Source organism: Bombyx mori, chromosome 12 (assembly GCF_030269925.1).
Source record: "Bombyx mori chromosome 12, ASM3026992v2".
NCBI classification, from domain to species: Eukaryota; Metazoa; Arthropoda; class Insecta; order Lepidoptera; family Bombycidae; genus Bombyx; species Bombyx mori.
In genome coordinates, this window is record NC_085118.1 from 10,176,743 (window position 1) to 10,248,831 (window position 72,089).

Below are 72,089 nucleotides of genomic sequence, written 5' to 3' on the forward strand. Positions count from 1 at the left end.
GAAGTAATATCTCAATAACTTGTGGTTAAATGTAATTGTAGTTGGTGTTGGTTGGTGTAAATTTGCTGAAACTTAACGGACTTGAACAAATGAGATGGGAAGCTACACTGACTTAACTTGACTTACAACTTAACTTCACTTAACTTAAAAAGTCCATATTTCTGTTTTTGAACCCAAATTAGCAATAGAATGAAGTGAATAAGTTTTTCTTATTAATTAGCTTTTAATTTTAAATTTGCAGAAGATTTCTCCACTAAATTTTAAAAGAAATCACATTGAGTAAACTGTAGTCAATGCAATGCAACGTTCAACAGGAGTTCCGCACTAGTATTTTCTATGACCATAGACTAAATGTGTAAGCTTTTTCAAGCTTCATGAAAACAACGGATTAGTATGTATGGTAGTGCGTTAGATTGATTGCGCCGCAAATTATTTTCTCGGGTAAGTGATTCACTTTTTAAGTTATTGAAAAATTACAATTCTAACGAGTATCCCTACACTTAGTACACGTTTTGTGATTAGTGTAATGAATGTACTTGTAGTAAAATCTGCAACAAGATTGCGGGGTGTGTGCTCTATTTAGTGGTTTTAAACAATTAATGATGTAATTGCCCAGTTTGTAGTTAAATGCTTAACCGAATTATAGTATTAAAAGTAGTTTTTACTAGCATAATTGTTAAGTCGGTGTTTGTTAAACAAACAAACAATTAGGATATGGAGGTTAGAGTCAGTAGAGTCTGTTAACACAGAGTTTTGTTTCATTTTCAGTGTTGTATAAGGTGAGGAATGAATGTGGATTAATCAAAATAATTTTGATTTTGGAAAAAAGGGAACAAATTAACTAAATAAATATATTTTACCAGAATGGCAACCTTAGAACAACAGGCATCTAAACTTTTGGATTTCAATCAAAAATTGGACATCAATTTATTGGACAACATTGTTGGCTGTTTATATTCTGCTGTTGGGGATCAACAACGTGTTGCTCAGGATATACTGACTGCTTTGAAGGAACATCCTGATGCTTGGACTCGTGTTGATACAATACTTGAATATTCTCAAAATCAAGAAACTAAATATTATGCATTACAAATATTAGAACAAGTAATACTAACGAGATGGAAAATATTACCAAGAAATCAGTGTGAGGGTATAAAAAAATATATAGTTGGCCTTATCATTAAAAATTCATCAGATCCTGTTACGATGGAAAGCAACAAAGTTTATTTGAAAAAACTAAACATGATCCTTATTCAAGTTCTGAAAAGAGAATGGCCCCATAATTGGGAAACTTTTATCAGTGACATTGTGGGTGCCTCAAAGACGAATGAAAGTCTCTGTCAAAACAATATGGAAATATTCAAGTTGTTGAGTGAAGAAGTATTTATGTTTAGTACAGGCCAGCTCACACAAACAAAAGCTAAGCATCTAAAAGATACAATGTGTTCAGAATTCAGTCAAATCTTTCAGCTATGCCAATTTGTCTTGGAAAATTCACAAAATGCACCTTTAGTTGGAGTGACCTTAGACACTCTTTTGAGATTTTTAAATTGGATTCCACTTGGTTATATTTTCGAAATGAAATTGATAAGCACATTGATATTTAAGTTTCTGAACGTGCCGATGTTTAGGAATGTAACATTGAGCTGTCTTACTGAAATTGCCGGTGTCACAGTCAGCAATTATGATCAGCAGTTTGTTTATTTGTTTGTACAAACTATGGAACAACTTGAAGTTATGCTTCCTCTAACTACAAACATACGTGAAGCATATGTAGCTGGTCGAGATCAGGAACAAGTTTTTATTCAAAATCTTGCACTTTTCTTATGCACATATCTAAAAGAGCATGGTCCGCTCATAGAAAAGAGTGGATTAACAAACACTTTAATGAATGGTTTGAGGTATCTTGTCTTAATATCAGAGGTAGAAGATGTAGAAATTTTCAAAATTTGTCTTGAATATTGGAATGCTCTTGCTGCTGATTTGTACAAAATTGCGCCATGTTCGTCAAACTTGTACCATTTGGGTAAAAGTGGAGGCCGAAAAGCTTTGTATGCTGATGTCTTGAGCAGTGTTCGGTATATTATGATCTCGAGAATGGCAAAACCAGAAGAGGTGTTAGTTGTTGAAAATGAAAATGGTGAAGTTGTGAGAGAATTTATGAAGGACACAGACTCCATTAATTTGTATAAAAATATGAGAGAAACATTAGTTTACTTGACACATTTAGACTATTTAGATACTGAACGTATTATGACAGAGAAATTACAAAATCAAGTAAATGGTACTGAGTGGTCATGGAAGAACTTGAACACATTATGTTGGGCAATTGGATCTATTTCTGGAGCTCTATCTGAGGATGATGAAAAGAGATTTTTGGTTATTGTGATTAAAGAGCTTCTAGGTCTCTGTGAACAGAAAAAGGGAAAAGATAACAAAGCTATAATTGCTAGTAACATAATGTATGTCGTAGGACAATACCCACGCTTTCTTCGTGCACATTGGAAATTTTTAAAAACCGTTGTCAATAAACTTTTTGAATTCATGCATGAAACACATGATGGTGTCCAAGACATGGCGTGTGATACATTCATAAAAATTGCTATAAAATGCCGTCGACATTTTGTCACTACTCAAGTTGGAGAAGCCTGTCCTTTTATTGAAGAAATATTGGGCACCATTAGTACTATAATTTGTGATTTACAAACATTGCAAGTTCACACTTTTTATGAAGCTGTTGGATACATGATCAGTGCCCAAGTAGATCAAGTAGCCCAAGAACTTTTAATTGAAAAATACATGCTTCTGCCTAATCAAGTTTGGGATGATATTATATCTCAAGCTTCTCGTAATGTTGAAATCTTGAAAGACCCTGAAGCTGTTAAACAACTTGTAAGTATACTGAAAACAAATGTGCGTGCATGTCGTGCACTAGCACACCCATATGTTGTGCAATTAGGAAGGATATACCTTGACATGCTTAATGTTTACAAAGTAATGTCTGAAAATATAAGTCAAGCCATAGCTTTAAATGGCGTAGCAGTTACTAAACAACCTCTCATTAAGAATATGAGAATAATAAAAAAGGAAACTTTGAACCTTATTTCAAGTTGGGTTACACGCTCGATTGATAACAGTATGGTTTTGGAAAACTTTATTCCACCTCTTCTCGATGCTGTGCTTTTGGATTACCAAAGGACTGCTGTTCCTGAAGCTCGTGAGCCTGAAGTACTGTCTTGCATGGCAGCAATCGTGCACAGACTTGAAGGACATATAACTTCTGAAGTACCAAAAATATTTGATGCAGTCTTTGAATGTACTCTGGAAATGATTAACAAAGACTTTGAAGAGTATCCAGAACATAGAACAGAATTTTTCTTATTACTGCAGGCGGTCAATACAAACTGTTTCAAAGCATTTTTGAGCATACCACCAGCACAATTCAAGTTGGTTTTAGATTCCATAATCTGGGCATTTAAACATACAATGAGGAATGTGGCAGATACCGGTTTACAAATATTGTACCGACTGTTGTTAAATGTTGAGGAACATCCACAGGCAGCACAGAGTTTTTACAGAACCTACCTTTGTGACATTTTGGAGCATGTCTTCAGTGTAGTCACTGATACATCACATGGTGCAGGACTCACTATGCACGCTACAATCCTGGCTCACATTTTCTCATTGGTAGAGGCTGGCCGAGTTACTGTACCACTTGGACCCACACCAGACAATGTTCTTTATATTCAGGTAAAAATTTATACATTTTAGAACTTCATTCTAATGTTTTAGAGAATGTTAATAATGACCGTGTATTTCTGTATAAATCCAGTCTTAACCAACCAAAATAAAAATAAAAATGGTAATTAAAAAAGTACCTTCATTGGGATTTCATTTGGTTTAGGGGTTGGTACAATTTTTTTGAGGAATATGGTTTTTTGGTAAGTTCATGGACTTCGGTTACTTCTTTTTTATTAGTCTATCGGTACTACTTTTGTACTCTGCAGTTGTTGTGAGTATCACAAAATAAAATATTCAACTAAATGACAAATATAAAATTCTCTTCACGAACGACAAGTAAAAACTGCAAACAAGAAATTGTTAAATTTATTAGGCACAATATAAGGTTCAATTAGGTTTGGATGAAGTAGGCTTGGAGGATGGTGATAAATATAAAAAAAAAAAACCATCTCACTGATGTATTTTAGTATATTAGTCAAGACACAAATCACATTTGTCACTATTATAAACTTTCATTAAAACATTTTTTTTGTGGAAACTGAAAGATGGCGATAATTAACTGTATCTAGCAAACAAACTAGATGACATAAGTTAAATTATGTGATAATAAAATATTAATGTACTTAATTGAATATAGTTCATTCCAAAATTTGTGCTTGTTTGATGTCATTATATTATAATAATTGTAAATAGTCATAATTTAACTAAACTATGTTTTACTATATTTTAAAATTAATCAATGTTGAGAGAATTTGGGGCTCTGACATTCTGGTAGTAATTAGCTCTGTGGAATCTATAAGTGCAAGTTTTATTGGTAGTAGGGCATACTGTACGCCTACACGCAAATGTACACACAAGCCTGCCTATTTCTGCCGTGAAGAAGTGATGTGTGACATGAGATGGACAATAATATAATTGAAGTCAGTCATCTAATGTCTCAATATAGGTAGTTGGATTCACATTATTGATGTCTATGGTACACCTTTACTACTCTGGTAAGTATTTAACACTAGATGGTCAGTGAGATCCTTGATCTACATATGTTATAAGTAAATAAATAAAAACCTGGACGACTTCATGCTCTCAATGGTACATTCAGGATGTTTTGGTAATGGGCTCTTGTGACGCTAACTTAAGTAAAAGTAAAATTGATAATTATTTTTTTAGTTACTGATTACCTATGGTTGGCATCTAAAGTTGATCAACAGAAATATCTTTTTTTTTTATTAGTTATACTTGAATGTTCACATTAAAACACTCAATGTGCATAGTTTGACACATCCTGATTGTTTTTAATTAATAAAACTATTCTATTTCATTTTAGAATGTGAAGATTTATTATTAAATTATAAATAATTATTATGATTTCAGGAATATATCGCAAATCTCTTGAAAACAGCATTTTCACACTTAACTGATAACCAAATTAAAATTACTGTACAAGGCCTGTTCAACCTGAATCAAGATATACCTGCTTTCAAGGATCATCTCAGAGACTTCTTAGTTCAAATTAGAGTAAGTATCAAAAACAAAGGTAAATAATTAGTGAGATAAGCAATTCTAAAATCCTAAAATGTATGTGTCTTGACTCTAAGTTTTCAAGTTACACGTGGAACACGGCAGACAAATAAAAAAAAGCCTGTCAGTATATGAAAATTGGTATGATCAAGAAAAACTTTTAGTAAATTCTAATTTCTAGTGGAAAATATATTTTAAATTGAAAAATACAAAAGCCTGAGTCATTGTAACAAATGTAGCCATAATTGATATCATTAGCTGTTTTAAATAACAAATTGCACAGAATAATCTTGACACATACTAAATGATACAATGAAATTTCAGGAGTACACTGGTGAAGATGATAGCGATTTGTACTTGGAAGAGCGTTTGTTTGTATTACGTCAGGCACAAGAAGATAAGAGAACAGTGCAGTTGTCAGTGCCCGGCATTCTGAACCCTCATGAATTGCCTGAAGAGATGCAAGATTAATTAGAGATTACTGTAAACTCAGAAAATGGCAACAGTGTGCATAGATTAGATAATTTTATTCAGATAACTACAGTTTAAGGTGACATTAGGAAATTAGTGACATAAGCTGTAATCAATGGTGGTTTGTATTAGCTTCAAAATTAATATTTTATAAAGTCTGATAGAGACAATCATTGGAAATTCATGTTTTTCCATAATAGTAAAATAAAGTAAATAATATAATAAATAGTAAAATAAGTACTTAATAAAATGGTTATGAACTACTTGAAACAACTAACATTCAGTTAATTTGGGCAATTGTATTTTTTAATTGCTTGTTTCTTGCTTTGAGTGAGCCCATGTTTTTAATCAAAAAACTTATGCATTTTTTTTCTTTAGTTTTGCGCCTATAAGGTTTTCGTGTCAGACATAGATTAAGATATGTTCATACAATATTCAGTTGGGTTTTTCGGTATTAATGTATCTGACTGTATTAACACTAGTTTAGTAATTATACTGTGTCCTGTTGCCATTGATTTATTGTCTATGTCTTGGGCTCTTAAAATATTACCATTTATGATAGTTTGTATAAGAGATTGCTAGGTTCCGATGCAAGAAGATGAATGCAAGTGAATTTAAACGACAGCAGAACATGATTTAGTGAGTATATTTTAATAGCTTAAGACATTTTCTGAGCCGTACATATTTATAGATTGTAAACTGCATCAATTTACATTGTTAGAAATTATAGAAAATCTGTTTTTAAGTAATCTTCAAATGTAAGTAATGCTAATCTCTGTGATGTAACCAGTGTCAGATGTCAATATGTGCGCTGCAGAATCGAAGTATTACATGTAGATTCTAGGAAAACACAATGGATCGATGTTAGTAATATTTTTGTTTTGTTTAATGTTGTAATAACCAATTTCATTGTATGTTGGAAATTAAATCACGGGATGATTTCCTGATGAATTTTGGGTCCGATTAACTCAAGTCTTTCAATTTTGTGTTTGGAATAAACATTCAATAAAAAGTGCTTTTTTATTTATTAAATTGACTACATACCTGTACTTGACCCGTACTAATATACTGTAATAAGATACTATAATAAATAATACAATATTAAATGCCAGACATTTCTATCTGATGATTTGCAAGCGAAGTAAATTGCCCCTTAGAAATAAGGTGACACTACAAAACTTGCATACGCTCCGTCATGACCTATGCAAGTGTAGTGTTCGCTCACGCGGCCCGCACTAACTTGAAACCCCTTCAAACCATTCAATCCCGTTTTTGCAGGATAGCAGTTGGAGCCCCGTGGTTCGTCAGGAACGACGACCTGGTCCTAGAGTAATCAGTAAGTATCTACAGTTGGCTCAATGCGCCATTTCGATAAAGCGGCACGACACGAGAACTCTCTTATCGTGGCTGACGGTAACTATATAGCCGATCCTGTGGACCAAATGGTAAACAGTCTACGTCGCCCAAAACACGTCATCTCGGATCCTCCCGATCCACTAACGGTGCTTTAAGGTACCCCAAGCACCGGCAATCGTTCTCGTCAAACCCGTCGTTTGCGACGAAGGGCTCGGCGATTAAATTAACCCACAGACACAGCCCACTGAGTTTCTCGCCGGATCTTCTCAGTGAGTCGCGTTTCCAATCCGGTGGTAGATTCTGCACGGCTCTTGCCAGGGTTCGTGCTAGCCACATCGTCAGGTTTGAGCCCCGTAAGGTCACCTACTAGCCCGGCGACGTTGACATGGCCTCCCTAGACCATCAGCTTAGGTAGAAAAAAAAGTCAGACATTATCATATAAAATATGAATTAGGACAAAAAACTGTAAAGTATCAGCTGGCCTTTTTCTTGTCGAATTTCAGCGAGTCCCATTTCCATTCCAGTGGTAGAGTAATTTGCGTAGCAGCTGCCTTTGAGGTGTCAATTTCCACTCGTATAGTAATTAGTATACTCTGTGAGCTCAGCCGGCTGAGCCCTCGATTTCGAACACTCATCCTGGTGAAGCCAGAAAGGCCCTAATAGAAGCTTAAAAGTAGCAAACGTGAATGCCGTCAACAATCTTGAGGCTATCTCCTGTGGTCGAAGTCTGAACTATATTGTATAATGCGTTCTCACTCCCCGACTTAAAAACACAGGACTCAGATAATAATACACTTAGGTATTATAATAAATCATGAAGACCGCTACAGCTTACCGCTACCTTAATATATATATATATTTATTGCTTAGATGGATGGACGAGCTCACAGCCTACCTGGTGTTAAGTGGTTACTGGAGCCCATAGACATCTACAACGTAAATGCGCCACCCACCTCGAGATATAAGTTCTAAGGTTACAACGGCTACCCCACCCTTCGAACCGAAATGCATTGCTGCTTCACGGCGGAAATAGGCGGGGTGGTGGTACCTACCCGTGCGGAATCCCAAGAGGTCCTACCACCAGTGAAAAATACACTGCGGGACCTTAATACGCTCTACCACTAGTAAATAATTGATTAAATCTGGTATACACATGATTCAATCATTAACTTATGATTTTACCATGTATAATTCATAAGTTTTGTTAAATGTTCTGTTTTAATTGAACATTCCCGAACATCTGCCCGGGTTTTGTATATTGCGACTTCATAAAAAGCAGGCAGGTATAAAAAGCAGGTATTTGAAAATACCATGTGATCTGTGTTCAGGTTCTGATAGGGTTCTGTTCTGCTTCTTGGTTTGTTCAAAATGGTAATTTCTAGCAGAAGTAGCAGGGCCATAATTGTCAGAGTCTAGTTTAAAAAAATATACTACAATAATCTTTCAAGACGTGATCAACGATATAATTGATACTCATGGAGTTAATAAATAAATTAGGAACTCTATATTGATAGGTACTATATTGTGGATAAAATTGACTGAAATAAGATGAAATGAAATGGTTTCATTTAATATCAGTTCATTGTCGGTTAATAAGCCAACCATAAGAAACACTAAATTAACAATATAAAACAATTAAAACATCCTACCTACTCTCTTCACATTCACCCCAAACTCCTAACGATGTCACCAGTTATCGTGCATCAGTCCACATACGTATTATGTAGTGTATAGTATACATATCACACTGGAAAAGATCGCTCTTAGCGATAAGACCGCCAATTGTATTTTTTTATAATTATTGTCTCGCATTGCTTATTTATTTCTGTATAATAAATAATACTTTCCCCCTCTCTCAGATCATAAAACAGTAGTAGTATCTCTAAAATTTGTGCAATCACTAATTCATTCAGTTTTGTGTATTATCTATGAATCTGTTGTCACCACCCTATCCGAATTAAACTTCAATCGTTCAGTCAAAAAGGAAATTGCTTTACGTTCTTACGTACCTGCGTAGGTACCTACATATAATCTTAAACCAGTGAAGCATTATGTTATTGTAAATGAAATATCTTCAAGTCATACAATAAAGTGTAAACTAGTTAAATTGTTTTTTTGTTATCATGTCTGAAGCTGAAAAAATGTTATCTACTCAGTCTGGTCCTCCTGAAAATGAATCATCAGAGAACTCTGAAAACATAAGCCACGATGGTTCAAGTGTGGTTGCTGCAGATGATAATCTCGATGTAAGATTGTATTTCATAAAATAGTTCGAATGAAAGATGACCAAGTACATATTTTGCCTAAAAGTGTAAAAAAATTAATTTTTAATTCGCCATTTTGTGCAAATAGTTGTCCCGACAAAAGAATAAAAATGCTTTGAAAATATTTACTATCCTTTTTGGTTGTAATGAATATTAAATGACCATGACCTGTTTGTTTTACAGATTAATGCTCGCGTTGAAGAGGAACGTCGTAGAATGCAACCAACTAAATTAGAATCATTCTTTGCCATTACAAAATCATTGATAATCAGAGCTTTAGTAGTTTATTTTATTACTTCTATGTTTAGACAGCCATCTGCTCCAAAAACAGATATCAATAATCCATCTAGTGCCCCAAGAGCACCAGCTGTGAATATGTTTGCAAATGGAACTATACTAGACATGTACTGTTATCTGTCTGAACAAGAATTTAATACAAATTTTGACAATTCAAATTTAATTTGGCAGCACAGTGGTTTGGTGTATGGAGATTGGTATTCAGGTCCGAATGGTGATGGATCATACAGTCACTCAGCAAGCATAACACCATCATTTGCGTTAAAAAATAATGGATCCATTTATCTACATGTTTATATTGTACCTTCTGGGAAATCACCGGATCCTAACAATAGACAAAACTTTGCTGGCCCTTACATCTCTGTTGAGAAAAAGATGTTAAATAAATATAAGAAGTTGAAGTATCAAAAGACTCTAAATTTACTAACAGGTCAAACAGAGAAATCTGAAGAAGAAATTAAGAAAGCTGAAACTGTAAAAGAAGAAATTGTTTCACATTGGCATCCTAACTTAACTATTAATTTGGTAAATGACCAAACAAATTGGGTACAAGGGAGTGTACCACCACCTCTAGATGAATTCATTTATTTTCTACCTGATGGTAAACAATATAAACCTGCTGTATTTTTAAATGATTACTGGAATATGATGCGTGATTATGTACCTATTAATAAAACAACAGAAGTTCTTAACTTACAATTGACATATCAACCACTTAGTCTGTTCAAGTGGCAACTTTATACTGCACAGGCAATGAGAGACAAGCTTAGCATGTTTTCTGCTTTAGGGGCTGAAGAACAGGATGAAGACCAGGACACTGTAAAGGAATTGTTACTTGACACTTCTCCATATTTGCTGGCATTGACAATCTCAGTTTCAATTTTACACTCTATATGTGAACTTTTAGCATTCAAAAATGATATACAGTTTTGGAACAACAGGCAGTCTTTAGAAGGATTATCTGTCCGTTCAGTATTTTTTAATGTTTTCCAGTCTACAATTGTACTCCTCTATGTTCTGGATAATGAAACCAATGTAATGGTTAGAATATCGTGTTTCATTGGATTATTAATTGAAATTTGGAAAATAAATAAAGTTATGGATGTTAAGATAAATAGAGAAAGCCGTATACTGGGCATTCCAAAACTGTCATTTACTGACAAGGGATCATATGTGGAATCTAGCACTAAACAATATGACATGTTGGCTTTTCGTTATTTGAGTTGGGCATGTTTTCCACTCTTGATTGGCTATGGTGTTTATTCATTACTGTATCAGGAACATAAAGGGTGGTATTCCTTCATATTGAACATGATGTATGGCTATCTTTTGACATTTGGATTCATTATGATGACCCCACAATTATTCATCAATTATAAGTTAAAATCGGTGGCCCATCTTCCTTGGCGAATGATGACATACAAATTTCTGAACACATTCATTGATGATATTTTTGCATTTGTAATCAAAATGCCAACTATGTATAGATTGGGATGTTTTAGAGATGGTAAGTGCTTAGTTTTTGTTAGCATAATATACATAATACAAGTATTGGGAATGTAAATTATTGAATTATCATATTTCATGAAAAGTTAAAACTGGTTCTGAAATAGTTATCTTGTAAACTATTATGACAACTTCACTATTAAGGCCTGCCCTATCTTAAAATTTTCATCCTGTACATTATTCACATGCACTATACATATTGTTTTTTTGCAACATTCGTAATAAACCCTTTTTTTTACAGATATAGTATTCTTTATCTTTTTGTACCAACGCTGGATTTACAAGGTTGACCACAAACGTGTTAATGAATTTGGCTTTTCTGGTGAAATGGAAGAGCAACAGAAGCAAGCTAAAAATGGAGCTCTAGCTATTACTGAATCTGAAGATATTGCCAACAAGAAGAATGATTAATGTGTAAAAATGTCACAAAATTGCTGTTTTTAGATTTAACTGTTCATGTATTCCTTTCTTGATTTATTTATTTTTATCTATCAGGGCTGTGGGAGTGCAATATTTTGTGGATGTATTAATAATAAATACAGTAATTTTGGGACGGGTATAGCATGATAGTACCAATTAAATGCAAACAATAGGTAGTTCAAGCTTCAAATAATTTTTTTCAACATTTTGGATTCATCAACTAGTTCATTCGTCGGCTGTTAACATAACTCAAGTACAGCTATATTTTAATACTTGAGGTCTAAGTCTCGGTTAAATGTAATAATGTTCTTCCTATTCAAATTTAACAATACACCCCCTCATCATTAATGTTTAATTTGATCTACCTATTGCAGTAGTGAGATAGAATAATATATAGAGAAATTAGCAATCAAATAGAATTTGCGGTTGTATTTAAGAAATGTTTTTTGCCTGTTCAAGAATTTATCTGAATTTAGTTACATATTTAATGTATTCAGTATTAAACTTTAATTTCCTGAAATGAATAGTTTTTGTAGTTATTGTAAACATTGTTGATAGTTATAGTGGGAGTGTTAGTAATATTTAATATTTAGATTCAAAATTATCTATTTGCATTAATAAGATTTAATATGCAACACCCTGACATTTCATTATTTCTAATAGTGTAAATATTTGTAATACAGGACTGAGGGAACTGTTCCTAAAAATAACGAGTAGCAGTATGGGTTTTGCGTATTTAGATTACACTGTATTTTATACTGGAAGATTTGTAATACGATTTGAAATGTTATTAGATTCATCGAATTCATTAAAAAATCTGATTGATGTTCTGTAGTTCTCATAAAATGTAATAAATAACCAAATAATATTACCCTGTTATGTTGCTTGTATGCTGACGTTTCGGCTTTGGGAATGGTTCCCTTTCATTATGTAGAAACATTGTCATGAATTAATTGTTACAGAAAATATATACCCATCTTATGGTAAATTATCTGAATTGAATTTTATTGAAGTTGTTATTTAAACTATTTCAGACCATAGGAAATTATGAAATTTATAACATTTTCGCAATTGTCTTGTTTAAATAGTAGAAACAGACAGTAAATAATATAGAACAAAAAAATTTTCAGCATTATTGATTGTAAAGTTATTGAATGATAATAGAATCAAAATTAGGTTATCTATATTTTCCGCGCTTTGAATGATCTTAATATAATTATTATTATAATTTCAGTTTTAAAATTGTTTTTTTTTTAATATTAAAAAACCAAGACTAGGTATAGTAATCGGCAAACTTCTTGAGCAAATGACCTTGATTGCGCAGAACCGAATTTTAGATCACTTTGGTGGTGAGGGTGAGGCGCGACGGCAGGGGAAATCGTATCGAGCGCGTTATTGGTAGATCAGTCGAACCTTGCGTCCCGCACCGCGCCCTCATTCCGCTTGCTCCCAAAAGTACGCTTGCGTACAGTGGAAAGTCTATCGTTATTAATCGTTAAGTTATTTGTTATAATTGCTTGTGGACTTTGTTGCCATTGCTATTTGTTGAGTGTTTGTTGATTTTTTATAAAACATACATTATGCCGTGACAAACTGGTGTAGTACTTAAAAGAAAGGGTAGAAATTTGGTGTACGATGTATATTGCTTCATTATAAAACAGGGGAAGAATGAATAGACAGACTTCGGAAGTCACAAAACCATCAGTGAGTACTGTTAGGTGCATTATTAACGAAGCTAAAGGCTCTGGCTTGCTCGCCGTGTTTCGGACTCCGGGTAAGAAAAGATCAGGGAAGAAGAAAGTTACCGGAATGGATAGTTTCGTTCAATCTGTAATAAAAAGATGTAATCATAATAACTACATAACAAGCAGCGAAACTCCGTACCGTAGAAAGGCTTCGAAAAATTTAAAGAAGATATAAATTTTAATGGCTCGGAATGAAGCTTACGACGAATTATGAAAGAGCTAGGCTTCAGATGGAAAAAAAGAACAGAAAATAATCGGAAGCTGGTAAATGAAAAAAGTAACATTCGATTACTACGAATCGAATATCTTCAAAAAATAATTAATTATAGACAAAAAAGAAGACCGAATCGACCGAGTTGTAAACTACGCCGATGAGCCCTATTTCGACTCATCACGATGATAGCGACTCGGGTGATGAAAACAGTGATGATGATGATGGTCAAGATTATGATAACGAAAAAAAAATTACAAATACCAGCTTCGCTTCAACTGAACCAAGACCTGGCAACAGCTCTAGTTTTGACTTAATAGAAGGAATATCTATTTTACCCCAAGATAAAATTATTACAATTATTAACCTATATGTTTTGTTGATGTTCTAATAAATATATAAATAAATACATATGTTGATTTTAATAATTTAATAGCATTATGACGCAGAGTAAGTAATGTTTTTGCACGTGAGTGTACCATGCGCAAACTTACCCCCACTACGTCGACAAATGCTCAAGAAGTTTGCCGGTTATTATACCTAGTCATTAAAAGGGTTCTTTGGGGTTAATGCTGTATCGTTTATCTGAAATCGGATGATTACATGTTTGTTGAGAAAAATCTCAATTACATTGGATCAGAACTTATTTCGCGTTAGTGTCATTACTACGGGTACAACATGGACGTTATAGCATGCTTGCAGCCTGCCCTATATGGGAAAGCCATGTTACTTTTTTTTTTCCTACCTAGCTGAGAGCCTTGAGAGGCTATTTCAGCGTAACCATAACTAGTAGGTGAGCTTACGGGACTCAAACCTGACGAAGTTGCTAACACGAATCATAGCAAGAGCCATGCTTCGCAGAATCAACCACCGGATCGGAAACGCGACCAACTGAGAAGATCCGGCGAGAAACTCAGTGGCCTGTGTCTGAGGGTACGTTACACAGATATCAACGTATTGCTGCGGAGCGCTGTAGGTGGGTGCAATATTAAGCGAAGGGTCATGGCGTGCGATTTTTTAATTCTGTGTGTCTCAACTCCAGTAGTGGGAGGCGGGGCGAGAAAGAACACGCTGTATGGGATCCTGGGACAACATTGGAAGCTCAATCCGACTCCTAGACCCTTACGTGTTTCGTGTGCCCACCAAATGCCGGTTAGAGGTGGCGAGGAAGATCGAAGAACTTATACGTTTCTCTTCATGCGTCTTCTGAAAAAGCAACCAAATTATACCTTTCATTTTAATGTGGTCAATGTAGATGGATTATTTTCTGCTGCGTTGTGTTGTCAAGGTTCAAAGAAATTCAGTTTCCAATGAAGTTTCAAATCGATGTTTGTTTTGTAATATCCCTCTTAATATTATAAATTTGAAATAATCAAAAAATATTTTCGCGTTTTTTTTTACTCAATCTAGCATTATTCGTTAAACTTATAAATTTCGATTAAATTTCACCTTGGAAAACATGAAATATTAAGAGAAAAGAAGCCGCACGCAGAAGCTACTTTATACTAGGAGTGGGTAATATCGGTTTTGCCGCGTATCGAATCGTATCTATATATCGAGGATCAATATCGGATATTGAATCTATATATTTTCTGAATCTATATATTGATGGATGCTAGTAGATTTTCTCGATTCATGATATTTGAGATTTGAAACGATACGCTGATATAATATCGTAGTAGATATAGATTTAAGTCAACGTTATACGGTTGGTTTTCTGATATCAATTTATAATATGATCTTAAAGTAATAAAAAGAACATGAAAATAAAAATATCAAAAAAACTTTCCTTCATGCTTTTACCAGGCTTAGGACTGGCTACATTATTTTCAGTTTTTAGTATTTTGTGTCTTAATTTAAAATTACAAAATATACCAAAAGAGTGTAGATTTCAAAAGTTTAATACAAACACAAGAAATAAACTCAATTATTTGGATTCAACTAAAAATAGAAAAATGTGTACTTTAAAAATCAAACACAAAAAACTTTTAAGTATTTATAAACACTTGTCCAAAAATTCTAGTTCAAGGTCAAAGCGCGTGAAATTAAATTCAACGATGCAAATAGGCTATACTGCATTCAAGTTAGGGTCGAAAGTTGAAACTTCTTTCCTAAATTGTATCCTGCTGATACGCTAAGAATAATCTACAGACTTATGGACTTAAATATAAGGTTTACAATTGTATGGATAATGCCTGTTTCTGTTTCATTCATCACATGATATCCCTATCGTGCGCTCACTCACTCTGGCCGATTCGATACGAACCAAACGAATATTGCTGATATTAACGAATCGGTACGATATGCCGATGCGCATATCGAGCAATATCGTGTATCGGCTGATATCGAAATATAGGTTTCGATTCACGAATCGGTACGATATGCCACGATGCCGATGCGCATCACATCGAGCAATATCGTGTATCGGCTGATATCGATATATAGATTTCGTGCGGGGCGATATCGGATTCAACGATATTGCTGCGATATATAGATATTGAATCTATATACGATTTATATCACCCACTCCTACTTTATACTAATACTAAGTCCCGTATACTACTAATAAAAGTGTTTTGAAACATCACTGAGTTAGTTTTTTTTATTGCTTAGGTGGGTGTACGACCACAAATAAAATATTAACAAATCACCATAATTCAACTATTTGTCTTCGAGTCGACTTATATATTAGGGGTTAAAGTAGGAAATTGCTGATTTGTACTGAAGAATTGAAATTCGTTTTTCTTTTCATTCAACATAATAATATTTATTTAATCAAAATATTTACCATTACATATTATCTATAAATTGCTGCCATCTAATAGGAAGGTCATTTATGCCTTTGCGATAGAACTCTGGTGATCTAGATTCTACAAACTGTGTGAAAGCATTTTGTACTGCCTCCTGGGAAGCAAACTTTCTATCACGTAGAAAATTGTCCAAATCAAAATAATAATAATATAACTCTTTATTTGACACCACATGTACAGAGTAAGTACCACCACCCTGCCTATTTCTGCCGTGAAGCAGTAATGCGTTTCGGTTTGAAGGGTGGGGCAGCTGTTGTAACTATACTTGAGACCTTAGAACTTGTATCTCAAGGTGGGTGGCGCATTTACGTTGTGGATGTCTATGGGCTCCAGTAACCACTTAACACCAGGTGGGCTGTGAGATCGTCCACCCATCTAAGCAATAAAAAAAAAATATATAACACAAATACGGTGACATAAATTGGCGGCCTTATCGCTGAAAGCGATCTCTTCCAGGCAACCTTGCAGGGAGAAGAATAAGCAAACTAGCATGGACGGTGCTATATCATAATAAACTTACTTAAAAATATATACTTATATACACATATGAAAAATAAATATATATAGATAGACTTACATTCGATTAAATATAAATAAATACTAAAAATATGCAAGTAAATACAAAATAAGTCCGTTCCGTCCGTTGGAGCAAGGTCTGGCGAATACAGAGGGTGACGAATGGTTTCTAATTGCAGTTCCTGTAGAGTTAAAACCGATTCTCGTGCTGTATGAGTCCCGCGTTATCATGGAGCAATAATGGTGAAGATCGATTTTTTTTTTTTTTTTTTTTTTTATTGCTTAGATGGGTGGACGAGCTCACAGCCCACCTGGTGTTAAGTGGTTACTGGAGCCCATAGACATCTACAACGTAAATGCGCCACCCACCTTGAGATATCAGTTGTAAGGTCTCAGTATAGTTACAACGGCTGCCCCACCCTTCAAACCGAAACGCATTACTGCTTCACGGCAGAAATAGGCAGGGCGGTGGTACCTACCCGCGCGGACTTACAACAGGTCCTACCACCAGTAATTACGCAAATTATAATTTTGCGGGTTTGATTTTTATTACACGATGTTATTCCTTCACCGTGGAAGTCAATCGTGAACATTTGTTGAGTACGTATTTCATTAGAAAAATTGGTACCCGCCTGCGGGATTCGAACACCGGTGCATCGCTTCAACACGAATGCACCGGACGTCTTATCCGTTAGGTCACGACGACTTAATGAGTCGGGGCTGTTTCACTACAAATTTTGCAATCATTGTTAGGAGTTCGGCACAGTAGACATCTGCTTATTGACTATTTCTTGACCAGATCGGAGAAAGCTATAGCGAATAACACCATGCCGAGATCACCAAACAGTTACTATTACCTTTTTATTGGTAAGCTTTGCTTTAGGGCACTGTTGCGGCGTTTGACCTGGGGTCAGCCATTGCATTTTTCGCTTACGGTTATCGTAAAGAATCCACTTTTCATCACATGTCACAATTCGATCCAATATTTCTTCATTTCCGTTTCGATTCAACGAGGCAACACAAGTTTCAACACGTTTCTTTCTGCAGTTCAGTCAAATCATGAGGCACCCATTTTTCATATTTTTTTATTTTATTGTATTGACGCAAATGAGTCAGTATTGTTGGTAAGGTAACGTTAAACCATGCCTCTAATTCCTGGGTAGTTTGGCTCGGATTGGCTTCTACCATACTTCGCCTACCCTACGCCTCCTCTTTCAATTCGTTGTTATTCACGTGTGTGGGTGGTCTTCTACGTGGTTCGTTCTTCAAATCAAAATTTCCACCACGAAAGCGTTTAAACCAAAATCGCACGGTGCGCTCATTAGTAGTCCCCTCTCCAAACGCAACATCGATATTGCGAGCTGTTCCTGCAGCGTTAGTTCCGCGTCAGAGCTCGTATTAAAAAATCACTCGAATTTTCGAAGTATCCATCTTTCTTGTCTAAGCTGAATAAAAAAAAAAAAAAATCGGTAATCGAATGCGGCACATTTTTTAAAAGAAGAACCCCATTCGAAGTACCAATTACAATAAAACGGCAATTTCATACTTTAAGCCCTATTACTCGTAATTAGTCAATATTTGGCGCAAAATGGGTGAAGTAAAAACTTGTATTCCACCCGGACGAAGTTGCGCGTGGAAGCTAATCATTGTACTATATTGTTACTTAATTAGTTACTATTGTGTTGGAAGCTAATTTACTGTATAATGCCATAGGAGTACAAATTGCAGGTAGCCTGTGGCGTGAGTTAGGATAGGTAAGATTTAGAGTAGAGTCAATGTGGAATATTAACTTGACAAGAAATGTGTATCAATTCCGCATATAGCGACACTTTCCACCCTCACCTCAAGCCACATCTTATCATATCTTATATATATATATATAAAAATGAATTGCTGTTCGTTAATCTCGTTAAAACTCGAGAACGGCTGGACCGATTTGGCTAATTTTGGTCTTGAATTATTTGTGGAAGTTCAGAGAAGGTTTAAAAGGTAGATAAGTATTAAAATGTTCGGAATTAAATAAAAATAACAATTTTATTTTTTCTTTGATGTGAGTCGTCTATTATCAAAGGTGGCAATCTGTGCATTTGGACAAAAAAATGTTATTGATATGTCAATACAGATTGATTTGAATATAATCGTCTCCTTCAAAGAATACGGTTCAAAACCTGCATTAAATAAAGGTTAATACTTAACCTGTTATTTATATAAGATGTCGTTCAGAAGAGTTTTGTGACTGCCAATGGAATACAAAGTCAATAATTCGTTTTTCTGATTTACCAATAATTGTCCAAAAGTCACATTGCCGGCTTTGATAATAGTCGACTCATGTGTCCCCCGTCGGACGGATTCCTTTGTTTGTTTTAAGTTTATTTTATACAAAGGGGCAGCCGTTGTAACTATACTGAGACCTTAGAACTTATATCTCAAGGTGGGTGGCGCATTTACGTTGTAGATGTCTATGGGCTCCAGTAACCACTTAATATCAGGTGGGCTGTGAACTCGTCCACCCATCTAAGCAATAAAAAAAATGTAGGTAGGTTTTTTTCTATATGCCTATGCAATCCTATTTTTTAAGAAAATAAAATGCGCAGTATTATTCAAATATGTATTTTTAAGCGTACTTTAAAAACTATTGTTATATTTTTATCATCATGTTACATTAGTATAACATATTATTTACAAATGTGGCCCCGTAGTGCTCTTTTTCATCAGCTAAAAACAGATACAAATCAACAAAATTGATTATAAAAAAATTGACAAATCATTGAAAATATAAGTTTGAAACACAGATCAGTTGCTATATATTTTTATTGTATTCTAAATAAGTCAGCATCAGAACTAAGAGGTCTCGTATACATTTTATTAAACCAAAAATATTTTTGAGTAGTTCATTCATTTTGTTGTAGGTTACAAAACATCACAATTAATAAATAATAGTTACTGGTGGTAGAACCTCTTGTGATTCCGCGCGGGTAGGTACTACCACCCTGCCTATTTCTACCGTGAAGCAGTAATGCGTTTCGGTTTGAAGGGTGGGGCAGCCGTTGTAACTATACTTGAGACCTTAGAATTTATATCTCAAGATGGGTGGCGCATTTATGTTGTAGATGTCTATGGGCTCCAGTAATCACTTAATACCATGTGGGCTGTGAGCTCATCCACCCATCTAGGCAATAAAAAAAAAAGTTTGGCTAAAAAGGTGATATATTCACCACAAATCAGAACCACTATGTTGATTTTCAATCAGTTCACACGGAAAGGTGTAAATAAACGAACTGGTGTAAACGAACTCGACCTTTTGGCTCTGCACGTGGCGAAATTGTCATGTGTGTTACATATTGGGAGCCGGAGGATGTCGGAGACTAGAACGGGCAGCCGGGAAGCCAATGTCCCCTGCAACCGCATTTGTAACATCTTCCATAGCCACCGTAGTAGGACCCTGGACGACCTGCGACAACGCCGAGCCGCCTGACACCATCACTATCGTTTCCAGTCTCTACGCGACAATAAAACATCGGTTATGTATTAAACTATACTAGTGGCCTCGCAATAGTTGGGATTCGACTATAATTGGGTAATTGAAATTATAAGTTTAAACATTATTATCGTTCTATTGTCAAACACTATTATATTTTGATAATATAATCACAGTATTTGCCAAAACTGCACTATAGATCAATAATATTAAAGACAAACAATATTAATCCATTTTCAATTCGACCACAGACTTTAAACAATAACAAAAGTTTGCCAATTGACAGTAAACAAAGAGTATATTTTTATGTATGTGTTGTGTCAAATACATGGTAGTGTGTTTAATGTTTTCTTTATTGATTTAAAGTATCTTTTATGCATTATTTAAAAAAAATATTAGCATTGTGCACTCCTTCTCTATATCTATATATATAAAAGAAAGTCGTGTTAGTTACTTCACTTATAACTCAAGAACGGCTGAACCGATTTAGCTGAAAATTGGCAGGGAGGTAGTTTAGAGCCAGGAGAAGGACATAGGATACTTTTTATCCCGTTATATATATAAAAAAAGTCACTATAAAACGTGGTATAACAAAAAAGAATCAGACTTGGAATAACAAAATTGACGTATGTAATGACGTATGGATGACAATTTGATATTTGTAAGAAATCAATAATAAAACTATTTCTATTAAATAAATAATTCACATTATTGCCCAATTGCCCATTCGTATAAACAGTGAAGTGAACTATAAAACTCGGTATGGTTGAAAATTTAAGTTTTTAGGTGAAGTGAAGTTTAATTAATAATGCCGCGACCAAGACGATCGAATCTTTCCCGACAAAGCCGTGATGCAAGAAGAATACGAAATACTGCAAATGAAAGGACTGAAGAAGAACAAGAAATTGCACGTGAACAGCGCCGCGATAGTAGGGCTCGACTTCGTGCTTCTCATAGCTGATAATATAATATAATCATAACTCATAATTTTCTTAATACTGTGTGATATTATTAAATCGCACACAATGTATTATGACAGAAGCCAGCTAATGAGCAGCAGTTCTGGTTTCGGAAGAATGCATAGGTCTTTTTAGCTGCGATATATTGAGAATTCATGAAATACGTACCCACAAAACTCACTTAAATATCGTATCGTAATTACGTCAATTACTTGAATGATGTCAATATATTATGTAAAAATGAATTGCTGTTCGTTAGTCTCGCTAAAACTCGAGAACGGCTAGACCGATTTGGCTAATTTTGGTCTTTTATTATTTGTATAAGTCCAGAGAAGGTTTAAAAGGTAGATAAATATGAAAATGCTTGGAATTAAATAAAAATAACAATTTTGTTTTTTCTTTGATGTGTCCTCCGTCGGACGGATTTCGTTTGTTTGTTTTAAGTTTATTTTATACAAAAGTAGGTCTTTTATTTATCGATTGAGGCACTACGAAGTCTGCCGGGTCGGCTAGTTCTCTATAAGTGTGAGAAATTTCATACTCCTCCGTCCGCGCAATTTTCGTAAAAAAGGGTACAGACAATACAAAGTTTTTGCTTCACGTATTAATATATAGATAAAAGTTTATAGGGCTTGAGCACAAGGGAGGACAAGGAACAAGGAGCGATTTCTTGAATACGAACGAATAAAGAGAATATTGAGTGGTTTTTTTAGTTTCGATGAGTTCACCTAAGGTGAGTTTGAATTTGACCTCTTTTTAAAGAAGTATTTTTTGTTCATAAGGTCCGCAAATGTTTTCGTTGTTTTTTTTTTTAAATAGATATGTAACGTTTTTCTGACAAAATCTTACAAATGAATATGATTCAAAGTATTGTCCATTACAAAAAACAACATTCTATCTTTCTGGCTGAGTTCGAACATCTTGAAATTGAGCCATTCTTCTGTGTGTGTGTGTGTGTGAACGAGTATACAGAGTGTGTTATAAATGTACTGAAATATTAAGAATGATTTTGTAATACCGGACCCACACGAGAGGGTGAAGTCGCTGTCGCTGTCACTGAATTCGGAAGCATTGTCGAAGAAGTTGAAATCATCGTCAAATCTATCGTCGGAATCGGACGATTGGACCCAGATTCTTCCGGAATTATCATCGTCGCTGAAAACATTGAACACAATATATACAAAATAATACAATAACGTAATTGAACCTACTTTTACAGTTTAATTTCAGGTTTTTTATTCGAAGACTCGTCCGTGACGATCATGACCACGAATAATGTAAAGTACAGTATATAATACAATATATTAACACGGTATTTTACAACACGCTTCCACTCTGACACGAAAAGAAAATTTCCCAAAAACCGTCTATTAACACGGTACTTCTATAACACGTTAACGAGATTTTCCATCCTTTGATGTGTCTCCCGTCGGACGGATTCATTTTGTTTGTTTTAAGTTTATTTTATACAAAAGTTTAGGTTTTTTATTTATCGATTGAGGCACTACGAAGTCTGCCGGGTTATCTAGTAGATAATAAAAAAACATTTCGATAAAGGCTGTTAAAAATCACGACTTAATAAGAAATTAGGACGTTAGAATAAAACACTAATATAATTTACTTACGATTCGTAATCATTGTATTCCTCCTCCTCCTCCTCCTCGAAGATTTCGGAGTCTGACGTTTCGGAGCTGTTAAAGCTGACATTTCTTCTGAAAATACATACACTAATATATAATTCGACTCGATCAGAGACAAAATACATATAAAACACTACATTTTTAAATCTTTACGATAATTAAGAAATCTTATCCTAAAAATGGTCGCATTGTTATTGACAGTTGGTACAATGAGCTGCAGAAGTGTTTGGATAGTACACTAAAAATATGTATGAACTTATATTACTAACTAACTACATTAATTTGAGTTGGATTCAAGTTTTAAGGAGATTCATTTTATACATGAATATGTTTGTTCTTTACCCACGAAATCAGCGCTTAGTAGAAAGAAAAAATAATTATAAATATTTTGTGGTTGGTCGTACCAATAGAACGAATTACAATTTTGGATATCTATCTATCTATGCTTTTGCCTCTATACAAACACTTTTATGTTTCATATGTTTCACTTTTAAATTTCAACTCTGCTTTACATATTCGAATGCACTTAAACTTTTTTTTTCTGTAGAAAAAAATAGCCCTATGTACTTGCACCCAGGTTCACTGCATCACTGGATACGATTACACGGGGTGTCTTTCCTGTTAGATCACCGCCGCTCGTGTGTTATCTACTACAACGTTAATTTGTAAGACACCTAACAACCCTACTGTAAAATGTGAGAGGGATTATGTATTTATTAAATGAAACATGAATAAAATAGAGTTCATACCGGTCATCGGTTTCACTAATGTTCGATCGGTCCGCTTCAGACTCGAGCTCTGTAATCAATACAGCTTCATTTAGTTTTACAATATAAAATGAAAACACATTGTCAACTATATCACCGTTTCCGGTCTTCGGATGAAACTAATGAAATCTAAGGCTATTATTAGTTAATGAAGCTGTACTGCTTACATAACAATTTGTTATTCTATTACATATTCACCTTGTCTAGATTTAAGTAGTTCTTTTCTTTTCAACTTCGTTTCTTCTGGAAGTTTCTGTACCATCCTTTCAATAAATGTATCTAAAACTAAACTTTTGCATTCAGTAGATATTGAAGTCCTGAAATATTATTACAATTCAAAAATTTGAAAATAGTCAGAGCCTTTCGCGAACCAGTTGCAAGTTTCACCCAGCAATTTTCTTTCACGTGCACCGTTTTTTCCATCAGCCGTATGGAAAAGTAGTTATCATTTACGATATATATCTGTCAATATTAATCATTCTAAAACGTATTTACCTGCAGATTGGACAATCTTTTTTCTTCTTTTTCCACATCGATATACAATACAAACAGAAAGTGTGAGAGCAGTTCAGTGTAGTGGCTTTTACAAATAATTCGGCACATATACTGCATTGTAATTCACTTTCCATGACTTCACCCACTTCGTTGAATGTTTGTGTTGATGAGCCTTCACGAATTGGTTCAGAATCAGAATTGTTTAAGTGTTTCTTTTTCTCTGTTTCAACGCTCTGTAGTTGATTCTTTACCTAAAGGTATAGTTTCTTTATCAAAATGAATTGCTATTAAATAAATATATAATTTTTTTAAGACAAATAGAACGATTTACAATTTTGGATATCAATCTATCTATGCTTTTGCCTCTATATACAAACATTTTTATGTTTCACTTTTAAATTTCAACTCTGCTTTTCAATAAACAAGTCAATTGTTAAGATGTTAAGATGTTGTGCTTATCTATAAAGAAGTACTTATAGTACATACTTGATGAATTTTATCATTGGCAGGTATATAGTGTAGTTTGTACCAAAGTAATTATCTCTATGAGTCAACCACAAGTGATACAGAAGTCATAGTAAATGCATGATTAAAATATATTAATGTCATTTTTCTAATCATACATTTATTTACTTCAGTAAAATAGCAAAACCTGTAAAATAGTTTACAAAAAAATTACAATTTACAAAAACAAATCGTAATCTAATTCTAATTCAAGGGAAAGCGGTCAGCTGAGTGTATTTGGTACTATATAGGTATTGAGTGGCAAAAACACTTATGATAGTTTAATTTGCACTTATATTTAGTTTTTAAATAATTCTTCTAATTATCTATAATTGATTCTTTCTGCTGAGAGATAGACATGTGTGTTCCAGATCGAAGCGTGGGGTAGCCATTATACAATGCAATTGAGACTTCAACTTGCTTTAAGGTGGGTGATGGTATTCACATCATAATGATTACAAGTTCTGGTAACAACTTAAAACCAGGTGGGGCGTGAACTAGTTCAGCAATCTGTCTACTAAAAAAATTCGACGATCAGTGGTTTTGAAGGTAGCCTGGATGTAATATATTCCATGATAACACAGATGAATGGTCATTAAAAAAGATCAAACAAAAACCCAAAATATGTGTTAACAATAACGCCGGCTGTACACGCTTGTCGAGACACCACGAGACAGGCCGAGGACGAGTGTGTAAATGGGACCTTCGTCTCATCTCGTGGCTCTCGTTCGGCCTCGGAAGCGTGTCGGTTTTTTGCGCTCGAGTCAAAGGATCTCGGGGAGTCTCGCGATGAAAACGAGAACGCGCCTGTACACACTCGTGCGTTTAACTGTCCGCCAACTGCGTCAGTTTCTTCTAAGTCCATCGCAATCGGCATACGAAGTTTAATTGATACAACGTAGTGTACATGATGCGGTCTGGTGTCAACCCTCTACGCGACGAGAGCGGATGAAAGGCACAAGAGAGAACGAGACGAATGTGTATACAGCCGGCATAACATTATTGTTTGTTTTTTTTTTTTCCCTACCTAAGCTGATAGCCTTGAGAGGCTATATCAGCGTAACCTTAACTAGTAGGTGAGCTCACGGGGCTCAAACCTGACGACGTTGCTAACACGAACCCTAGCAAGAGCCGTGCTTCGCAGAATCTACCACCGGACCGGAAACGCGACCCACTGAGAAGATCCGGCGAGAAACTCAGTGGGCTGTGTCTGAGGGTTGCTTGTGTAAAAGGTGCAAACTAGTCTATAAATGTTACCATTTCCAGTTGATTTTGCAAGTTTTTTATGACTTCACTCGAGTGATCTGCTTGTTGTTGTATTCTTTCCGCCGCTAAAGCAGCCAATTCAATCTCTCTTGTTTGTACTCGAATCTATAATAATTGTTTCAACATTTACAATGTTCTTAATTAACCTTGTTTTAGGCCTGTTTGTGTTGTTTTATTACAGTAGTGATATTAAAAACAGAATCATTAATCTTACCTGTAGATCGGCTAGAGATTTCTCAGCTGCTGTTTGTGCCTCTTGTAACTTTAATTGGATTTCTTCCCTCTCTTGGATCTACAATTAATGAGTATTTTCATTTTTGAACATATAGGTTAAAACTATAATCATCTTGCAACTCCACCTGCAGTAAACTTTTCACAATCAAAACAAAATTTAATCATGTAACTCTAATTACAACTTTTTGTTAAAGTATCTTTGTAGAAATTATTACAGCGTTACAGTTATGTTACAGAGTGGACTAATGGTGAATGGTTCGATAGACGAATTACTTAAATTTTGATTCATAACTATGTATTTTAATTCCGAGAGCCTCAGTTACTAATCGAAATAATTTGAGACTCCCCAATATCTATTATATACAGTTAACTTGTCTTTATGTTTGCCTATGATGAACTCTGAAAATAATTATCTGATTTGACGTTTATTAACTTCAGAGATCAGAAATTCAGAGATATCATTTTTTTTTATCTCATTTTACAATAAAGATACTTCTTTTGTAAGTAATTTAAGACTTATTACTATTTGTGAGCTCTGTAAGATTTTAGCAGGTGGCAGTTTAAGTTAAATTATCTATATGATTGGGTATGACTGAGGTGTTTTATAGATGGAATGTCATTTTTGCTACAATCTGTATAATTAAATTAATATGAATGTTACATAAATATCAATGTTTATGCTCTATGCATTGCTGAACTGCTATGGTTGGCACTCCAGAGAAAGTTTCGGTAATAGTACAATAAATGGTGCATGGATCCTTTAAAAATTAATATTTTTCATGCAATTAACCATAGTCACAGCAAAACGCGACCGAGTTTAGTGGTACTTGATAAATTCTTTAAGAGCAAGTAAAAGCTCAGCTGTTTACTAAAGTTAATCAAAAAATACTTACAAGTTGTTCCATTTTTGCTTTTTCCCCTTCACTTAGTTTTTTCATCTCTTCTTTTTGTCTATTTAGATCTTGTAGAGCTTTGATTCTTTGTTCTTCAGTCTGTTTGACTTGTTCTTGTAAGTTCTGTTTAATGTTAACCAATTCTTGTTCTAGTTCCCTTTCCCTTTTTAATTTTTGCTCTTCAAGTTCTTTTAGTTCCTGTAATTTATAAATATGTTATATTATAATTATTTTTAAAGATCACAATAAACTTAACATATTTCATTAAAATCACCTTTTCTTTTGCTATCCTTAACTGTTCTGTTTCTTTTTTAAGCATTTGTTCTAACTCTATTTTTTCTTTATATCTTATTTCCTCCTGTTCCTTGATTTTAGTTTCTAGTTTCATGAGCATATCTTGTTTCGAAGAACTCTCTCGGTTTAGTTCACAAATAAATTCTTCCCTTTCTTTTAATAATTTTTCTTTTAATAAACTGTTCTCGGTCATTAATTCGGCTTCGGTTTCATTATGTCTTTGTATTTGATCCTAAATTGCAAAAAAATGTTATTATTGTCTAAAGTAAGAAAACCACTATAAGTTTGGAGGATGCACGGATGGGTACCACCACCCTGCATATACCTGCTTTGTTGCAGTAATGCGTGTCAGTTTCAAGTGTGGGGCAGCTGCTATAGCTATACCGAGACCTTAGAACTCATATCTCAAGGTGGGTGGCAACATTTACGCTGTAGATGTCTATGGGTTTTGGTAACAACTTAACACCAGGTAAGCTGTGAGCTTGTCCACCCATCTACACAATAAAAAAAAAACAGGAATTTTGCTAGTTTCTCTTCTACCACAAGATGTTTTTACTTCATTATGAAGTTGATAATTAAAATACCTTCATTGTAATCGTATCTAGAGGGGTTGAACCCACCAGTTTAATATGTTTATAAGGACTACAGAAGTTCTTACCGAGCTAGATAATGCATATTAAACTAATAGAGTACTTTTAATTATGTTAGTTCATTTCAATTATCACCAGTAGGCCAATAATGTAAACATGTACTTACCATTAGTTCAGATATTTTGCCTTCCATGTCTTTTCTAACAGCTGTTAATTCTGCATCCCTTTGTTCAATGAGAAAAACCTTTTGTTTTTCAACTTCATCCTTTTCTCCCTGTAAGTTTTCTATTTGTGATGCGTAATCATTTTTCAACTGTTGTATCTGTCTATCCATATCCAGTTCTAATTGTTGTTTTAATATCAATGATGTTGTTTGCATTTGTTTAGCATTCTGTATTTTGTCTTCTATATGCTCAATCTCATATTTCTGGGACGCTTCAAATTTTACTTTCACATCATATGCGATGTCACCATCAGACGTGTTTTGGGATTTTTCAATCTTAAAACGTTTCCTCGGTGTCTCAAAATCATCATTAGAATGAATATATCTGTATAAAAATTCTCCAGAGGGTTCCAGGTTAATAATGTCTTGATGGTATAATCTTTTGCTTTTGCCTTTGCCAAGTTTTGTTCCATTAATTTCAATACCAAATGTACTTCTGTCTTCGATGGTCCAATCGTTGTCGTTAGTTTTCTTAAATATGCAATGGTTCCGTGATATTGATAGAAAAGGTATAATTGCCTCATTTTGTGTAGCACGTCCAACTGAAAACTAAAATGAAAGAGTAAGGCAATGTAGCACAGAAAGCAGTTAAATGTATGTTATTTAATTATTTGCCTAAGATTCATGAAAATTCCCGAAAACAACGTTAAGAAAAAGCTTGTAGAAAAAAATATTTAAAAATAATCACTTCGTTAGAGCTTAGATGAATCTCATTCAAATGATTGAATTCATCTTTTAAAGGTTTGCAAGTTATTAGTTTAGGTAGAATTTCATCGTTCATTTCAGATACTAATAAAAAGCACCGTATTTTCAAACTGAAAAATTGTAATTTGTAATCAAAACACAGACTATTAGTAGTTAGACCAGTGTGACCAGATTTAAATCGAACATTATGCCAGTTACTCGTATAAATTCTGCTAAAATCTGCTTAGTTTATATAAATAATTCCAAAATTCTGCTAATAGATAAGGTCATCATTTTTACGAGGATTTAAAAGAACAAAAAAAGGCAATTTCAAATATTTATTAACAAATTATAACTTCAAAATTTCTGTGGCGTCCATGTTTTATATGGAACTGTCAGGCTTTGTGATGCCTTTACCATATTTTTTGATGGCGTAAAATAGACGCATCCACCTTGTTCTTTAACTGCCTGTTTGACATGTAGAATTGCTGCAATATGTTAATTTTTAAATTTGTTCCGCAAGTTTTTTTTATGTTGCTTATTTGAAAAAATAGGCACTCACAAGCTCTATTAGACATAGGCAAAATCATCATGGCCTTTGCAAAATCAACCAAGTGCGGATACTACTTAGTTCTATCAGCCTTCGTCATTTTTGAAATGTGGCCCCAAAACATTTCTGTGTTCAAACTCATAGGTGTGGGATTAGAACTTCCTCCAGATTCTAACAGTTTGGCCACTGTTTTGTCTAATTTAACCTCCCGATATTCGGAGTCAATTGCTTGCATATTAGATTCTTTAACCAAATTAGGAATTTTAGAAAAAGTTCTGGCCAAACTTGTGAATTCTTTGTATACACCGTTTTGCGGATCAAGAAATTGCAAATTACGAGTATTACATAACTGAGTGACGATGGTCGACCACTATTTAGAAAATATGTAAACAGTGTTCATTGAGCACTACACACAACTTCAAAGCTAAACATTTAACGGGGATCCCCCTAAAATTTGCTTAAGTGCTGGCATTGTTGGAAGAAAAACCTGACATTGTTTTACAAAGGTAAATTCCTCAAATATTTTTAGCGCAACTACCCGAATGACTAAATACGAAACACAGATGTCAAATCCTGCTACAATTCTGCGAAGTTTTTATGAGATTCAGCCAAAAAATTCCTTATTTTCAAATCTGCAACACAATCTGCTAAACCTTAAATTGGGAGTCTAATTCTGCTAAAATCGCAGAATTCTGCTAAATCTGGTCACACTGAGTTAGACAGTTAGTAGTTTTACTTTTCCAATTGGAAAGACAAAGGTGTCATACCATACAGCCTAATCTTTTATATATTTTTTTATATGAAAAAGGATTTTATGAAATGAAATGAGGTTAATTAATATGAAACATGGAATGAAATAAATTTTTTTTGTATTGCTTAGATGAGTGGACGAGCTCACAGCCCACCTGATGTTAAGTGGTTACTGGAGCCCATAGACATTTTTTGGTACTTTTTTTTTGTACAAGCCCATAGACGTCTACAACACAAATGCGCCACCCACCTTGAGATGTAAGTTCTAAGGTCTCAGTATAGTTACAACGGCTGCCCTACCCTTCAAACCGAAACTTCACGGCACTGATTTCTGCTTCACGGCAAAAATAGGCGGGGTGGCGGTACCTACCCGTGCGGACTCACAAGAGGTATTACCTCCACTACCACCAGTAATTACGCAAATTATAATTTTGCGGGTTTGATTTTTATTACACGATGTTATTCCTTCACCGTGGAAGTCAATCGTGAACAATTGTTGAGTACGTATTTCATTAGAAAAATTGGTACCCGTCTGAGATTCGAACTTCGATGCATCGCCTCAACACGATTGCACCAGACGTCTTATCCATTTGGCCACGACGACTTGAAATGAAATGAAATGAAACGAAATGAAATCATATGAAATGAGATGAGATGATATGGGATGACATATAATCTCAGTAAAATGGTGGTCATTTACTGAGACTTTTTCAGTGGACTTTTTGGAGGATCCCGAAAAGTGACGTCCAGCGGCTTTGTATCATTTTCCCACATCTGTGCACTTTCACAGATATTAAACAGTTAATATTCCACCGTCATTACATATTTAAACCTGAAGAAACACTAAATAGACAAAATAAAACAAATCACACAACTCCACACCTCGCGTTCCCGCCAAAAAGTCAAACAGATTATTCTACAGACAATCGACATTAAATATATTTTTTTATATCCTGGATTCAGGTCTTTTAAGACACATTAGATGTACCGTTAAAAGTTTTATTTTGTTTATTTTTGAAATAAATCAAAATGACAGCTCACCACAATGACGAATTTGCTGGGTATTGCAATGTACATCAAATGTAAATCTATGTCTTTTAGTTAGAATCAAGCTATGGAGAATAGAGGTAACGAACAACATTTTGTATAGGTTGCAAGGGAAAAAGTGTCCCCCTGTAAAGACCAAGTTATTGTTAAAAGACTCACCGAAATAGCGCTAGTTTTGGAGAGTAGGACTAAGAAGTACCATCTAGTATATTAAAAAAAAAGAGAGCTAATTAGAGTAATAGGAATAAGTGTTTTTTTTTAAAACAGTTCCGTATATAATAATATACTACCCCACGCTTCACTTTAATCTAGTACATTTCACTGTATTTAAAACTGCTTCATATCGTTTCCTCTTCATACAATAGCGCTATGGAAGGTGGAGGTAAGGAGCACCATGTATAAGGGACAAGTTGAAAAACTGTCCACCTGTAAACAGCAAATAATAGTTCGACGACACATCGAAATGGGGCTAGTGTAGGGAGTGGAAATGATATGGCCTGTACCCTAACCTATAACCTAATATTTTATATACAAATAATCAACATTTCAATCAACAACGTAAAAATTTGATTGGAATCTTAGTAATGTCCCACCATTTCACTGAGAGGACTTTGGTTTAACTGGTTTTCCTCACGTTTAATTTCATTTTTCTTTTACACAGACATGGTTTCGTCACTAATAGAATAAATTAGGCTGTATGTTCAAGTAGATAAAATACAAAGAAAATTCGATGAAAAGTGACTCACCTTTTTATTACATTCGAAGATATTATTATCACGAGTTATCACTCGCGGAGTCTATTCAGGCAACAAACTCTGCAGGCGCTTGTCAGACCGGTTGATTCAATAGATGGCGTTGGCCGTATTAAAATAGCATAGGTACGAAAATAACAATTTTTTCGAACTTGTGATTTGTAGGTATCTATTTTTTTTTGACTGATTAAGAGATAAGTCGTTGTGGCCTAAATGATAAGACGTCCGGTGCATTCGTATGTAGCGATGCACCGGTGTTCGAATCCCGCAGGCGGGTACCAATTTTTCTAATGAAATACGTACTCAACAAGTCAATCGTGAACATACGATTGACTTCCACGGTGAAGGAATAACATCGTGTAATAAAAATCAAACCCGCAAAATTATAATTTGCGTAATCACTGGTGGTAGGACACCTCTTGGGAGTCCACACGGGTAGGTAAAGCCAATACGTACATTTTATGAAATATAAGTGAAGCACGCGCATGTAAGCTCTTTTCACTGGTGCTAAGTATGTAGGCTTGGAAATACTAGGTGTGCCCCGATAGCACACGTGTTAATATTGTAAGTTAAAAACAATGAAACACTTGTATAATAGATATATAGATAGATACTGTGGGTATTCATACATATGTCAGTAATAAATAGCTAGCTAAATAGTTCTATACAAATTGTATCTGTCAATGAAAAACCTTGATGTTCAAGTATGAAAATGTAACTTTTACACAAATCTGAAGTCGTCGTGGCCTAAGGGATAATACGTCCGGTGCATTCGTGTTGAGCGATGCACCTGTGTTCGAATCCCGGACGAATACCAATTTTTCTAATGAATTACGTACTCAACAAATGTTCCCGATTGACTTTTTTTTATTGCCTTTGTAGGCAGACGAGCATACGGCCCAACGGATGGTAAGTGGTCACCGTTGCTCATGGACGTCAGCAATGCCAGGGGCAGAGCCAAGCCGCTGACTACCATATTCCACTTCCACGGTGAAGGAATAACATCGTGTAATAAAAGTGAAACCCGCAAAATTATAATTCGCGTAATTACTGGTGGTAGGACCTCTTGTGAGTCCGCGCAGGTAGGTACAACCACCCCGTCTATTTCCGCCGTGAAGCAGTAATGCGTTTCGGTTCGAAGGGTGGGGTAGCCGTTTTAACTATACTGAGGCCTTAGAACTTATATCTCGAGGTGGGTGGCGCATTTACGTTGTAGATGTCTATGGGCTCCAGTAACCACTTAACACCAGGTGGGCTGTGAGCTCGTCCATCCATCTAAGCAATAAATAAAAAAAGAGTTGGCAGTGAAAGTAAAGTTCAATTAAAATAGGAAAATAGGTTATATTATATAAATGATACCTACACACAGAAGTTCTACACACACTCTAATGTATCGAACATATTAAATGAGGTTGAGTGTGAGTGGAAAAATCCTTTTTGGTTTAAATATACCACCTTTTAACTCCGATTAACCATTGTTTTAATACGGGTATGCAAACCCGGCTCTTTCCTAATTCATAATCCACAATTTTACAAAGCACAGGTTCGTCCTGAGTATTTTAATTGCTCTCTTAACGGGGCTGTCAAATATATATCTAGTATAAAATACCTGTTGATTGAACATTGATTGAGATTGATTTAAATCTATACAGAAGAGGACTGTTAGGATTGTCGATGATCTTGATCTCACGATACATTTCATGGTTTGGAGGCTCTTTTAGTATAAAGTGACTTTGTTTATTGGTATTTTGTACCTTTTTCATGGATAATGTTTTCAAGGAAGATCACGTCTTTTTTACCAGCATAACGTAAGTCGCTAGGGCAGAGTTCATGTACAATGTGTTTCAAAGGATTATTTTTGCTATGTGCTAACCGACTTAGGAATAAATTTTCCTCCACGATATTTTTTCATGTTCTTTTTCAAAAAATCATAACAAAGAGTCTTCAACGGTACTTAAAGGTTTTTCTGTGCCCCTTATTGTTGTTGTTCATGAGCGACGGTGACCACTCACCATCAGGCTGGTTTGTATGCTTGTTTGTCTTCGATGGTATAAAAAGAAATCTAATAATATTAAGGACAGCGATAGGGCAATTAAATAAGTTATAAATTCATTTTCAAATAGGTATAGGTAAAAATATGATAATTAAGCTACCATGTGATCAGGAAAAACCTAAAAAGTCTAAAATGTCTTTGAACGGTAGGCAGCGGCTTGGCTCTGCCCCTGGCATTGCTGACGTCCATGAACGACGGTGACCACTTACCATCAGGTGGGCCGTATGCTCGTCTGGCTACAATGGCAATAAAAAAAAAAGTCGTGTCTCAAGGTGGGTGGCGGTATTTACGTTATAGATGTTTATGGGCTCCGTAACCACTTAAAATCAGATCGTGGGTCGTGAGCCCGTCCACCCATCTAACCAATAAAAATAAAATAAAACCAATGAGCCACTGTATTGTTTGAGCATTATTTTATCTTTGAGAACCATTTTTACCAGTGAGCTACTCTTGTCTTACAAAGTCGATGAAAGTGAAAGCATGTTCTCGTGCAGATAAAACGAATAGATAGAGGTCTTTAATACAAACGAAGCAGACTTTAGTACTCTCGAAAAATGCAAGCGTCGCTTGTGGATATGCATGAATATTTAAGGAGTCTCCCGTATCATCTCTAGTTTGTTGGTTTCCAGACGTTGAATGCTTTAGGTGCTTTTTTTACAAACTTTGGATATGTGAGATTATAATTTATGAAAAATTAATTTGTGTAAAAAGTCTGTATTTTGTCATGTCATTATGTTTATATGAGTATTTCAATATTAATAAAAATCCTGTATGTCTGTGTAGTGTCTTAGTGGCTTAGAAAAGCACCAGCCCGTCTCTTCCAATGAGTCTTCGACCTCATGTCTCAAGGTGGGCGGCGACATTCATGTTGTGAGGTCAGTGGCTATGGGTAAACATTTGATCCAGGCGGACATGGGCTCGTTTATCTTTTTACGCAATAAAAATAATAATTGATATTGGAAGTGTTTGTGCTTTATTAAAAATGTTTTGATTTCTGCATTATGTTCGGTTGTACCGTTTATTTTTATAATTTTAATAAAAATTAACTACTTCATCTAATTATCAATCATCAATTTTCAGTATCACTTATTTACCAAATTTACTGTGATATAACTTTAATTAAATATCACAGTGAAATAGAATAAACTAGAAGGCAAAAAGGTATAATTGAGATTTATACGTAAGAGAAAAAACTGGGCAAATGAGTCGAGTCTGTCGTCGTGCGGCGGTGCGATCGTTGTTGGAACGATTCCCTTCGGCCTTCAATATATCAATGTGGACAGCACGAAAATTGGACTGGACCCTTGTTAATGTCCTGTACTTAGGCCCTTCCGCTTCTATATCTGATTATTTATTTAAGACCTATTAATACGTCCGAGCCAAAGGTAAAAGAAACGACACACCACCTTCCTTCTTGTGTCTTGCTTCAGTATGACGTCTAGTGTATCTTTCATAACAATATCTACGCTATAACGCACAACTATAACTGACTACAAATAAAAAAGAAGAAGTTTTTAATTAGGGCCATACGGTTTTTTTTATATTGATAATTTTATTGTAATCTTACTGGTTCTTTTTTTGATGAGAGTAGGCCTAAAACTTGTCAACTCACACCCGGCCATAAAACGTATGGCTAGAAAAAAAAAGGAGACTATCGCCGACCGCAACGCGCGTTCTGTACACCCGCCAATTGTTTTCATCTCAATATTTATTTTGGACTTTTGCTACTTTTCTCTTACGAACTCCTACGGACGATCATCATCGTTGTTGTGCGAGTGTTATATTAGTTTAGTGAACACAAATAATTTAGAGGAGTGCTATCAGGCCTACCGCCGCCATTACGCGTCGTCCACTAGTCACGTTTTCTGGATTCTGCAGCCTGCAAGAAGCTGGCGACGGGTTAGCAGCTACTTTACTACTCCTTTCAAAATTACTAGAATTGGCGCACCGCGGTGGTCAAAATTTCTAAAAGATTTCGTTTTTCTTACCACTTAGGTACTGTCGAATAAAAATTTTTTCATAATTTCCGTTCGCTTATAATTTTGTTCTAGTGATTTTGTACAATTTTATTATACGTATATAACTATTTACCCAAAGATATTATTTGAGATGATCGTGTCATCGCTATTTTACCATCATACCACCAAAGCACGGTTCATCCATATTACATGAGCTACTGCGATGTTCTACAGCGCTTTTCCAGTATTATTTTTTACCACGTTTCATCTGGCTCAAAAATAAACTCCCCTTTTTAATGTTTCTTGAGCTTGAAGGCATACATATCCTTAAGTTCTTCAAGCGATGTTTGATAAGCCTAAGTGATTGCTAGTGTTTCAGAGCTGTACCTGTGGTATCTATGTCAACAACTTCACAAATTTTCTAGTTAGTTGGGTCAATAAACGCGAACAAATCAATCCAAAAATATTTTTATCAAACAGTTTCGGTACACATGGTAAAGAATTGCTTACGTATTAAAAAGATAAAAGCGATGAATACCTACGTCATAACAACAACATTGAACAAGAAACTATGTCTGGCGGCAAACTCACGCACAGGCTCATTACTGATTTGCTTCATTATGATTTTGCTACCTATACTAGAAATATAATAGAAAACTTTGACGCTTTCCTTTCTATCTTCTTTGGCCTGGCTTATCCTGTTTACGCGGGATCAACTTTCCCAATCACGCGACGTCATTCTTTTTGCTCCTATGCATCATTTTGCTTAAGGGCCACCTTTTTTACGTCCTTATTAATCCACGAAACATGGACGCTTACACAAAAAGAAGAGAGAAAACTCCTCGTAACTGAGCGAAAGGTACTGAGAAAGATACTGGAACTAGTTCAGAGAGGTGACGGCGCATGGGGCGTCCGGAAAAACAAAAACGTGGAGAAGCTTTTTGGTTAGCCGAATATTCTGGGGGAGATGAAGCCGCGGGGCCTCAAGTGGCTCGGGCATGTAGTGCGTATAGAGCAGGATTGGGCTGAGAAACAGGTGTACGCGGGTGTACCGGAGAGTCGCCGCCGTGTGGAGGCCCAAGTACCGCTGGCTCAATGATATGTGGAAGGATATCTACGCGAGCTCCAAATGCTAGATGGCAAGGTGTTGCACAGCGCCGGGATAAATGGAGACGTTTATTGTCGGAGGCCAAGACCCACTTTGGGGTCATAACTTCAGCGCAGTAGTAGTAGTAGTAGTAGTAGTACGTGGTTTGTCATCTTCCTCTACCTTTTCTTTTTGTAGCCATGGAAAGGCACCTAATGAAAGGTGGTAAGCAAAGTAATTAATATTCGACTCATAACCTCCCCTAAGTGCTTCGGATCACATGTCGCTTGGTAACATGCAAGAAGAAACGGGAGGGCGGGAAGGAAGTAAGTAAGCTGTGCATACATCTCGAAACAGCAACCGGGTGACGGAATGTCGCATTTCCCGAGCCACGTTGGACGCACCTAGAGAGGAATCCCGCGGTCATGAGTTCGCGACCGGCGAAAGGCACGATAGGCGGACTTCGGAGAGTATCAAAATTTCACATAGACAAAACAAACATCGTATCCTTAATAAGTCAGCTTCACAATAAGCAGTTATTATCATTTTTAAACAAAATCCTTTTTTGACAATGTTTTTCATACAAATTCATTATCCAGTAAGACATAATAATTTCATTCAGATCATGAAATTCGAGAATCAAATTATTATAGCATGTTTTAATGAACATGGTATCCTACCTACTCGTATTCGTATTTGATACAGGCACATACTGAAAAATAGGTATTTCACTGCGAAACATTTTTTTTTTATTATGGAAGTGTCATGCTACAAATTATAGCAAATATAACACCTTTTAAATCAATAATAATGGATATAAACACGCGTTTTCGTTTGTTGATTTCTTTGCTTTAAACTCATGCTACTATAACAGAGTATGTACACAAGTCAGGCACAGAAACTTCCATCAAGCATCAATAGATGTTGGAACAAAGACGTATAAGTTGAAGTCGAACAGCCTCGATCCGTGCTCGTATCGGAACTGAACGAGATCTCGCTTTGTTCGTAAACAATGTGCAATGGACAAGGTTTGCCATAAAACTTTTCCAACTCGAAAATAGAGTTCAACGTTCTATTGCGAGTTCAAACAAAATTTACAAAATAATGGATAGCAAAACAAATATGCGAGGAGTAGAGGATTTGGTACTTAAAGAAAATGGAATAAATTTAAAAAGGATTTATATATAAAAAGCTGAAGAAAATCAGGTCAGGAAGAAAGTCAGGTGTTGTAAAGTGTCAAAATATAGCGATTTGTAAGTAGTTTAATCAAAACGGTGTATGTGTAACTCGCTGTTTTTTTTTTTTTAAATATCTGTCCATCCGTCTATCGCCTATTATTAAAATGGCGAACATTCGTTTTTGATAGATGCAATTTCGCAAATCTGTGGTACCAAATATATATTCAAACTACAAGCGGTAGTCTTTGAAATAGACATATGTATATACGCACTAAAGTAATATTTTAACAGCCTATGATTTCAATTTTGCAGGAAAGCGTAGGTAGTGTTTTAATTTTTTTACATGAATGATTTGTCTAGTGCAATCATTCCACTAAAAGCAACAAATCTTCTGTACGCTGCAGAACTTATAACTGAATAAATTACATGCATTAGGTACGGTTTTATGAAGGTTCATTGACAAGTATCATATTATAAAATTACACGGGCATCACACTAACTGAGACTGCTGTCGACTGTCACCAGGCGTCCGTTGTTGCTTCTAGCGACGTGAGATGATATGAGGAAGCAATGCTTTACCATCTTGGCATATCAGCTTGTTAAAACTCTCAATAGTCTCATGATTTTCTTTTGCCTAAAAATGGCTTGAAGCCAGCGACCATTTCATATGAGAGAAAAGCATTATACCGCTAGGTTGTTTTTTGGCATCGATGATTGGACGAGCTCACAGCCTACCCGGTGTTAAGTTGTTATTGGAACCCACAGGTATCATAGTGTAAATGCTGCCATCCATTTTAACGATGTAATGGTTGTCTCAACCTTTTAAATCGAAACGCATGACTGCTTCGCTGCAGATTAAGCAGGGCGGTGGTACCTACTTATGAGGGCTTACAACACACCCCATCACCACTAGTAATTAGACAATTTATAATTTTTGAGGAAACTAATCAGTAAGAAGTATGAGACACATTTTATAAGAAAATCTAGCACTTTTCTGCAGGATTTGAACACCGGCATAGTCCCATCGCTCGATAAGAAGAGCACACCGGGCGTCTTATCCTCTAGGCCATAACCGCTCAAGGTGTTGTCTTCGATTTCTAACAATACACCTGAATTAATATAAAAGGAACTTTGTAATCATGTGCCACCTCTTTATTTATATCACTGAGGTCTGAATAAAATCAGTTCCGATTGTAGTACTGCCTCTAACTCACGATTAAAGCTTTTATCGGAAGACTGATTAAGTGTCGAGACCAGGATGGATTTATTGTAAAAGTTAGTCGTTCTCTGAGGTTAGTGATTCAAGCCCGCACACTTTAGTCGAATAATTGTCTACGTGATCGGAATGGCGGCTTCCTACCGTTTTTAATAAGATCAGATAAAGAGCTCACGCTGGTCGCAAAGAGGTGTGTGTGCGGGTCCATTGAGCAATTTATCTTCGAATCTACGTTTAGTTACGAACATTATTACTATTTTACATCTAGATGTTTGTGGAATATTAATTCTCGAATTTTAATAATCGTCTTAAGTTAGTAATTTTAGTTACTGTTTTAAATTAAAAAAGGACAGTTATCAGTTATCACCGAGACATATCTACCCACTCTTAAGTGTTGATTATGTAATATAGATATTTAATGACATTTTTTTTTATTGCCTAGATGTGTTGATGAGCTCACAGTCCACCTGGTGTTAAGTGGTTACTGGAAACCATCTACACCGTAAATGCGCCACACACCTTGAGATATAAGTTCTAAGGTCTCAGTATAGTTACAACGGCTGCCCCACCCTTCAAACCGATAATTTTGCGGGTTTGATTTTTATTACACGATGTTATTCCTTCACCGTGGAAGTCAATCATGAACAATTGTTAAGTACGTATTTCATTAGAAAAATTTGTACCCGCCCGTGGGATTCGAACACCGTTGCATCGCTATATAAAGGGTGATTTTTAATAGCTATAGGAAATGATTTAAAAAAAAAAAACACATAAAATTTAGAAAAAATCATGAAATCTTTATTTGAATCGATAGTACGGTCCGTATAATTTAATGTTTGAAGATTATTTCATGAAAATGTTGACCACGGCTGCGCCTCAAACGGTCCATCCGCTTAGTCCAATTTTGGCATACTCTTTCCAACATTCGGCTGGTATCTCACGAATAAATCCTTAATGTTGTCTTCCCATGCGTTGATCGAAGTGAGCTTGTCAGCATAGACATGAGCCTTAACATAGCCCCACAAAAAATAGTCTAAAGGCGTAAAATCGCACGATCTAGGCGACCAACTGACCGGTTCCAAACGTGAAATAAAAAAGTGCATCTTCCGTCAACTTTTCAAGAGCCCATTCACCAAAAATTCTGCGTTGTGGTAGGTCTTTCGGCTTCAATTCTTGCACCAGCTGTATTTTGAAAGGCTTCACACCTAAATCCTTTCACAAAATTTTCCACGTTGTTGAGTAACAGAGGCCCAATTGCTGCGAACGTCGCCGAATCGATAATTGATGGTCATAGCTAACACTGGCCGATACAGCTGCGGTATTTTCTTCAGTTCGCACTGTACCTAAGCGTGATGGTGGTTTAATGTCCAACAGTGTAAATTTGATACGAAATTTAGTCACAATAGCCCGAATAGCCGCTTCAGTGGGTCGATTAAACTGACCATAAAATGGAAGAACCACGCGAGATGAACTTTCTTAACAGAGCACGCATTTGGTAATAAAATTTAATGAATTGTAAGCGTTGTTCGTTTGTAAGACGATTCATGGTTAAATTATATACCAAACTGAAGATGTTTGACAATAACACAAAACACGAAACATGCGTGAGCTTTCAAAATCAGTGTTGCCAAAAAGAAAATAGCTAAAAAATCACCCTTTACCTACGAATACACCGGACGTCTTATCCTTTAGGCCACGACGACTTCCAAAAATTGATATTCTCATGTTTTGTTAAGATTACGTTTACATTTACGATTGTTAATAAATATTTGGACGTTCCATATCTTTTATTGTTTTTCTTATTTTATTTTTATCAACACAATTCAAATTCATTTCAATTTTCTTGAGACTCCGTGCATTATGTTTCTTTTTTTGTATTTAATTGTTGGCACTTTATTTATTACACTAAAAATAATACATCATAGTTTATAATTTATCAATCATGAAAAGAAAAAACGAATTGTTAATCTCTGAAAGCCAATAAGTAATTAATTACAGCCCGTAATTTAATAAATAATATCGAAAATATAGATAGAATTTTACCACCTAACTGCTATACATTTTAAAGCTATTATTGTCATCATCAAATTGAAATATTATATTTAGCTTTAAATTCATATAATAATAAACATTACGATAAAAACAGAGGAAAAAAGGAACTTGTTCTTTAAAGAGTCATTATATATTGATATATATAAATACGTAAAGTCTCTCTCTGCTTTCATGTATTGTGTACAGCTTCAAAACTGAACAACATCGCAATTCGAGACCCTTTCAGGGACAGGGAGGGTGAAACTCACACCGGAGGGTGTGGGCGAGATAAATTTTAACTAAGCTATATCACGAACGTATCCCTATTGACGAAATGACTTATATTTTTTTTATTAAAGTAATCCAACCACTTTATTACACTCACACGCACTTACACACATCGACACAACAGAATCAGATTCAAACTTATTCTGCAAGTGATCATTCGACAAAATTTATCTACCTATGTAACTGCCTTACCTTTACCTTAGTTGGACTACCTGTGTTCATTAATTATGTTAACATTTTTTGGAAACATAATGTGTTTCTTTAATTGGCTCATGTTTGGGAAAACATCCTCTGTACCCTGTGTCTAGTTAAATGCTGTTAAAACATTGTTGATTAAATAAATAAATAAATAAATTACTTTGCTTTGCAATGCTATAATCACAAAGCATACTATGTATAGCTTTTGCGAAGTACGATAAGTGCTCTTCCAGGAAAAACATTCACGTGAGCAGATGAGCGTCGTGATTCAATTTGCATGGTATGATAGACGGATTACACCGCGAAAGAACCGCTCTTACCGAGCCAAGTATCTCCGGAAATGGAGTACTTTAACAATAATTTTCTAATACTTACATAAATTTACCTGTGAGGAAATGTAACGTTCATGTGTTTTGCGTACTTGTATGACAGGTGTTTGTGTAAATTGCGAGAATTCGAATATCATTTTATCAACTGTTTGCTTATTGCTCTAGATAGATGGAAAAATTAATGGCCCATCTAGCCTTAAGTGGTTACTAGAATCATCAAAAAATACCCAATGTGTCGACTTTCACCTTGAGATAAAAGACATGAGCACTTTGGTTGTAATAACACATACCCGTACATACCGTTCGATCCCATACTACGTCTTATTACTACTAAAAATAAAATTACGTATTGTAATAAGAAAAAACGATTACCCACTGATCTGAAAAAACCAAAAACGTATTAAACTTTTTTACTTTATACACGATTTGGTCTATCTTTAGCAAAAATGCTGGAAGTTACCATGCTTTATTTTTAGATTTAGGTACATTTAAAGGCTCACCGTCTCTGATCATCTAAATATGTAGTCACGAAATTTTTAAAACGTTTCTGCTGGATTCTCATAAAACTTAAAAAAATGTGTGCGTGGCTCTAGATTTGTATTCTATTCATATCCAACCCACGCCACGAGGCAACGCAAAGCCGCTGTCGCCCGAAACTTGTCTTGTCGGATCTCCCGGAGCCACTCTCGGTGCTTTTAGGCTCTCAAGCACCGTTCATCGTCATCGTCAAGCTCGTCGACGAAGCTTACGACGAAGAGCTCGACAAGCGAACTAGTCCACTGAGTTTCTCGCCGGTTCTTCTCAGCGTATCATGATTCCGATCTGGGTGTAGATTCTGCGAATTTTTGCTCTTATTAGGGTTAGTGTTAGCTAACAAGCTGGAATAGCCCCTTAGGATACCAGTGACTAGGTAGGGAAAAAAGTATTCTCTTTCTTCAGTATAACATAAATTACTTCAATAAATTTTTGATTAAGCATTTAATTTTCCTTTGAAATAATGGTTCTGTGAAAAAAACATTGTAAATTTCTTAACTTTAGAAGGAAATTAATGTCTTGGTTAAAAGAGACAAAAAATGTGGTCCATAGTCAAGACCTCGCCGTTCGCTGTCCACTAATGAAGGAGCTACTCTATTTGTTCGCTTTGGTTTACATGAAACTGCAAAAGTATTTCCAAGATTTCAAATATTATATTTACATGCATGCATGTAGTGCGTATATATAATAGCATTCATTCTTCTTTCATGAGTATTTATATCTTTTTTGAAACAATCAGTCTGCATCAAAATATACTACTATTATATGTTAACAATCTAGGTCAAAATACACTTATAATAATATATCTATTAAGATATCATATGAATTTCTAAAGTTTCCAAGTATCATAACCTGAATTCTATAAACAAACATAGGCTTTAATACCTATCGCTAATCATAGTTGAAGAATTTAAGACTAACTTGATCGTATGAGGATATCGTCATTAATGGACATCAGCTAAGCCAGTTCTTTTAAGTAGAAGAGAGTTCATTTCAGAGATTCAAGGTACGTGGCATAAATACTCTACGTAAACGCTAGTAGATGTATATAGAGGTTCCAGGTACTAGGGACGAATGTCGAATGACGGTAAAACTACCATTAAGTTCTTACCAATATTTTGGTTTTACTGTTGGTTTGTAAGAAGACTGTACTAAATAAGTAAATAAATAAAAGCAAATCAAAGCCTCATAACCCATTATTGGGTTTCATTGTTACAGCAGTTCGATAGTAGCTTATGATTTTCCTTATGAGACGATGATCAGAACTAAACAAAAATAATTTTAGGTATTTCATGTCATATACGCAAAGCTCAAGTCACATATCAAGTCAACACACATCAAATCAACAAAAATGCTTTAAATAAATTTGAAAGATTTTTTCGTTAAATAGACAAAATTGTTTTATTTTTTCATTTATTTTTAAATTGACTTTGTCTGGTTTTTCTCAGGGTTGCAACTCAATTTTGAACATGAGTAGACGAGCTCACGGCACCCCTGACTTTATGCGGTTACTGGTCCCCATAGAAAACACAATTTTAGTTTGTGATTAGTTTCATATAAGCCTGCCTTTAAGCGATGGCGCTAATGAACCGCGCGAAGAACATCGTACTAAAGACTTTGGAGTGATCTTGGGGTAGATTTTTTGAGCGTACCTTCCCTTGTTCATTAGTGTAATTAACTTATGCTATAGGTGCCTTATACTTCTGAAATTCATTCTCAACTGTCAGCTATTATTAAATTACTCGAGTTCAAGCATAATTTGATGAAAGGAGGACTCATCAAAAAATGAAAACCAAACAGTGGCCAGAACAGACGAAGAAAAAACTGTGAACTTTGTTCCTACGGTAACTTGAAGGATACACTTCTTACTTTTAATAACATATCCTTTTAAAATTTGTTTTGAAATCGTACAGCTGTTAAACGTCAAAACGATGTTTTTCAAAGATGTATCCTTTCTGTTATCAATATAAGTTATTTTGAGAAATGTAGAGACAGCTGTATTTGTAACTTACGCTTTTTATGTTTATTTAATGAAGAAAGTTTGGGAGGTCTTATCATATACACGAGTTTAGGATGTACATACTATATTGCGTCATATATGGTATATGACACTTAATTATCCTTAGCCTCTATTCAGATATTACAATGAATAATCGAATAATTGAAGTCGTCGTGGCCTAACGGATAAGACGTCCGGTGCATTCGAGTTGAGCGATGCACCGGTGTTCGAATCCCGCCGGCGGGTACAAATTTTTCTGATGAAATACGTACTCAACAAATGTTCACGATTGACTTCCACTGTGAAGGAATAACATCGTGTAATAAAAATCAAACCCGCAAAATTATAATTTGCGTAATTACTGGTGGTAGGACCTCTTGTGAGTCCGCACGGGTAGGTACCACCGCCCCGCCTATTTCTGCCGTGAAGCAGTAATGCGTTTCGGTTTGAAGGGTGGGGCAGCCGTTGTAACTATACTGAGACCTTAGAACTTATATCTCAAGGTGGGTGGCGCATTTACGTTGTAGATGTCTATGGGCTCCAGTAACCACTTAATATCAGGTGGGCTGTGAGCTCGTCCACGCATCTAAGCAATAAAAAAAAAAAACTTAGCCATTCTGTGTTTGAAATGTTTTTCGAATACTTTTCACGATTTAAAATGGAAAATAATTTAGTCACAGGGTAGAGATGTCACTCACACACACAAAACCGAGACGCTTCAAATTAATTAAAATAATCCGCTTAAAATGGTATGAATCTAAGAACTTCAACAGCTTGTTGGCACAGTTATTACTTTGAAAACATTCAATTCAAACCCGTCCGGTTCTGTATTTATTCACTATAAATTTGAAAGCGAGTAAATACATTTATCTAAAGAGAAAGTCCAAAGCTATATTGTTATCTAAATAATGAAATAATTGAATCATCCTCCATGTGATAAAATAGTGCTTTCAATTTGCTTTTATTTTTCTTTACTATTTTCTTATCTAATATATAAAAAGAATGAGAACCTTTAACAGTATTTCAAATTTTAATATACGAGCAAAACAATCATAATATAACCTTAAGTACGTTGCTAGGCTACTAAAACATTGCACGGTTCTTTGTCTGATTTATCCTCCTTAAATCCAGTTTCGAAGTAATTTCCCTTGTAATCAAGTTTACGGCAGGCTTTAGGAGTGAGTCGAGCGAGTGAAACCTCGGAAACGAACTAGTTGTAAATAAAGGCACGTACACATACCGTAGTGCTATCGTCGCTACGTTGTCCGGTAGTGTCGTTTTTACGCCGGAACCCTGTATGAGTTACTGAGGTCGCCATGTCCGGTGGCGACTGCCTTTTATTATTTAGTGTCTGTTATAAGAAACATGAGTGTGTGTACAAGTGTTAATAATGCTAAGCTGTATTCTATATAGTGGCAATACATTCTGTTGAATAACATTAGAATTTCTATAGTTATCAAATCATTAATGTTTTTTTATTTTTTTATAGCTAACTAGCGACCCGCCCTTACTTCGCTTCGAAAACATTAAATTTTATTATTGATAGTTGAGTCTCGCGATGTTACCCACGGTTATTGTCGTACCGCGGGTGACGCCGCGGGGCAAAATTGCCTCATATCATCAGCTACCTGTCAGTGAAAGTCTCGTCAAAATCGGTCCAGCCGTTCCAGAGATTAGCCGGAACAAATAAACAGACAGACAGAGAAAAATTGTAAAAAATGTTATTTTGGTGTATGTACCGTATATATATTCATGTGCATATAGTAAAAAGCGGTTATTTCAATATTACAAACAGACACTCCAATTTTATTTATATGTATATATAGATTACGGTTTACCCTAATGTTTATTATTTTTAATTAAATACTATCGACGTTTCGACTACTTTACAGTTTTTGTGGTCGTACTCATCGACATAGAATGTTAGAAACGCAAGATCACAACGGTAAAAGTAATGCAATATGGTAATGTAACGTATGGTAGTGCAGTACTGCATCACAATTACTATTTCTGTTAAGTGTAACCTTGGAGGTTTCGTCTAAAAGTCAAGATACATGAAGTTTTCGTATTAGTGTTTTCGCTTAGGCAGAAATTTCGCTGTTCCAAACCTGGAATTGTTAAAACAATATATGTAGTTATGTTTTAGTTTTTTGAAACAGTTTTTTTTCATATTTAGTCTGTACGTATACGAGTTTAAAATACATTGCAATTTAAAGATTAAAAATTGTTTATTTTTCGAACTTGGATAGTACAGTTTTAAAAAGTTATTAAAAATGTATTTTCATAGGTCTTTGACATGTGGCATTTTCTACCATTCAATCAAAGGCGATGTAAAAAACGATTTAGTAAGTGTATTTTATAAATAAATTGAACTTACCTGTGACAGATTTAAAAAGTCGTATTCTGTTAAATAAATACATGCAAAAAACCCGTAACATATATTATATACATGTCTACTACTACTAAATATATCATATGAGCACAAATTCATACATTTTTACAACACTAAACCACATACATATGACACACTAAATTGAAAATTACAATCACATCAATTCAAGATAATTTCGATTTTTTTTTTAATAGCGTTCCTCGAACCTTTAAGTTGAACACACAGTGATTAGCAATGGTCCCAATCTGGCGAGAGACGTATAGAAGAACCTACAGTGGGAAAAAATATTGCGAATTAGATTATGGAGCGAACGAAGGTCCCGCTGGAGTTAAGGTATTTAAAGTACGGCTTTAGATATAAAGAAGAAACCGGACACACAAGTTATAAAGAGTGAAGCGGTGGAAATTTGAGCTGCGATAGTTCGTCATATATCCGAAGACGAAAGATAAAAACGATCAAATTTATTAAGAAGGTAAAAATAATAGGCATCACCGTATTCTAGTATAAGGTGAAACAAGGCGTTTACCAATTAACCTATAGAATCAGCTCGCTGAGATTCTTGGCGGATCTTCTCAGTGGGTTGCGATTTAGATCCGGTAGTAGATGCTCTCGCGGAGGAGCTGATTTTGAGTTATTAGGCCTGCTCTGGGGGCAGCAGTTGTGAAACCTTTCCCTCTTGGCTGAGCCCTTTAACGAGTCCATTTATGCTGGTGAATTTGGAAAAGCCTATTGGCCATCAGTAGCCCCTTCATTAATACTAATTGAAATTTATAGATGATGATCACAGGTGGTACACGCTGTACACCGCAAGTAAATGATATTTTACTCACATTATTCAATTCCAGACCCACATTTGTTTTAGATGTGTCGCATGCTTTGCAGTGCAAACAAGATATGAATAACGTTCCATCAAAAACTTATTTTATTTTTAGGAATAGTTACTGCTTATGTTATATTTGCTTTATTATATTTGTACTAACAATTATTTATGTAAATACGGTTGGTACACAAAACACAAAGGTACAGAGAATTAACAATTGAACAAAAATAATTTTAATAAAAGACTACGCCCGTAATAGCTTCGTTATAATTTGGCATCTAATTAGATCTTCGATTTTGTACACACTATATGCACAAACAACTGTGTCAGAAAAATTGTGGTGGGATTAAGTTGCGCATCGTACATTATAAGAATATCCGCATTATATTTCACTGGGAGCCATGAATTATGCGCTGTTGAATCGCACCAGTGTAAAGTTACTTTGAATCAGACTATACGTATTCACTTTATAAAATTATTTTAAAGAAAACCCAAAAGCATATTTTTAGATTACGAGGTAATGTTTAAAATTAATGAAGTATTTTGTTTAACAGATACATTATATAATAAAATATATTAATAATAATTCATAATTATTATTTATTGGACTTTAATACTTATGATATATTTAATAAATTTAGTTCTTACCTATAAAGTTGCAGTTTTTCATAATACTGGCCATTTGAAACGTAATTTATATACATAAATTTATCTACATATAAATTACGTATTGGCAATAAATTCTGAATTGAAATGAATTCAATTTAAAAAATATGGAATTCTGTTTTAAAATTTTGTATTTTGTTTAATACTGAGTGTTTTGTTTTCCCTACATCGATATTGGCAGCAAAAAATACGAGTAATTATGGAATAGGAGGTCCGTCACGATAGCAATGCCGCACAAACGGGTCACAACAATAATGGTGTGTATGGAATGTACAAGCGATCACACGACTCGTTATTGGTTTGAAAACTTCTAACATGATAATTTTTTTTAACCAATGAACCCCGTGGTTGCCTGAAAACTAAAGCCAAAAACAATGAATTAACAATCTACCGCCGAGCTAGAAGCAGCTTTCAATGTTAGCATCAAAACAATATCGGTCTATTTACGTTAGATTGCCAAGGTAAAGAAAAATGGATGCCGTACAAACTTACCCGAGAGGTAGTACAAAATGTCTTTGAAGAGTTTGTTGGCTCTCGTACACTTGACTTCTTAGAGAAAAGCATTGCCAAATTACCACTACGCTAAAAAATACATTTATAAAAATATATTTTTAATTTCTATATATTTTTTCTGTATATTAAACGGAACTTCATAGGTAAATACATAATATTAAATATTATTAGTTACATAATTATTGTATATCTTCATGTGAATAAATTATTTTAAAATAGGGAAACCCCTCACGCTCCGCTATGACTCTTGCTAATCGCGTCAAACTTCACGTAAGTATTTTTTGTCTAAAAGCTTTGTCTCTAAAACCTTCATGAAAATCATTTACTTTGAACTATGAACTATAAAAAATTTCATTATAATTTAATCAAAAACGTATAGAATTTTTTACTTCGTTTGAAATTCCAGAATGAAAAAGAAATACAAATATAATTTTTGGTAAACTTTAAAATTATGTATAAATCTGAAGCTTACCATATTACGAGAGCTTGACAAAAATACACGGAACTTAATTAGTTATACATATCCGTCACCCCGATGGAAGTTAAAGTCCTAATCCAAGACCTACGTCCGCGTAAAGCTCCCGGTTCCGACGGTATATCTAACCGCGTTATTAAAACTTCTATTCGCCCAACGATGAGATGTTGATATCTATTTTCAATGCCGCTATGACGAACTGTATCTTTCCCGCCGTGTGGAAAGAAGCGGACGTTATCGGCATACACAAACCCGATAAACCAAAAAATCATCCGACGAGCTACCGCCCGATTAGCCTCCTCATGTCTCTAGGAAAACTGTACGAGCGTCTGCTTTACAAGCGTCTCAGAGACTTCGTCGCATCCAAGGGCATCCTTATCGATGAACAATTCGGATTCCGCGCAAATCACTCATGCGTACAATAGATGCACCGCCTCACGGAGCACATTCTCGTAGGTCTTAACCGACCAAAACTGTTCTACACGGTAGCCTTTTTTTGGACGTCGCAAAGGCGTTCGACAAAGCTTGGCACAACGGTTTGATTTTCAAACTATTCAACACGGGCGTGCCGGACAGTCTCGTGCTCATCATACGGGAATTCTTGTCGAACCGCTCTTTTCGTTATTGAGCCGTAGATTAGATTCATTCGCGAAGCAGCTGCTCTTGAGTTTTTAGATGTCCTTTGGAAGCGCTCGGGCAGCTGTTAGCAAATCCCACCCCTCTTGACTGAGTCTTTGCTCACCCACCTGCCCTGGTGAAAATGAACAGACCTCCGGGCCACCAGTAATCCCTCAATTACAAAAAAAACTTATATATGTACATATTTACACATAATATAATATATTATATAGATAATGAGTATATACATAATAAAAATACAGAAAACTGCGGTTGTAATTCGTCTTTATTTATAATTTAGTGTTTCATATAAAGAAATAAGGATGCCGACTCAGAAGAAAAAATTTGTAACTCTTGTTCACGAATGACTTCCACGAGGAAGATCATGTAATAAGCATCAAACGAGGAAAAAATGTTATTTGCATAATCTTCTATACTTAATATTATAAAGCTGAAGAGTTTCTTGGTTTGTTTGAAAGCGTTAATATCAAGAACTACTGGTCCGATTTGAAAAAATCTGTCAGTGTTAAATAGCTCATTTATCAAGGAAGGCTATAGGCTATAATAATATAACATCACGCTAAGACCAATAAAAGCGGAGCACTAATAAATAATGTTTGACAATCGGGTTTTTTTTCCTTTTTGAGAACTTCCGCTGCGTGCGCTGCGGAAACTGTTAGTTTCTCTAAAATAACGTATGACAAAAATTTTCCCCCTTAAAAGTTCTAAAAAAAGTCCGCGGCAGCATATGTCTATATTTTAAGGTTGGCTCACTATACACATTTTTTATGCTAACCAAATTTGTTCTAAAATAAAGCATTATTTGTGAAGGTGTTTTTATAAAGATGTTATTACGTTTTTTTATTGCTTAGATGGGTGGACGACCTCAAAGCCCACATGGTGTTGAGTGGTTCCTGGAGCCCATAAGCATCTGCAACGTAAATGCGTCACCCAACTCGAGATATAAGTTCTAAGGTCTCAGTATAGTTAGAACGGCTGCCCCACCCTTCAAACGGAAACGCATTACTGCTTCACGGCAGAAATAGGCAGGGTGTTGGTACCTACCCGTGCGGACTCACAAGTGGTCCTACCACCAGTAGTTCCGCTAATTATAATTTTGCGGGTTTGATTTTTATTACACGATGTTATTCCTTCACCGCGGAAGTCTATTGTGAACATTTGTCGAGTACGTATTTCATTAGAAAAATTGGTACCCGCCTGCGGGATTCGAACACCGGTGCACCGCTTCAACACGAATGCACCGGACGTCTTATCCTTTAGGCCACGACGACCGATGCAATTAAAAAAGAGAAAAAGAAAAACGTAGACGCTTAAAAAATGGTGTTATGATTAACATTAATTAATTTGTGATAATAAGTCGAAGTTTACTTAATTTTTTTTCCGATTTGTTTCCTTACCTAATTAAAGTAATTTAGGTTACTCGACTCCTAAAGTAGCCGATGCAAAGTGCTGTGATACAATCTTAACAGTGACATTAACATAGAATATTACGGACACTATTTCTCTTGTAGATAAGACTATGGAATTGTTTAACGCAATTTATGAAAACTTCCGAGAGCTGCTCTTACCAAGAAATGGTTTAGTAGTTGAGTACGAAATTGAGATATTCATGCTCTTCTGAAACTGAGTTACTCTTAAGATTTACTAGGATAACTTTCCGTTTAGGAATCTAAATGAAGAGCACTGCATTATTTGTGAATAACTATTATTACATGCAATTATATGGCCTCAATTAATACAGAGACAATTTTATTTAAAAACAAAGGGTTTCTATTCGGAAACAAAAGAACAATATCGACGTTCGACAATATAAGAGCAATCGCAGCTCTGGCTCATTCAGCGAGTATTTATTGGTTGTTTGCGTGACAAGCCCCCGCAATTGCAACAAACATTTTGGGGTTTTGCTGAGCGGATCTCTCTTGTCCTGGCAACGTAACGTGGCTCTTTCTACAAGAACGGAATCTAGATAATGTTATGTATACACCGTTATAAAATGTAGATAAATCTTCTTGTAACGGGTTCGGGACTGTGTAGAATCGTTTTCACTCTGTGTTACATTTTTCAATACAATGTTTTATTAGCAGACGAGATTTCAAATTCGATATTATACTAAAGTAGTATATAATCTGATAATAGTACATTAAAAATAATAACAATACTTTTTTAGGTTTTACGATTTCGTTTATTTGTCCAACAGAAGAACAATTGAATGTGACTTTGTTTTCCAAGGCTCGCGCTATAAGCTCCAGGGATTTTAGAGAGTTTGCTCAGATAATTAGGAGGGGCACTAAAGACGACGTTAATAGATCTGTAAGATTGATGATGCGAGCACAAAGAAAAACACCAACTCATGCATCAATCTGACACGTCTTTACGGAAATTTTCGTTCGTGTTTCTTCGAACGGCAGTGGAAATGAAAAGAAAATCACTAATGAGTCTACGTTTGCGTGACGAATACCGAAATTTCAAATTAAAAATATCTGTAATTCCTACAAAACACTCAGAGGTGTAAAGTTTTACGATTTGAACTATAATGTATAGCTTGTTCGTTTTGTATAATCCGTAATTTCATTTAGTTCCTCGAGTACATATCTATGTAGTACATACTACATAGATACCGCATTGTTTTCGCAGCCTCGAAATATCTTTTTTAATTTATATCAAGAATTGGTCAAGACCTTAGAAAACGGTTTTTAAAGGTTGCAGAAGGCAGCGGCTTTGCTGTGCCCTTGGCATTGTCGATATCCAAAAGCCGCGGTGACAGCTTCTCATCGGATGGGCCGAATGCTCGTCAGCCTTTTTTTTTTCGGGCCAGGTGCAGATCCTCCTTCGAGGTCCCCGCGCTAAGGGGGCAAGCGGGGTATGTGGGACAGGTCAGCGACTGCGAGACCGCGGGCCCAAGAATGTTTTCAGGGCCCTACCCACTAAACGACTCCCCTGCACTCTTCGCCCAAGCGTCCGATGCCCTCCGAGGTCAGAACCCGGATGAGGTAAACCAGACGGCGCAGCTCACCCCAAGGACGCCCGGCTGACGGAGCCTTCGAGGCGAATCGAAGGCTCTGAAACGTCAGCCCGTCAGGCCGCCCAGAAGGAGCCGCTGGTGTCCCAGAATGCCCCTCTGGACCAGAACCAGCCTGGCGGGTCGGGACGCAATAAACCGCCAACCGGTTGCTCTTTTATCAGATGAATACTCCTTGGCGGCGCGCCGCGCGGCCTCTACCCCCTCAGGTCGCCCCTTGACCTTCACCGGGGGGAAGCCGCCACCTACAGGGGCCGGGACGTACAGGCGTAATCCCTCCTCCGACCCCCGGCTCTACGGCGACGGATCGGTAGGGAAAGGGAAGAGCTCTCCCTCTCTCGTTCCGCCGCCTTCTTCTGCGAGATGGTGGACACGCAGAAGTCGAGCATCGCCTTCCAAAAATGCTCGTCAGCCTACAATGGCATTTTTTTCTTTACTAAGGAGTATTTCTTTGATTTGTTTTTTGAGATTTGATAATATTCTAGTACAAAATTCACGTTGACTTCAAAAATTTGTATTAGCATAGCGTAATTCGATCGTATCAAGACGGATGTCAAAGTAATTGGCGCTCTACTCAGAAATAAATTAATTAGACTGATAAAAGTTCAATAGTGCGAGACATATTTAGGGCTTATCGTATTGGAACAGTAAACAAGTCCTCTATTTTATAAAATGACAAGTTAAACAAGATACGTGCTCGTTCTCACCAAATACTCAACTGTCGCAATTAACAAATAGTTTGTGAGAAACTTTCAACAAAGGTACATATTGGCCCTTACATATGAAATTGGAATTTTGTACAGGAGGAATATAAAGTCAATTTTTGTAAAAAATGTTTAATAATCAAAGTATGGACCGTTGCCATCTTATAGGTAGTTAATTTATCCATTTCCTAAAAAAAAAAAATATTATCGCAGTAGTATCGCAGACATTCCAATTGTAGCTCATCTAACTTAGTGGTTGTTTGTTATGAAGTGTTGTCGTGAAGCAGCAGTGGCCTAGCGCGATTGACCAATCTCAGTTGTTTAGCAGTTAGTTTTTCCTTCATGGTTTGCAGTTTTTTTTTTTTTTTTTTTTTTTTTTTTTTTTTTTTTTTTTTTTTTTTTTTTTTTTTTTTTTTTTTTTTTTTTTTTTTATTGCCCTTGTAGGCAGACGAGCATACGGCCCACCTGATGGTGAGTGGTTACCGTCGCCCATGGACTTCAGCAATGCCAGGGGCAGAGCCAAGCCGCTGCCTACCGCAGTTGCTGTCAATCAATCGTTCGGCGCAATCGTTTGGTCAGATTTTAGAACGCTGTAGTTAACGACACTGGCGATAGCCCACCAAACACAAGTAATTTTTTCTGAGTCCATTATCGTTTAGGGCAAGATTTGACTGGGTCTCCAGGGTTCAGCCATTGCGACGAGCGCTTCCAATTATCGTATATTATCCACTTTTCATCACAAGTAATAATTCGCTTTAAAATTCCTTCATTATTGTATCGGTTGCGTAAAGTAACACACCAATCAACGCGTGTTTACTAATTTGATTCACTTAATTCATGACCCATCGTTAAAGTTTTTTTACTTTCCCGATTTACTTCAAGTGAATTAACACAGTTTTATCACTTACCTCCAAGCCTGCAGCTATCTCTGAAGTGTTTTGGGATGGATCTGCTTCCACAATAGCCTTTAATTCTTTATTTCCCACTTTGGTCTCCGGCCGTATGGAGAGTTTTAAAAATTGCATTTGGCTCCATACCTACTTTGTGTAATGCAATCACAGCGATTCGGTTCTCTTTATCACCCCACTCCATTTTAATATCGCAAAATATTGTACAATGTATTGGCGCCAAAATGAGAAAACTCAATGAGCAATCATATAAAAATGACAGATTCCAAATTCAAATGTAATATTTTGTTTATTTTTAATTGTAACAGTATTTATGGCCAGACTAAGTATATCGAGCCGAAAATCGTAAATAAGATTCTATTAGAATATTCCATACGAAGAAAAAGTACATAGTTTCAGAATAAAGATTACACGAACATAAGTTATTCTTCTGCCAACTTTTGAATTATGTTTTAAGCAAAGTACTGCAATATGATTCGTAGTAAAAATAAGGCTGGCCGCATATGAAAATATTTTTTTATGTTTTTATTGCTTAGATTAATGGATGAACTCACGGCCTATCTGGTTATTATTATTAAGGCCCAGAAATCAGCAACGTAAATGCCACCACATACCTTAAGACATAATTATGAAACTAAGTTTCAGTTTCTACAGTAAAAAGGTTGACCCCCTTCAAACCAAAATGCATTACTGCTTCACAGCAGAAATAGGCAGGGTGGTGGAACCTACCCAGGTGAGCTCACAAGATAGCCAGTACCCCAATGAAATTAACGTATTAATACTGGCTCAGGGCTGTCGACGAACAGTTGAAACAATTAATAAATTAGTTTTTGTATGAAACTACTAGACATAGATTGTTTTGAACGTGATCTACATGGTTGATACTATAGTCTTATACCACATTCCGGCTTGTACAGTACAAAGGTAAAAAGGTTGTTTTTAAATACAACATCGTTTCTGCAAAACTCTCAATATACTTAGAAAATAAACGAAACATATTTTTGGAGCTCTGTAAAATTATTGTGTTGAACGAGATCAGGTATATTAGGAATCTTTTCATTGTAAGCCAATCAATATATTATGTACATAGCAAATAGTATTGTTCGAAATTTGGTACGAAATAATTTTGTAGCCTGGAGCTAAAAGGGTCAAAGTACATTTTTATGTAATGAGATTGTAGTGCCAGTTTATTGAAAAAGTATATTTTTTGTGCTAAAAGAATGTTAGCTTATCAACAATCAAATAACTGTATTTTTTTCCATAGCAAAATTTAACATGTAATATTATTTATTGCTGACTGTTCTAGTGCTTAATACTAAAAATAATAATTATCGATATTGGCCCCATTTAGCACAAGACCACAGAATTAATTTGCCATAGCGAATGTGAGTAGATTAAGAAAATGTGTCCACAATTAGTTGGTCGATTGGTTATTTTTCTGAATGGCGGTGGCTCGACAATGATTTGTCATAATTTGTCTGTGTAATAAATCTGACCGCTAGCTATTATATCGTGACGTGTAACGGAGACGCGCCTCTCGAGTATGCCTTAATTTATGAACGATTCCCTTGAAAAATGTCCTTTTTATACCAGGAAAAATGTTTAAGGCATGTTTTACATTTTCACTGCGTAGTTCTAAATTATAATATTATAGTATTGGGGAAAGCTTGATTATTACCATAAGAAATTTGGTAAGTTTTGATAGTTCTTCTTGATTGTGTTTTTGGAACTTGTACTATAGTATACTTTGATGGTTAATAAATATGTTAAAGGATAAATTAAGTTTAAAAAATACTTTTTTTATTACAAGATTTTACAAAAGATTTTTAAGCTATTGCATAGATTTTATCGCGGACCTTGAGCCCGAAATCATGAAATTCCGTAACGAAAAAACCTTACACCCCTCACTCCGCCTACCATGTAGCTCGCGTTCAACACATTCGCACCTCGCAGGGGACGAGGGACTTGGGAAAGCCCTCGCCCCCTATTCGATAGACCTGAGACGGAGGCGCGTGCGGGTGTCGGCGCGTGCCTTTGAGGCGATGCACAGAGTAGCTGAACGCCTCACTACCCCGTGCAGGAGACGAGGCCTGGACAGACCGGGCCAGCACTGGTGTGGGGCTGTGGAAGAATTTGGATTCCCGCGGCCCTGCGCGCACGTGTGGGTAGACACCGGGGTGGTTTTAGCCGGTAGGAGTCCGGCACGCCCCTCCGCCTTTCCCCAGGCGGAGGTAGTCCATGAAGACATCCGCCAGAAAAAAAAAAGCCACTATTGTTAGCAATGCCAGGCAGCGTTAAGTACTCTCGAAAAGCCTCGTTTCAATTAGTTGGATTATGAATAGTTTCACGGCCGTATTTTATTTCGAATAAATTGGAAGTAGCCAATATTTCGGAACCTCGGTCCAGATATGGCTGCACCTTGTACTTTGTTGAACAATTCTTTGTCCAGATCTAAAGCACCGCTTCACCTTGATGAGATCTTATTAAAAAACGATTTGGCTTTACCTTTGAAATCACTCCGATACTGAACACCAAATCTATTTCTTCAAAGGGCTTAAATAGATTCAATTCGTCTTCGAAAACCCGCCCTAGATAAATGTTCTCTTCAAACAATTTTTTTTATTACCTATCAACGTGGTTATGAGAAAAACGACCGAATTAGTGAACGTAGATTTTATCGAAGAGTAGTCGTCAATAACGAATTTGATGTTCTGTCCATCCAAAAAGCTAACCAAAAACATACAGGGTCTCTTGGGGACTCTGTAAGCTGGTAACTTTGACTGAAGTGTGCGATGACAGATTCGGTTGAAGGCTTTTGTGAAATCCAGGCTCGTCGTAACGAGATCTTCGTTCTTGTTCTCCAAGACCACGGTTAAACTGTACATTGAGATGTTTGAATTAACCTCTTTACGGTTTATCTAGAGTTGCGAGATTAACCAGCAAGCAAGATTAATTTAAGAAATTTATGAGCAAGGCAACGGTGTTGCTATGTATTTGACATTAACTGAGGGGCAGTAACCAGAATAGTGGGGCAAAAACGTTCGCTGCGATGACGGAAGATAGGAATATCGTTATCTTATATGACGGAGAAACTGCGTCCATATTCTTTTTAAAAATGATGGCGTCAGCGTCGTTCACGTTATTCTCTTCATTATTATGATCTGCTTACATAGTGACAATAATTAAAACTTACCTTTACTAAACAGCAAGGTTGCGCCGATATATATTTAAAAAGCGAAAATGAGTTTGCCATTATATGCCATTGTTCGTCAATTACATCCATCAAATGGACATATAACATAGTAAATAGCAGCGTCCTAAAATAATGCCTTAATAATGCCTGCTAATAGATTAACAGTATCAAAACGAACGCCAGCGAAACCCCGTAAAAGATTAATAGTAAAATTGCCTGTTGTCAAAAACTAGAATCGATTTACTTCACCGCAACTAATAGTTTAATATTATTTATACCAAATCATGCTAGTGGCCCTGCGGGTCATAATTATCTATGATATATAATTATAATTGGTAATAATATCTTCAAGTTGGATTTGATCAAATGAGGTTTTATAGAATACCAATAGAAAATAGAATGTTTTTTAATTTATTTCTTAATCCGAAATAGTTTTTCAATATATCGTCACAAGAAAGAAAACGTCACAAGCAAGTTAACTCAAAATTAAATTAAGTGAATTTCATTTCCGTTTCAGAGCAGCTTTATTATTTGATACAAATACAGAATGTTGTACTTAAATAAGCAAGCATAACCATGAATCACCACTGATGCTATTGTAAAGACCGAGTTTTGCCCATGCGGTACCTCATTCTAAAATTATGACTTTACTACGTGTTCGATGTTATGGATAAGTACATCGTTCTGAAGTATTTGTGTAAAAATTGTTGATGTTTTGAGAAGTTTTTACTGAAATTCAAAATATTATTTTGTTCTCCTTTCTTCTACGAGTTGAGGTCAGTACTGCAAGCATCTGTTGTATTTTAATTTGGCTTACAATTTTTTCGGCCGCTGCCTACCTTTTCTTGGCAAGGTTAGAAAACAAGATGAGGATATTAATACTAGGGACGGAAGAGGCGGATGTAGCAGTAGTACTTTGAAGTAGCCAGGGCTGCTTGCCGTAAAGTTAAATGATTAACTACAAACAAATTAAAGTACTAAAATGCCGAAAAGTTGTCATAACCTAAAGGGTTAAAGCACTTGGTAGATTCGCATCAAGCGTTGTGACTGTATGGGTGTTCGAATATCGCAGATATAAAAAAATTCAATGAAATACTTACGCACTTCGTGTTCTCGGACTACTTCCATGATGAATGACTAACATCGTGTAATTCTAGGCATCCCAAGCACTGATCATCGTTCTCGTCGAATCCGTCGCTTGCGACGAAGGGCTCGCCGAGTAAAGTAACCCACAAACACAGCTCACTGAGTTTCTCGCCGGACCTTCTCTGTGTGTCGCGTTTCCGATCCGGTGGTAGATTCTGCGAAGCACGGTTCTTGCTAGGGTTCGTGTTAGCAACAACGTCTTATTTGAGCCCCGTGAGCTCACTTACTCGTCCGGTTAGGCTGATATCGTCTCTCTAGACCATCACCTTGGTAGGAAAAAAAAGTGTAATAAAAATCAAACCAGCAAAAAAATTAATGGGTGGATATCACCCCGTCTATTTCTGCCGCGAAGCACTAATTTTGTCTAGTCTAGTATTTTGTGTAGAAGGACGAGGATTTGGAGGACATTGCCATTTTTTTTCTCATATAGATTGAACTATAAATTGTTTTAATTTCAATGTTTTCCATTCATATTTCAGTGAATTTTTGATTATTTGAAAATGGTTGAACGAGAAATCCAAGTAACAAGATAGAATAAGTGAAAAGGTATAAAATATAACGTTCAGGTTCAGATACAGTTAGTTAGCTTTCTAAATAAGTTAGATAAGCGAGGAGGGGCTAGCGCCCTTGAACCAGCGAAGAGCCGTAAACAACGGGATTTAATGGTTATGGAGCAGTCGGTAGCGCTAAGTGAAAATGAAAGTGATTCCCGAGAGCCCGTTAACTCCTCGGAATTATGACGAAAATTCTTGTGTTCACGTGTCACCCACCATTTGTGAACTGGCTACACCGCTTTTACGATATTGTTCCGTTCATTACCCATTTACAATAAAGGAATGAACCCTATCGGTTTGTTAGCTGTAATATTACAAGTTGCCCGAAACACTTAAACTAAAGGACATTGGAGTCATTTCAATTGCTATAGCATAGTTGCAGGGTTTCTTTAAAAAATGTTTTACCTATAGGACTAGCGCGAGTTATTAATATAACGAGAAGTAAAGGAATAGTTCAAATATTATTTCCACAGTTATGTAAGTTACACTGCTCTGTGAATCAAGTATGAAATGCATCGAGCAGAGAGAATACGTAAAGTAGCTACGTGCCTTTGGAAATGAATAGTTATGTTGTGACGTGACTTTTAGAGTACGACCAACAAAGCAATACAAGATTAGTCTAGTGGGCTGGAATTGACTGAAATTCGGAAATGTCAATATGAAATGTCTTAAAACTTTATCTTTACTTTACTTCATTTATTTATTAATTTAAATATAAAACCATAATATGGAATACTAGAAACCGTAGTGATATTCTAAACTAATGGAAGATGTACACAGGGTCAGTAGCTGTCGCCAGTGCTGGCGCCGAAAACTGACTCATACGATTTACACGCAGTCAGTATTTCGTCAGTAGTCGAGGATATTTCTTATGGTGTGCACACCTTTCTAAAATCATTGCGGAAAAATGAATTCTCGAAAATAGCAAAAAATCAGAGTTAATAATTTATTGAGAAAATGTACCTTTGTGATGATGCAACAACTGCTATGTTAGAGGAAGAGATATCTAAAAAGAAGCGAATTTGTGTAAGAAAATGGATAGATGACAGAGATCAAACTGGAAGCTCAGCTCTCTTGTTAATCCACTTGAGAATTGAAGATCCTGGGGAATACAAACTGGCTTTGAGAATGACGCCAAAGGATTTTGATTATTTGCTTATGTTATTATCAAGCTTTATTCAGCGTCAAGATACATTTATGAGAGACGCCTTGCCAGCCAAAGTAAAACTCGAAATTATACTGACATTTTTGACTTCTGGAATGTCGTTCCGAGATCTCAGTGACTTTTATTGTGTATCGCTACCATCTATCTATATCTAGTTTTTGTCATTTTGTGATGTGCTGTAACGCAGTGTGGTTCCTGTACAATAAGGTTCCCCGCGCACGTGGCAATCGAAATATTTGACTAACAGCAGCCAATCGACGCCCATTTAATGATCCTTTCATCGAGCGATTTGGACTTTATCTCGTAAAAGCGCAAAGCAAAGAAAAGACATTGGATTCATCCTTTTTTTCTAGAACGCCACTCAAAAGGCTTATTCTATAACTATTTTAAAGATGTTCATACATACCCAGACCGGTTTTTTTAAATACAAGGCATTGTACAAGCATGTTAAGTCATATAACTAAGATTTAGCAAAACGAATATGCATTGGCTGCTACAGCAAGTGCCCGGGGACTGACAGCAGCCACATACATTCGCCAACACTTGCTCTGGCTGCACACAGCCAATGGGCTGCCGTGTAACAGGCGCGTTGTATTGGCTGCCGCAGCCAAGAGTTCTGGGCTGCTTATGTGCACGGGCTCTCATACAATGTCATATATTCGTCTGGCTGCCACAGCTAGGCTGCCTAGTGCGCGGGGAGTCTAAAGCGGCAGCGACTGACTTCGGCATTTACACGGCGTCAGTTGCGCTGGCATGGGTGGCGGAGGGAGCGGACTGACACCCAAAAATATTAGCGAGAATATTGAAGTCAGTACTGACGCGACAGTACTGTACTGACTAGAAATCAATGTACACGATCGCAGTGCCAGGTCAGCGCTGACTAGGCTTTGCACTGCCGTTAGTTACTGACTCAATGTAAATCTGCCTTAATGTAATGCCTTTGTAAGGTTTTAGTAACTAAATTATTTAACTAAGTATTTTGTAAGGTTTAAAACCGTCTCGATTTTATGAAACGCTACGGCATCGAGCTAAAGTTAAAATTCTAACCTTGATTGAAAAAGTAGTAATGGGGTACAAAAGTTTATAGGTAGTATAGTAAAAAGCCGACGTGAGCCCGTGACTAACGCCATCTGTTAGTAACAGTATTGTTATGTTGGTACGAGTTTAGTTAGCAGTCGTTTAGAAGTCGTCGTGGCCTAACAGATAAGACGTCCGACGCATTCGTGTTGAGCGATGCGCTGGTGTTCGAATCTCAGGCGGGTACCAATTTTTCTAATGAAATACGTACTCAACAAACGTTCACGATTGACTTCCACGGTGAAGGAATAACATCGTGTAATAAAAAACGAAACCCGCAAAATTATAATTTGCGTAATTACTGGTAGTAGGAACTCTTGTGAGTCCGCGCGGGTGGGTACCACCACCCTGCCTATTTCTGCCGTGAAGCAGTAATGCGTTTCGTTTTGAAGGGTGGGGCAGCCGTTGTAACTATACTTGAGACCTTAGAACTTATATCTCAAGGTGGGTGGCGCATTTACGTCGTAAATGTCTATGGGCTCCAGTAATCACTTAACACCAGGTGGGCTGTGAGCTCGTCCACTCATCAAGCAATAAAAAAAAAAAAAAGAGTTACGCCATCTGACGCCCAATAGCAGAAACGGGTCTCCAAACAAGTATTACATTGGAAAATTGAAGATATGTCGTGTCAACTATAAAAGGGTTGTAACGACGACATGAAAGTGGAGAGAAGCGAAAGAAGTGAATGATATTTAAGTCTACCTTAAGTGTCGTGATAAATTATAATTATAAAACTATAATTAATATTATATAATTAATAAATTTTAATTAATGAAGGTAATTTTAATTATCAAACTAAATTTGATATATAAAAACTTTCACCGAAATACATTAGTCTTTCAGTGAAAGTTTATATTTATCCCGAGGCCCAGCGCGTAACAGTATATTACTAATTATTTTTAGTATGATTTTGTTGTAAGTTTGTGTAAATATAAATGGTACCTATATGGTACAATGACCTTATTTCTATAAATATAATGGATATTGTTTAAAAATTAGGTTGTTTTTTTAGAAGACATTCCAATTTAAGAACCTATTTTTAGTATTTATTTATATTTTACTAGTTTTTTAATAATTTATTGAATCAATTATTTAATAACAGAATTAAGTGTTATTATTTTTCATGACATAACAAATTTAAAGCCATTGCCTTAAAAAATATATACTTGTGACAGCCTATTTATGATGCGAAGCAGTAATGCGCTCCAGTTTGAATGGTGGGGCAGCTATTATAAATATAGAACTCATATCTATAAATGCCACTTGTCGGCTTTTTGGCATTTGGGTTCCTCCACGCCCAGTGAAGTCTTAGTAAATTCCTACTTTTATAAGTATTTTACTGGGACGTTATCTCATTTCGTTTCATTTCATCTTATCTCGTTTCATTCAATTTTATCCCAATAAATAGCCGAAAACATAACCGGTGGTAGGACCTAGTCCGACTGGCTGGCGACCACCCTCCAACTAGAGTCCGCCGCCAAATAGCCTAGCTGTGTTCCGGCGTGTGGGTTGGAGAGCCAGTTCTATCCCTTCCCTTTCCCTTTCCTTGTTGGGGGTAAGTCTTGGTGACGCCTGGAACTTGCGGAGCAGACGTGCGTGCGAACTCGCGGGGCGTGATGGTTTGACGGGGGTATAGGGAGACCCAGTGAAACGGTACCCGCTGCCGCCCGCCGGTCAGTAGGGGACCTGAACCCGGGTGTCTCTACTAAACTCCGCCCCGGGAAGCTGTCCCGCCAACCGGTGTAAAATCCTGTCGTGCGGTCGTCGTGCCGGAGTCGGAGACCGGAGTGGATCCCGGCGATCGCATGCAGAGTGGACTGGGGGCCCTTCCATGCCCTGCGTCGGTCTCTCACGCAATCCGCGGTCGAGCACGTACTATGTTCCGCGCTTCATTCAGGTGTTGCCTCGGTCTCACCTCCAACATCCTACCTCTCCTAATCCTACTCTCCGAAAATTGAACAACTATGAAGTCGACAAAAAAAAAGAAAAGGGTTTCACAGGCGGTCCCCCATTCCACATTTAATGTGGATTTCAGCAATGTCAGGGGCCTACATAGCAACCTTGACGCCGTACACCACCACCTTGAGACGGCGCAGCCTGCCCTGCTTTTTTTTAACGGAGACACAGATATCTGCTCCGGATGATACCTCATACCTTGAGTACCCCGGCTACGTATTGGAGCACAACTTCCTGCGTAAAGCCGGGGTGTGCGTATTCGTCCGGGCTGATGTCTGTTGTCGCCGTCTTCGGGGCCTCGAACAACGGGACCTGTCCCTCTTGTGGCTGCGCGTAGATCACGGGGGCCGTAGCCGAATCTACGCGTGCCTGTACAGGTCCCACAGCAGTGATGCAGGTTCAGCTCTGTTTGAGCATGTGCAAGAGGGGACTAACCGCGTGCTTGAGCAGTACCCATCTGCGGAGGTGGTGGTTCTTGGAGACTTTAACGCTCACCACCAAGAGTGGTTGGGGTCCAGAACCACTGACCTCCCGGGTCGGACTGCCTACGATTTCGCCTTGGCCTACGGCTTCTCCCAGCTGGTGACACAGCCCACCCGTGTCCCAGATATCGAGGGGCACGAGCCTTCTTTGTTGGACCTTCTGCTGACCACAGATCCGGCCGGATACAGTGTGGTGGTCGACGCTCCGCTTGGATCGTCTGATCACTGCCTTATTCGTGCTGCCGTACCACTCTCTCGTCCTGATCGTCGAACGACGACCGGGTATCGAAGAGTTTGGCGGTATATGTCAGCAGATTGGGATGGATTGCGTGAATTTTACGCATCCTACCCATGGGGGCGGTTCTGCTTTTCCTCTGCTGATCCTGACGTCTGTGCGGACCGTCTTAAAGACGTGGTGCTCCAGGGGATGGAATTGTTTATTCCCTCCTCTGAAGTGCCCGTTGGGGGTCGCAGCAGACCCTGGTATAACAATGCCAGCAGGGATGCTGCACGCCTCAAGCGGTCCGCATACGTGGCATGGGATAATGCCAGGAGACGTCGGGATCCTAACATCTCAGGGGAAAGGCGGAAATATAACGCCGCTTCCAGGTCCTACAAGAAGGTAATTGCCAAGGCGAAGTCGGAGCACGTTGCTAGAGTTGGCGAGCGATTGAAGAGCTATCCCTCCGGGAGCCGTGCTTTTTGGTCGCTCGCCAAAGCTGCAGAAGGAAACTTTTGCAGGTCTAGTCTCCCACCACTGCGCAAGTCCGATGACAGTCTGGCCCACAGCGCGAAAGAGAAGGCTGACCTTCTGGTCAAACTCTTCGCCTCGAACTCGACTGTGGACGACGGGGGTGCCACACCACCGAACATCCCCCGGTGTGATAGCTCCCTGCCGGATATCTGCTTCACACAGTGTGCAGTCAGGCGGGAGCTCCGACTCCTGGACGTCCATAAGTCGAGTGGGCCGGACGGCATCCCCGCAGTGGTTTTGAAAACGTGCGCCCCTGAGCTGACACCTGCGCTAACGCGTTTGTATCGCCTCTCTTATTGCACTAACAGGGTTCCGTCTTCATGGAAGACCGCCCACGTCCACCCTATCCCCAAGAAGGGTGACCGGTCGGACCCATCGAGCTACAGGCCTATCGCGATAACTTCCTTGCTTTCCAAGGTGATGGAGCGAATTATAAACACACAACTCCTGAAGTATCTTGAGGATCGCCAGCTGATCAGTGACCGACAGTACGGTTTCCGTCACGGTCGCTCAGCTGGCGATCTTCTTGTATACCTTACTCACAGGTGGGCTGAAGCCTTGGAGAGCAAGGGCGAGGCTCTTGCTGTGAGCCTTGATATCGCGAAGGCCTTCGACAGGGTCTGGCATAGGGCACTTCTATCGAAGTTACCATCTTACGGAATCTCCGAGGGTCTCTGCAAGTGGATCGCTAGCTTTTTGGATGGGCGGAGCATCACGGTCGTTGTAGACGGTGACTGTTCTGATACCATGACCATTAACGCTGGCGTTCCACAAGGTTCGGTGCTCTCCCCCACGCTTTTCATCCTGTATATCAATGACATGCTGTCTATTGATGGCATGCATTGCTATGCAGATGATAGCACGGGGGATGCGCGATATATCGGCCATCAGAGTCTCTCTCGGAGCGTGGTGCAAGAGAGACGATCAAAACTTGTGTCTGAAGTGGAGAACTCTCTGGGGCGAGTCTCCGAATGGGGTGAATTGAACTTGGTTCAATTCAACCCGATAAAGACACAAGTTTGCGCGTTCACTGCGAAGAAGGACCCCTTTGTCATGGCGCCGCAATTCCAAGGAGTATCCCTGCAACCTTCCGAGAGTATCGGGATACTTGGGGTCGACGTTTCGAGCGATGTCCAGTTTCGGAGTCATTTGGAAGGCAAAGCCAAGTTGGCGTCCAAAATGCTGGGAGTCCTCAACAGAGCGAAGCGGTGCTTCACGCCTGGACAAAGACTTTTGCTTTATAAAGCACAAGTCCGGCCTCGCATGGAGTACTGCTCCCATCTCTGGGCCGGGGCTCCCAAATACCAGCTTCTTCCATTTGACTCCATACAGAGGAGGGCCGTTCGGATTGTCGATAATCCCATTCTCTCGGATCGTTTGGAGCCTCTGGGTCTGCGGAGGGACTTCGGTTCCCTCTGTATTTTATACCGTATGTTCCATGGGGAGTGCTCTGAGGAATTGTTCGAGATGATACCAACATCTCGTTTTTACCATCGCACCGCCCGCCACCGGAGTAGAGTTCATCCATACTACCTGGAGCCACTGCGGTCATCCACAGTGCGTTTCCAGAGATCTTTTTTGCCACGTACCATCCGGCTATGGAATGAGCTCCCCTCCTCGGTGTTTCCCGAGCGCTATGACATGTCCTTCTTCAAACGAGGCTTGTGGAGAGTATTAAGCGGTAGGCAGCGGCTTGGCTCTGCCCCTGGCATTGCTGAAGTCCATGGGCGACGGTAACCACTCACCATCAGGTGGGCCGTATGCCCGTCTGCCTACAAAGGCAATAAAAAAAAAAAAAAAAAAAAAAAAAAAAAATTGATTACAACTTCAAATAAATCAACATTTCATTTCGCTCAATTTTCTAAAGTATTTACGTTATAATTAAATATTTTTACAAACTCGACACTGATAATAATAACATCGCAAAAAGCCAAATGCTACACTGAAAAAAAAAGATGAAGGTCACCTGTTCCTCTAATCATAATCTGATTTATATTTTTACTATGAACTTAAGTACAATTTCTTAGAAAATTCGTTTGGATTGTTAGATAAAACCGCATTTTTTCCCTACCTATACTGATAGTATTGAGAGGCTATTTCAGCTTTACCGTAGCGTGTAGGTGAGCTCTCGGGGCTCAAACCGGAAGTGTTTCTAACACTGGCCCTAGCAAGAGCAGTGCTTCGCAGAATCTACCCCCGGATCGGTAACGCGACCCACTGAGAAGATCCGGCGAAAAACTCAGTGGGTTGTGTCTATGGGTTAATTTACTTGACGAGCCCTTCGTCGCAAGCGACGGGTTCGGCGAGGACGGTGAGCGGTGCTTGAGGTACCTAAAAGCACCGTTAATGGATCGGGAGGATCCGTAATGACGTATTTAGAGCAACGTTGACTGTTTCCCATTCGCTCCACAGGATCGGGTATGTAATTTCCGTAGATCACGACAAGAGGCTGTTCGTGTCCGGCTGTATATACTTACTGATTGAATCATGCTCCAGATCATCATGGAGATCCACATGGAGAACCACGGTTCTCCAACAGCTATCCTGCAAAAACGGGATTGAATGACTTGAAGGGGTTTTAAATTAGTGGGGGTCGCGTGAGCGAACACTACACTTGCATAGATCATGACGGGGCGTATGCCAGTTTTGTAGAGTGTCAACTTATTACGAAGGGACAATTTAGTTCGCTTAAACCACATTGATAGATAAAAAGATAAGTCTTAAAAGTGTTCAACCTTCATGCTTTGAGTTGAAATTAGCAAAGTGTTTTGAGGTTTTCAAGCATCTTCTAATAAAGCTGACTTTTCAGTCATATATAAAGTAAATAAAAATATAGACTAAAGTACATATTATATGTTTGAATAAAGTCAAAAATAAGGTCATTTGAGGTCAAACAAAAGTCAAACATATTTAATGATAACTATTTTTTAATTAATACAGATTATTTTTCATTCTAGATTGGTTTCTAATTAGCTAACCTATTTTTTGAAATTGTCAATCATACAAACAAAACAGGGTTATTGGCCCATTGTGGCATTGGTACGTATACAGTATTAAAATTTAGGATGAAATGGAAGTTAGGCAAAAAACTCAATTAGATGCCGGGTTGTGAACTACTATGCGTGTACTGAATAAAACCAACGCTTTCTATTTTATTTTTACAGTGTCCAATTCAACTGGTATGAAGATTATGGTACTTTAAAAAAACTACCTACGATTACTTTTCAATAAACTTATTATTATTTTAAGGACGAGAAGGTTGTGTTTGATGACGATCATTGTTTTTATTGAGAAAATTGGATATTGTAACGTTATTATTGGATTAATTCTTTTTTGTGCACAAAGCGTGTAAGTCTAGTTGTAGTATGTCCGGCTACTAATCAGAAAAAACTCCAGGGACTTTAAACTATCAATTGCCCATTATTTCTGTCCACAATAGCATATCTTGGCTTTAGTTTTGTGAGGGGAGATAGCACATATAGATTAACGGCCGTTTTCAATAACGTATCTGAGTTTTCGGATAGATAGCTATCTCCGAATATCAGCAAGAGCGTATCTAGCCTTAGTTTGCGTTTCACAATCACGGATAAGTGCTATCTCTCTTTAACCAACAGTAGATAGCTTCTTCCCTCCGATTTATCCGAGCCTCTTGATACGTTTCGTTCTTCTACAAATACGAAACAACATCAGGATCAAGACTTATTTTATTTTATTCTAAATTATAACTATAATTTAACCAGCATATTGTAGACTATCATAAACACATTTGTTTATAACAAAAAGTAATAAAAACATATGTAGATTTTTTTAAATTGGACGTATTGCTATTTTTATCCTAGTCGAAATTATGAAACGAAACGTTTTGACAGTCCGTTTACCAATAAGCAGTGATCGGTTTCTTTTGTTTGTTTTTCTATTGTTTACCTACTATATTAGATGATGACTTACCTCCAAAACGCTTTAAAACTTTCGTTTATAATTCTAAGTGTGTTTATAATTAAAGAGCGGCAGTGAAATAAAATGAATTCTGTAAGTATCTATGAACTACATTGATAATAATAATTTTACTTTGAAAACTTTGAGTTCAAGTTTAGAAAATATATCTTTTTTCAGTCAAGAAAGGCAGCACCCATGACAAAAGATGAGACGATGATTCTAGCAGAACTTGTGGCGGCGAAAAAACATTTCAATAATAAGGCAACAAATGCCACAAACAATAAATTGAAGGAGCAGGCTTGGCAAACCCTTGTAAATGATTTTAATTCGTCGATTCGTCGTTTCCCACGAACTCCATCGCAGCTTCGACTAAAATGGGAAAACTTAAAGAACGCTACGGCAACATAAGAAATAACCTTAGTAAGGTTAGTATAATTAGTTGATTGTTTGTCTCTAATAACACATTGATAAACATGATTTTTTCTTCAGGTTGCCGTAGTATTTGAAATAATTATGCTCTTTGTTACAGGCTGGAGGTGGTAAGGATTGCAGATGAAATTTTGGATAAAGCATGCACATTGTTGTAGGTCACATATAATATTTTTAACACTTTTATAGCCAAGCGGAAACAAGATGGAAGAAAAGAAATGCAAGGCTAGCATAGGGACAATGCATTAGCAGAATATCTAATAGCAAAAAAGAGACTTGACTTGGAAAATAAAGAAAAGGAGATTGTTGTAGCAAAAGTTAAGTTAGATTTAGATAATTTAAAAAATTAAAAATTACTTAAAAGGAATATTAAATTTCATAAATTAAGTAGGCAATAATAATTTTATGTTAGATAGTTTTTTAAGTATATGTACAAATTCAAAATTAAATATCTTGCATGTACTAACTACCATGTAATTATCATTTTGGAAAATAAAAAATAGTCAAATTATCTTTGGAGTTTATTTTATAAATTATCTTTGGAAGCAATTATTTATAAGTACATAGTTGTATTTCAGATGTAAGTTTTGAAAAATTGTTACGAACAATTATATTATTTTCCTGTAATGTATCTGCGACTGAAATTTCTGATTCTAATTCTTCTAAAGTCATACTTCTGACGATATTATGCAGCATGGCAGCTATAATAACAGCTTGCATATTTTCTAGTTTTAATCTACTTTTCAATGATATACAGGGAGTCTTCTTTTACAAACACCAATGCATCTGAAAATTATACATTATTCGCTTAAATTATTTTACAATACAGTATGACAAGCTCTTAACTAAAAAAAAAGATTACCTCTCTATAGTATTTCTTGTTTTAATATGTGATTCATTTTAAATCGTTCCGATTGAGTATGTGGGTTAATTAATCACGTTAAAAGATAGGGTTGTGGGGATAGCCTCTATCGGCAAGCAAATAGCAATTTCCAAGTCCACCTTGTTATCAATGTTCTCTTGATATGTAGATAATTTATTATAATAGTGTCATATTAAATTCATATAAACACCTAAATATATAATATAAATAAATAAAAATATAATAATAATAATATAAATCAGGTAATATAAATAAGAAATACCTTTTCAATCGGAATGGTTAATTATAGTTGTATCATGAGTAGACCCAGGCCATCAAGCAACAACATTTTGAAACATCAATGATGCATTGCACACAAATTACACATTCAAAATACTCTTTTTCTATTTCTAAATTCCTCTCCTATATTTGAATCTGTAACACAAATATAAAATGTAGAGGTATCAGTGTGTAATAAGAATGAAGGTAAATAGCCTACCAGGTTATAGTATTAGTATATGAATATCATTTAGGGCACCATGGGAATCCAGCAGTATTATAGAATTCCTGTTGAGTGTGATTTTGTAACACAACAAAAATTAGGTATAATTTTGCTATTGCTATAAACAAATATAAGTTGTAATAACGAGTACTTTTATGGTTAAAATTTATCTTACCTTTTTGACGTTACACTCAAATATGGTCTCATTAAATTAATCAATTCATTCACAACACCTTTGCTCAGAAATCTATAGTCAAATTCGTAATTATTGATCTTCGCCATGTAATTCAGACGATCTTTATTTTCCTAACCATATGATATCGGCCTCACTATCACTATCTGCATCACAATCCATTATCATTTGAAATAATTCCATATCACTATCATCACTGCTACAATATGCCAATATGAAGAGAAACAATTATTAAATTATAGCGATTTACTTTCGAAAGATAAACATGTAACCGGCCGATTTTGACAGATAAGCGAATGCCCATACTAGAGATAGCGCCGCCTACCGGAGAGTTACTTAAAACTCATATTGAAACGGAAGTAAGCACGATTTGTATGAGCGTTCTATCTTTAGCAGGCTATCCGTCCTCCCGACGATGGATAGATAAATCCGATAGGAACTGCTGCCCGTCGATAGGTTATTGGAACGTAAGTAAGGACAAAAATATAGATTTGTCTATCTTTAGTAACCGAAACTAGGGATAGATAGGTTATTGAAAACGGCCGTAAGTGTGTATAAAATTTTTGTGCATTAATTGCATTGAATTGTAAATGTGCATTTTTCTGCTTTATTGATTTTCGGATCTGATGATTATTATTTAGTCTAAAGTATGTAAAATTTTGGTTGCTTGCACTTGATTTTAATTTCTTAATCATGGAAGTCCTTCGTAAACATGAGTTATGTAAATACATATTTCATATACTTATCTGCGGAATTTAAACACTGATATAGTCGTATCGCTCAATACAAATAACATTATGCGACTTATTCTTTAGACCAAGGGAACTTCCATAAAACATTTATAAGAGTGGT

The 72,089-nt window shown here is 36.5% G+C and overlaps 3 protein-coding genes and 3 long non-coding RNA genes across 16 annotated transcripts; 3 read left to right on the forward strand and 3 right to left on the reverse strand.

Annotated features, from left to right (window-relative positions):
* Window positions 1-281: 281 nt before the first annotated feature.
* Window positions 282-6,742, forward strand: LOC101740002 (exportin-1). Its single transcript, XM_004925483.5, has 4 exons — window positions 282-441; window positions 769-3,750; window positions 5,113-5,256; window positions 5,584-6,742. The coding sequence occupies exons 2-4, from the start codon at window positions 865-867 to the stop codon at window positions 5,728-5,730; spliced, it is 3,177 nt and encodes a 1,058-aa protein (XP_004925540.2). The 5' UTR covers window positions 282-441; window positions 769-864; the 3' UTR covers window positions 5,731-6,742.
* Window positions 6,743-8,998: 2,256 nt separating this feature from the next.
* On the forward strand, window positions 8,999-12,564 carry LOC101745612 (putative lipid scramblase CLPTM1). The gene is made up of 3 exons (XM_021347564.3): window positions 8,999-9,332; window positions 9,534-11,154; window positions 11,395-12,564. Exons 1-3 carry the CDS (start codon window positions 9,210-9,212, stop codon window positions 11,562-11,564), a joined length of 1,914 nt encoding a protein of 637 aa, XP_021203239.2. The 5' UTR covers window positions 8,999-9,209; the 3' UTR covers window positions 11,565-12,564.
* A 6,885-nt stretch (window positions 12,565-19,449) lies between these two features.
* Window positions 19,450-29,087, reverse strand: LOC101745760 (E3 ubiquitin-protein ligase rnf8-A). 11 transcript variants are annotated; one of them, XM_062671520.1, is made up of 12 exons: window positions 28,887-29,087; window positions 28,142-28,747; window positions 27,366-27,617; window positions 27,092-27,289; window positions 26,179-26,256; window positions 25,956-26,069; window positions 24,195-24,445; window positions 23,898-24,016; window positions 23,682-23,730; window positions 22,918-23,001; window positions 22,320-22,447; window positions 19,450-20,354 (listed from the first exon to the last, which is right to left on the reverse strand). In XM_062671520.1, coding segments are annotated over exons 1-12 (1,974 nt in total). In that variant the 5' UTR covers window positions 28,980-29,087; the 3' UTR covers window positions 19,450-20,352. The 11 variants fall into 11 exon arrangements, with proteins under 11 accessions (XP_062527504.1, XP_012545307.2, XP_012545308.2 ...); XM_012689853.4 differs by having other exon boundaries at window positions 22,311-22,447; XM_012689854.4 differs by having other exon boundaries at window positions 22,918-23,004.
* An 11,162-nt stretch (window positions 29,088-40,249) lies between these two features.
* LOC134199856 (uncharacterized) lies at window positions 40,250-43,451 on the reverse strand. Its single transcript, XR_009974506.1, has 2 exons — window positions 41,991-43,451; window positions 40,250-41,378 (listed from the first exon to the last, which is right to left on the reverse strand). It is a non-coding gene; the product is annotated as an uncharacterized LOC134199856 (long non-coding RNA).
* A 25,739-nt stretch (window positions 43,452-69,190) lies between these two features.
* Window positions 69,191-70,191, forward strand: LOC134199917 (uncharacterized). Its single transcript, XR_009974580.1, has 3 exons — window positions 69,191-69,344; window positions 69,429-69,676; window positions 69,781-70,191. It is a non-coding gene; the product is annotated as an uncharacterized LOC134199917 (long non-coding RNA).
* On the reverse strand, window positions 70,189-71,777 carry LOC134199916 (uncharacterized). Its single transcript, XR_009974579.1, has 3 exons — window positions 71,220-71,777; window positions 70,826-70,977; window positions 70,189-70,466 (listed from the first exon to the last, which is right to left on the reverse strand). It is a non-coding gene; the product is annotated as an uncharacterized LOC134199916 (long non-coding RNA).
* Between the last annotated feature and the right edge of the window lie 312 nt (window positions 71,778-72,089).

What these genes read in the sequence shown, in the direction of transcription:
- LOC101740002 (XM_004925483.5), top strand. Translation starts at nt 865, where the DNA reads ATGGCAACCTTAGAACAACAGGCATCTAAACTTTTGGATTTCAATCAA. An exon ending in ACAATGTTCTTTATATTCAG is followed by an intron (nt 3,751 to 5,112) that starts GTAAAAATTTAT and finishes TTATGATTTCAG; the next exon opens with GAATATATCGCAAATCTCTT. An exon ending in ACTTCTTAGTTCAAATTAGA is followed by an intron (nt 5,257 to 5,583) that starts GTAAGTATCAAA and finishes ATGAAATTTCAG; the next exon opens with GAGTACACTGGTGAAGATGA.
- LOC101745612 (XM_021347564.3), top strand. Translation starts at nt 9,210, where the DNA reads ATGTCTGAAGCTGAAAAAATGTTATCTACTCAGTCTGGTCCTCCTGAA. An exon ending in CTGCAGATGATAATCTCGAT is followed by an intron (nt 9,333 to 9,533) that starts GTAAGATTGTAT and finishes TTTGTTTTACAG; the next exon opens with ATTAATGCTCGCGTTGAAGA. An exon ending in ATTGGGATGTTTTAGAGATG is followed by an intron (nt 11,155 to 11,394) that starts GTAAGTGCTTAG and finishes TTTTTTTTACAG; the next exon opens with ATATAGTATTCTTTATCTTT.
- LOC101745760 (XM_062671518.1), bottom strand. Translation starts at nt 28,979, where the DNA reads ATGAACGATGAAATTCTACCTAAACTAATAACTTGCAAACCTTTAAAA. An exon ending in AATCTCTAGCCGATCTACAG is followed by an intron (nt 26,070 to 26,178) that starts GTAAGATTAATG and finishes CAATTATTATAG; the next exon opens with ATTCGAGTACAAACAAGAGA. An exon ending in TGCAAAATCAACTGGAAATG is followed by an intron (nt 24,446 to 25,955) that starts GTAACATTTATA and finishes CTATACCTTTAG; the next exon opens with GTAAAGAATCAACTACAGAG.